At 38.0% G+C, this 72,089-nt stretch overlaps 1 protein-coding gene across 2 annotated transcripts; it reads left to right on the forward strand.

Annotated features, from left to right (window-relative positions):
• The first annotated feature begins 5,303 nt into the window (after positions 1-5,303).
• On the forward strand, positions 5,304-39,704 carry LOC136833763 (zinc finger protein 227-like). 2 transcript variants are annotated; one of them, XM_067096001.1, is made up of 5 exons: positions 5,304-5,795; positions 10,710-10,773; positions 16,353-16,570; positions 24,823-25,027; positions 36,907-39,704. In XM_067096001.1, exons 2-5 carry the CDS (start codon positions 10,763-10,765, stop codon positions 39,569-39,571), a joined length of 3,099 nt encoding a protein of 1,032 aa, XP_066952102.1. In that variant the 5' UTR covers positions 5,304-5,795; positions 10,710-10,762; the 3' UTR covers positions 39,572-39,704. The 2 variants fall into 2 exon arrangements, with proteins under 2 accessions (XP_066952102.1, XP_066952103.1); XM_067096002.1 differs by having other exon boundaries at positions 5,305-5,795; positions 16,465-16,570.
• Positions 39,705-72,089: the final 32,385 nt, after the last annotated feature.

Genomic DNA, 72,089 nt, shown 5'->3' on the forward strand with positions numbered 1-72,089 from the left:
ACACACACATATATATACATAAGAAAACACTGCAGTGGATGATATTGCCTCTTCTTGCCCAAGGAAAGTAGAAAAACATGATCAGCTTATCGTACATTTCTGTGAGGCTTCTCATGGGAATCATCTGGAATAGCTTTTTGTGGATGAAGAAGACACCAGAATCTTCTAACGTACCAAGCACGCCTTTGTCATTGATGTACTCATAACTCATAGTACAACAGATTTATCATAGTTGTCCTCTATATATAAAAAAATCCTGAACACTTATTAAGGTAGAACTTCAAACTGAACATTTATCTGGTCAGTTTAGTGGTGTTTATATATGTAGACATATATCTCTGATTAGTGATTATGCATGTATTTAAATAAACGATATCTATAGTTTTACCTGGTCTTGTGTAGCTATTTAATTAAAAATAATATTTAAAATTCATTTTTGCGACAATCTTATCCTTCAAATCCATCTAAGGGTTGAAAATCTCATGAGATAAGCACAGTTACACAGATCACAAATCAACAAAGGATGAGAAATGTCACAAAAGTTATGGCATGGCAATGTTGAATGATAGTTTAAGTTTAAGCCATAACGCCGCCTCCCTAAGCGTGATAACATCAGCATCCAGAACAGTGTCGAAAAATTGTGCAGCGCGACATGGCGTCATCATAAAGAATGGGGACGCTCTTCTTTCACAGAAAATAAAAATATATGAAAAATTCTTTTGTTTTGAACGACGTAAAACTGAGATAAACATCTTTCTCCTTGAACACTCAACTGAGAAACTAAGAAGTTTCGGAAAGACTGAACATAACTGAAACCTGTGAAAAAAGCGCTAACTAAAAACACATTGCGATGTTGACGGCAAAAAATTCATGATATAGATGAATACCAAGAACAACCCAGGTATATGTTGAGAAATAAAAAAAAAAAGCTTTCAGGAATAAGAGAGTTAAACAATCTTTAGAATGGCATCGACAAGTAGCAAACTTGACAGTGCTATCAAAAATGACGGAAACCAGCATCTCGGGGCGACATCTTACAAGAAAATCAGTTGACTTTTCGGAAAAATCTCTGCACTGAAACCATACTATGTTTAATGATGAATGACCTCCTCAGTTGCATAACAACGATAAGTGTGCAATACTGATAATGCTACGCCGAAGCGCAGCATTTCATACAGTAAGTGGTACATGAACTTATGATTAAATATTTAAAATGCATGGACTTTGGATATGATATACTGGAATGATCTAGTTCTCTCATAACAAGAATCTTAAAATACAAATATCCGGCGATATATCAACCCAAAACACTGCCAAGAGGCGTACCACAGGGCAGCATCATAGGACCGACACCGTTTAGCTTATGCTGTACATTATCGAATTATCCTGGATTGTGAAAAGCAAAACCGTGAAGTAAAATGTATGTTCGCAGATGATACATGATTTTATATGATTATGGATAGTGCATAGGATAGGATCCCTCCCGACCATCCCTATCGAGATCATTGGTCTCCTATTAAAGCAAGAATAGGATTTTAAAATGTGTTTTACCCACGGCCTAGGAGGAAGTTCTTTCTGGACCGTGTTTTGATATACATCGTGTTAACAATTAAAACAAAAATTACACAAAAGACAAAAAAAAAAAAAATATCCCACCGAAAGCATAAATATACGCAAGAGCAATGGTAAATATTGATGTAACAATTATATTTGAAAAATACCATTTGAATACACTTGTTACTGTTTTTTTTTTTTCATTCTTGACTCCATTTCGTAAAAAAAAAAAGACCCAGCTGAGCAACACTCAAAGGCTGTTATATTAGTTTACTCTTTATAGCTTCACTATTCTTGCCTTCGCTTGTATAGTAATCTGCAGATATAAATACTTTTAATATCTTTTTGGAAAAAAAAAAAAACTGGAGCACATTTAGCAAATGATCCAAAGTGTCGCTCCAAAATCTTTTGTTCAATTGAATATCTTATAGTACCTGGGACGCATGAGGCTCAAACATTCATTCCTATTTTCATTTAATGTTAAACGATCCATTTCTATCCATCTAATAGTGTAAAATCACATTTTACTTGCAACCACTGAGAATCAATATTCACGGTCATTTCTGTTTCTAATCCCGTAAATCTCCTCTGATGTTTTTCATCTCGTTTACCGCATTGGATGGGTGGGTAGCCTATTGTTCTCAGCTAGCACTCTGCTGGTCCCGCGTTCGATTCTCCGACTGGCCAATGAAGAATTAGAGGAATTTATTTCTGGTGATAGAAATTAATTTCTCGTTATAATGTGGTTCGGATTCCACAATAAGCTGTAGGTCCCGTTGCTAGGTAACCAGTTGGTTCTTAGCCACGTAAAATAAATCCAATCCTTCGGGCCAGCCCCAGGAGAGCTGTTAATCAGCTCAGTGGTCTGGTTAAACTAAGGTATACTTAACTCAACTTTACCGCTGCATGATTCACGCCAGACGTTGAAATCTCAAACAATTTTTGCATTTTTTAACCGCCGAGTTACAATTCCTTGTTCTACTATTCGTTGCGCACTTGCCACAGGCGGATCATCTTCTCTCTCTCTCTTTAGCAAAGCATTGCTGTTCCATGTGACCGTACCTTGGACAACAGAAACATGAGGTGACGTGATATCTGTCTCTTACATCATATGGCGTCCACTCTAGTTTTATCTTATCACGATTCTTATGAATTAGGTCTCTAATCACTGAATCACATTTCAATATGGAATGACTAGTAAGTATTCCGAGCTGCAGGTCTATCAAAGATACCTGAACATTTTTTCTCACTAGTCTCGACATTCTGCAATAATTAATTTCTTGAAACCAGGTTGTTTCTGATATCTTCCTTTGACTCTTCGTTTGATAATTTAATGTCATAAATTTGGGTGAAAACTTCTCCACATTTTTTTTATAATTATATTGCCAATATTACCAGTCTTGCATGCAGCCTCATCTTTGTGTGTCAAAATTCACAACTGTTTTCTTCTCTGTAAATTTGCTGTCAGCAACTTGAATTGCTCACAAAGCCTCAATTACGTCTTTTACCTTGTAAGGGCGTCAAATCACCTCTCCATTCTTGTGTTTCGCTCTTCATACGTACATTAATCACGTCATATATGTTATTTGTTATTATTTCAGATTCTTTATGTATCTCATTGTATGCATCATTGTACGGCCTGTCCGCCGATATATATATATATCTGCCTTTTACATGTTCTGTAACGCATCATACATGTCTTTTTATGCCTGTTTACAAACACAACCTCTGTATGGACGCAGCGGTGGCCCTCAGGTCGTCCGCTATACCTTTCCGTCCGCTTCCCGCATTATAAAGTTTTCGAGAATAATAAAGATCACCAAATCATCAACATATAGTTACATGCTCATAAGCAAAGTTTTGGCATCCAACCTAATCTCAAACAACAACAACATAATAATAAAGTTTACGGGCTGCTCTAGGAGCAAGAGCCCGTTCTGGCACAAGGCCAGCTAAATCTGAAACAACAACAACATAATAAAGAATCAGTCTTTCACTTCTGACATTTCTTGGACCTCACAATCTTTTTAACGAGCTGCTTGTCTGCAGATTCAGCAATCAGAAGATTCTTCTTAACAATCTTCCTCGTTTTTACCGCTTCAGTTTAAGGAGGATTTGACGCGTGTGCGGTGAATGCCTCGCCTATAGGCACGATGACCCCATCTTTCACTCCATCCACATTAACAGGGACACGATTAAAAATCTGCCCTAGTGTCAGCCCAAGCTTACTTCTAAAGTTTCCCACTCATCCCTTTTCACTTTATCAAGACCGGCACATTTCTTGTATGCCTTTACACTACAAGACTTACATCCGACCTAGGCACTGTCCTTCCCAACCACATAGTCCTAACAGCAAAAACTTATCATGGGATGGAATTAATGATCATACTAAGTTTTTCTTAACAACAGGCATCAAAAATTCTATAAGGTGCCTCCAGAAATACAAATGCAAAAACGTAGGGATATTAAGAAATTTAAACAAATATTCGAAAATGGTTGTGACCATGAAATATAAATAAAAAAAAAAAAAACAGCAGACTGTTACTAACAGACAAATGGGGTCCGACGGACTGACTAGATATGGTTCAAAAAGAAAGGTTTCTCAAGGTTAATGATGATAAGATTTTGCAAAGTGAGTAGCATATCCTAATGGAATAGTGCTTATGGTGTGAATTATAGTTACATATGTTTGGAAAACGTAACAAATTCCAATAATCTTGTCTAAAAAAAAAAAAAAAAACATAAATATAACAAAGCGGAGCTGCTGACATTAGAAAAATGAAAAATACAAGCATTTGGCATTTACACTATCAAAGTGAATTTGTAAGTCATTTATCTTACATTATCAATGAGACTAATATGTATCAGCAAAATACGTTCTTCTCCAACTTTTTAACGGTGCTAAATCTACCAGAAATAATCAGTAATTCCAATTAAGATCAGATTATGGCTCCATTATAATTAATTTAGAATGATGTTGCGAGTGTGAAGAAGCAATAAAATCAAATAAAGTTTACCTCACTTAAAAAAATAGCATGCACATTAAGATGATCCAAACTTCTGAGACGGTGTACCAAGTGCCATCTAACTATTCAGTTATTTCTCCCCAGCATGTCATAGGAATACAAATGATCATACTGTTCAAGTTACATGAAAGACCTCTTATTTTTCTGCGAATACTGACGTCCCTGCTTGTCTAAAACATATTAGTATACACAGGGAAATAAAACGATCCTTCATTCAATTTGAAATCATAAATTTGTATTCGTAGAAGATGCAGGAGAGAAATAAATGAATGGCATACAGTATTTAAAGCACTAAAATATGGTGAACCAACATATCTGAGAAACTGCTTAAGCTTTCTTTAGACCTGAAATGAATATTGTAATCAGACATGCAAGTGAAGCATATGGGCTATTTGAACCTAGAACAAACTGTAAGTCAGGCGAGAGAGCATTTGTACACTGCGCACCAAACTGTACAAAAAATACCGCCTGAATTGAAGTTCATACAAGAAGAAAGCAAATTTAAAAAAGAACTAAAGACTCAACTATTCTGCAGGAACTACGATACTGACGAGAAAACACTAAAAGAGAATTATAAAATATAAGAAACATCTTAAAGACGTACATGGGCCCGCCAGAGAGGGAATCATCCCTGTGGAGGGCTGTACATAAAACCAAAGTGAAAGTGAAGCAAGAGCCCGTGCCGGTATACAGCTGGCTTAATCAAAAGCAACTAGTGAATGATTAGATGGCGTTTGGTACACTCTCAGAAGCGAAGTTTGGATGATTTTAATGTGAAATGATTTTTTTTTTTAGTGAAGCAACCTTTATTTAGTTTCATTGCTTATTCACAATCACAGTGTCATTTTAAATTAATTAAAATGGAACCGTAATCTGATCTTATTTGGAAATAATGATTTTTCCAAATTTAGTAGCATTAAAAAGTTGATGATGGAAGCATTGTGTTGATACACATTAGCGCATGATTAGCCTCATTGATAATGCAAGATAAATGACAGAAAAGTCCAATGTGATAGTGTAAAAGAATACCAATTACTTGTATTTTGCGCCAAGGAAACACGTGGGTTGCGAATATATTTCAAAACAAAACAATACGCCATCTTGAATTTGATTGCTCTGTGATTCGTAGCTGTGTATTTACATTTTGTTAAATATTTTGTGGCTCAAATTCGGGGGAAGATTAAACTCAGTTACTAAGTAGAACTCAGTGAGAAGGTACGTTCACCCTGTGGAAAGCTTTCTTTAGTTCCCTACATAAACCTTACGTCGTTAAGTTTCGTTCACAATTGGAAAATAAATCACAACCAAAACATTTCGAACCTGTGACTCTTGGAAGCACACTGGTAGAGTCTTGTTGGATGCCTTTACAAAGAATCGCGATGGTGAAATAAATGTCCACATAATATAAAGCATGGTTCTATTAGTTACTTTGTCACATATCTTAAATTTTAAAACCTATCCCCAAAGATTAGTGTAACGGATCATAAACCATGCTGGGGCTGCCTAGACCTAGCCTAATCAAAATCGGTATTATTTTATAAGTTGCCAATACACACTATGAAATTGTAACTTACATTTTTGAAAAGAACTCTTCATTCTCATTATTTTGAACCCCATAAACACTATTCGCAAATGACAAATAAAAAAATTAGAAAATTTAGGACTTATAAGGTAAGAATACCCTCCCCTCCATAGCTAATACGGCAAAATTGTAACCAAATATTGGTATTTTAAGGTTCTTTTTAGTGCCCAATTATTTCAATTTTTGCAAAAAAACTCTAAATGGTTTTTTCGACAAAAATGGCTGGCAGATCTTATTGGCAACTTGTAAAATTTGCTCAACCTTCAGATCTGCAGATATTCGGTCTGAAGGCTACCTGGTTAGGCTAATGCTTTACTGCTACTGAATGATTGATACAAAAATCAAGTTTTATGTCAAATCTCTAACTTGTTCCCTTAATGTTCAGCTAAGTCAGCCCAACTTAATGTTCCTCGTTTGTTGGTTTGAGACCACATGGTTTATGTTGGCAAATAATCATGTACCCCCTAGTGGGTTAGTACTATACTATGGGCATTAAAGGGTCTTTGCATTATACCTTTGGCCCCTTGCTGCAGCCTCTCATTTTACTTTACCTCGGTTCATATTTTCTTCCATCTGACTTTCCACCCTAAAAAAATTAGGTTATTTCTAAGTAATAGGCATATCTCTCCATGGAATGGTTCCGTGAATACAAACGTCATTAGGGAGCCATATGTTCAAGAAGGGACTTGGCTAAGGAAATCCATTATTAAAGGAACCATACTAACCTAACGTAACCTAGTAGGCTGTGTTACTTAGTCGGGGCTGTGCCCCTTGGTAAAGGAAACCAAAAGTTCCCTTATAACACTCCACATGCACGATAGCATTCCAGGATGCCCAGCATACAAAAACATAATCAGTTATCAGGTTAATTACAGACGACCGACAAAAAATAACAATGATTACTTGATAGGTAACCAAAATACCCTAGGGGAAGTTGATTTTAAAGGAAATACTGGAAGCGGAGCCAATGCTTAGTTCTACCAAGAATTGTTTTATTGTGAAACTGCAAGGTTCTGCTACACCTCCCAAACCTTTTTACTCTCAATTTCCCTTTCAGTGCTGAATAACCTCATACATCCCAGTGCTTGACGTTTGGCCTAAATTCTATGTTTCATTTCTTTAGTAGAGGTCATATGGGTCATTGCATTGAAGTCCACTGGTCTGCTAGGTTGCACATAAGGCTGGAGTGTATCTCAATAATTACCATTACCACTTAGACTAGGGTACTTGTACTTTTTATTTATTGGTATTATTTTATAAGATGCCAATATATGCTATGAAATTGTAACTTACGTTTTTGAAAAGAGCTCTTCATTCTTGTTATTTTGAACTCCATAAACAGCACGCTTCAATGATAAATAAAAAATTAATCAAATTACGACATAAGGTAAGAATACTGCCCCCTCCATAGGTAATGTGGGAAACTTGTAATCATTAAACACCCATAGGTTATGTTAGGTTCTTTTAATGGCCAATCATTTTGTAGCCCATTTTGCATGAAAACCCAAAAATGGTTTTTCATGCAAAAATGGCTGGCTGGAGTCTTCTTGGCAACTTATAAAAGTTTACCTATTTATTTATGTAGTCGTTGGTACTAAATTTTTGTAATGTTGCAGAATAGTTTTGCACAAGTTTTGCTATGCACATTGTCATAATGCTCCCCCCTCCAAGCCATGTCTGGGCACAGCACCCTACAATAGATTGGGTAGGATGTAGTCCTCCTGAAATACAGCATATCTTTGATCTTCTGTTAAGCAGGCTGCAACCCATGGAAATAGGCTAATATGTGCAAATTCTGCAGTAGCCTATTACCCAAATTTTGCATGAGAACCATACACTGCAGTTAACTGATTCTGGTTTTTCCACCCAAAAACCACATTTCCCAGTGAATGATCCCCCTACAAATGCCATCTTCATAAAGGGATAGGGAATAAGAAACAAGTGGTTTGCCCCAACAGTAATGGTTAAAAATGCATGGAATGCAGGATGTTTTTATAGAAATACAAATGACCACCTTTTAAGCTTTGTAGGGTATTCCTGTGTGAGCTGAAGCTTTGAAACTTAGGGACAAGTTGCATAATTGGAGGTAGGCAGGTTAGTTGGGGAAATCCTCACTCATATGCTGTAAACTGCCACTTTTTCCTTCAGTTGTGGTAGAGTAAAGCTGTCTTTTCATATTATGTATGTTTAATCATTGTGCTTTTTTTCATGGATTTAAACAAGAAAAGTAAACAATGAAAGGTGGGAAAGACATAAACAGGTGTTTGACCACTTATGTTTTGTTCTTCAGGAATTCCTAGTGGCTCATCTTTCACTGTTGCTCCCAGTAAGGGTTGAACTTCCTGTTGGAGTTGTCCTTGTCCTTGCCTTTGGAGATGCTTCCACAGTATTGAGCACTGGCTGAACTCTGTGACTCTACTGCCTGCCTTAAGACATCTGTAGTTGAAGAGAAAAAGACTCATGCACAGAATAGAGTGAAGAAATAAAAGTGCGTTTCTATTTTCTCTTCTTATTCCTCATCAAACTCCTCCTCCTTGTCATCTTCTGCCCTGCCTTCCATCTGTTGGAAGTTAAAGGTGAAAGATGTCTCACAAACCTTCTCACAAGAAGTCTCAAGGGACTGAGTGAGTGCCTCCCTTTTTCAAGGGTTGGCATTGGCATTTGTTGTAGGTAAGGTTGAAAATACATTCCCTTGAATGTGTTTATGAACCTGTTTCATCATTTCTTGCAGTGCCTGGTTCATTCAGAACTCTCAGTGTACACATACAGACAGAAGTTCACATAAGAAAGATCACATATTACAATATCACTGGACACCATAGTGTATATGAACATGCAGACACTTTGGGTGTCCTGGTTCATTTGAGACTTGATGTACCTATACATGATAGCATGTGTTCATCCATAGTCTTTACTAGTTAAGTTTTAAGCTCAATGTGTGAAATTCTACAGGAATGTGGACCTTGGTTTAGAGCAGTTACAAGTCAACCTTGACTTCTGATTTAACAGTTGATGCCACAAGGTCAAAGAGCACTCAAGCCTCTCTTTCAGGAGAAAATTTAACTTATGCTTTGAGGAATCCGTTAGAATCTGAATGACTTTCCATCAGAACCCTTCTGGCAGAGTTGGAACAGATTTTTCAAGGGATAGTTGAGTTCATTTGTGAACTTACTGATCTTGGGAAAGCAACCATTTCTCCTACAGTGAACCCATCTCGTTGATAGAATGTACTCTAGGATACACTCTAGAGATGAGACAGTCATTTCAGTTGCTGGGGTTGCTCCATGCTCATGGTGTTTTGGATCAGGTTAATAGCCTGATTTGCCATTCAAAAGTTTCCTTCCAGCAGATTGAGCAAGCTACTTTCCCCTTCAGGTTGATTTGTCAGTCTTCAAACTAATATATGACCTTAACATAGACTGAGGTTTCAGTGTTAGCAGTTGTTGAGGGAGACATTAAGGAAGGGAAGCTGGTTGTCCCTTCTTTCTGATTGGAAAGAATAGACTAGGGAAAATTGCAAGAAGTTAATGACATTTATTAGACAGACATTGGTATTACACACACATTACATAAGATACAGACACACACATATATATATATATATATATATATATATATATATATATATATATATATATATATATATATATATATATATATATATGTACATAAAATATCAATCTCAGTAAGTAGCTAGCTACTTAGACTATTATAAGGTATTCAGCTTGTCATGATATAGTATATGATAAATTCTTATGAATTAATTTTTCCACTTATAAGCCCATTAAAGAAAATTGCCCACCCACCATACCTCTCCTGATTGCAGCTGATTCAGGTGTTCTAATGGACCTGTATACTATTGCATATTATTTTTTATTTAAAAACTATATACAGTGCAGTATTTCATGATTACCATAAAATTTTCCTCATTTTTGTAATGAACAAGAGTTTTACTTGAACATAAGATAGATAATTACAGTATTATGAATTCAAATTGAATAACAGGACAGACATCTTATATCCAGGTGGTGGTACTTTAATTTTGGAAAATTGCCCGGCTGAGTAGTGTTAAAATCCATTTTACTTTATTCATTAACATAATATGTCTGGGGTTAGAGAACCCCAAATTTTCACATTTTTTATATACTGTATACTCATTATTCTGTGCATACTGTGCATCTTAGTGAATAAGCTTAAATGCCATAAGTTGCTTGTCAAGTCTCCATAGAATTGAATACTATTTTGTGAGGAAATAAAAAAAAAAAGTAGCAGGTGTTTTAGTATTAAATGGTCATTGTGCATTGGTTTGATATTGACTTCAGTGAGCATCAGTTTAGAAAATGTACTGTGCTGTATGGTTTATGTTAGATGAAAAATTCTGTAAAAGATTTTTTTTCAAGTTTCTTTCGAGAACTGCAGAGTCTCAAGTGATTAATTTATTGACTGTATATATATATATATATATATATATATATATATATATATATATATATATATATATATATATATATATATATATATAGTGCTCATTTCATTTTATTTTTCAGAATTATCATTGTATGAGAAGAATGGCCAAAACTTTTCCATTCTTCAGCTGACAATGGAGAAAGAGTAAGTTTTATTACTGTTTTGCTTCAAGGCTCAATGTTTATTTTTAATTATTTTTTTAAAAAAACAAATTTTTCTAATACAGACCCATGAACATTTTACTGGAAAACAAGTTTCATCATAGCAAGGGATCATAAATGGACTAACTTTTTAAATTAGTGCCATAATTGTGCTAATTTGGGTGAGCCCAGTAAATTCATAATGTTTAGGCATCAGTGACGAGTGTACCACCCTTTTGAAATAATTGATCACAGAATTAGTCAAAGGATTTTTGTACAATTGTGGCAATGCATAGGTATTTTAACACAAAACATGGATAGTAGTCCAGTAACTAAGCAATTATGAATAGTAGCTTACCATCTAGATATGTGAAAACTTTTGAGCTATAAACAGTAATAATATGTAGCAAATGAAAATATTAACATAGGGAATTTCTGCCCAATAAGGAAGGGGAGGCAGTGAAATGCTATTTGCCAGTAAAATGCCTTCAACAAAATGCACTGAAGGGAATATAAATTTGAAATCTTATTACTACTAATGAAATTCACGGAAAATAAGTTCAGATCTTCAATCACAAGAACTTGTAGAATAGTACATGACAGCAAAAACTTGTGTGAAATTATGGGAAAGCAAAAATTAGGCTAAAATCTACTATGAATATCCAAGAAAGAGTAGGTAGTGGGCATACACACAAGAAAGTTAGATTTTAATAACAAAAGTAACACATTGGAAAGAGAATAGCTGTGAAAATGTACAAAGCAACACCAGAGATGTTAAAGAGGAAGGAATATTAAAGACAAGTTATAAACAGCTTGACTAGGAATTGGAATGTAAATGAGTATATAACAGTGCTCAAAGCACTGAAGCAAAATTTTGTGACAATTTTGGAAGCTCATAACTTTTGAACTATTTTGTCTATGACAGTCAAGTTTTGCAGGCTTCACTACCTTTCATGTTATTTCTACCTGTTTTGTGCACTGAATCCATTTGATTTATCTAAGTACATATTTGCATGGTTGTCCTTTTCAAAATGGAGTATTAAGCAGTGTGCTGTGTGGCTATGATTTCCATTGTACAAATACTTGACCAATTTGCAGTTTATTATTTGGTATTTCATGAATCTATTGGACTTTAGATAGCAGGAATTGTTTTAAGTGCTACATAATTGCTCAGTTTTTCATCTAAGCTAGAGAATCTTAAGGTGAACAGATTTCATGTTTCTTCCCCCCAGTGTTGAAACAAAGAACATTTAGATTAGCAACCATGTTATATGAATTTGTTCCTACGGAGATACAAACCTTTGCTCATTGCACATGGATTTAGCTTGAGAATGTGGGCTAGAACGACCATTCAAACTTATGACAAGGTAATAAACTACTGATAAATGGGGGTAAGCCCTGCCCACCTGTCAGTCTGTACTCCATTTTGCTTCCGGCCACCTTCGAGTTCAGACATCTGGAGTGTTCTTCCTGCTTTTCTATGGTCAGATGACCTTAGTAACAGGTAATCACTTCATCCCTTCTTACTGCAATCCATAGAGATCACTCAGAGAGGGTTTTTGCACAGACTGTTGGCTTTGTTACCCTGCCTATGGGTTGGGTTAGGTTTGCCAATAGTCCAGGTGCAACCAGGGTGATGGGGAAAGACTTCGACTCCTCCTCAGCAATCTTTCAGGATGGCAAGGGGAACGGTCTGCACAGCCTATTCACGCTGATCGTTTGGTTCCCGAATACTCAGTTTTGAATTGAGTTTTTGGGGAGCAGTGAACCAGTGTTCCCAGCCCTTCCATGGTCGAATGGCCATGTTGGCAGGGTAGCACTTTGCCCCATCTGTCTCCAGCTCTTCAGGGTTGTTAGAGAGGGCTAGAGCAACCTGGTCATGTGGTGCAGCCACTATTGATGAGTTTGATTTTTGGATTGGGTTGCTTGGTAGTGACAGGTATTGTGGAGTTTTCCATTGTGTTTTACCATCCTCTTTGATACTTTAAAGTGAGGGTAGAAGAAAGCTACTGTGTCTGACTCTTCTTGCAGGAAGTCTTGATAGGCTTCCAGCATTTGATCCTTTTCTGAGAAAGAGGACTGATTTGGCTCATGGTATAGTACCTTGGCACTTGTGGTTTTGCCTAGGCCCATCCAGTCCATGAGGTACCGATCCAGTCAAGGCTCTCGGACTGCTGGTCCTGGACCCCCACCGCTACCCATGCTCCATGCTTTGGTGCAACCTTTTCCCAGACTGACCAGTCTGGTCAAGGCTCTCAAGCCACCTGCCTGGGACCCCTGCTGCTATCCATACTCCATGTATGGGTGCAGCCCCTACCCAGGGCTCCCTGGAATCCTGGGGTGCCAGTTTAGCCTAGCTAGCTAGTCCATCTAGCCCATATGGTCCTTTCATCCAGACTTAGTAAGGAGTGATTCCCCTTCCTTTCTTTCCTTTAGATGTTTCTTCTTCTAGGAGGGCCCCCTTAACTTTGGACCACCTTGTAGTGGTGAGGGGGCTCTTGAATCCCAGGAATTCATTCCCGGGTTCGAGTCCAGGAGTCCTATATACATTATATTGTTACTTATTCATTTTGATCAAGTCTTGTGGAAATTCCCAATTTTGGTAAAATTTATTTGACCTGATAAATAGAAAAAGGTATCATAGCTGGTATGGGGGTTTATATTTGAAGCTAATAGTGAGAACTGTGGTAGGATCATCAACTACCTGATAATGTTTGGAACTGAGGGATATCAGTACTGTATGGATTATTTACAATGATATCTAAAGGATGGAACTATTGGATTCCAGGGTTGGTGTGGTTCTGGGGATAGAACTCTTGGTATTTTGTCCAGTTTGCCTGTAATATGACTAGCTTTTGTGGTCAGATGCATCCAATGGGGCGTAGAAGGATGCTTTTGTGGAAGGACACATCCAATGAGGGGTAGGATGCACACTTGGACATTGCTCAGAGTGGTAAGTCTCACTTTTAGGCTGATGTCCAGATACTTTTCGACACCAGCTCTACAATCAGAGAAAGGTAACAGGGACGTTGGTCCTTAAACACCTGTATGGCAAAAAAGTTGTTTAAGATTTCCAGGCCCTGAGCTTACACCTGGCTACTGTTCGGCACAACAGGTAGCTCTGGGGTTCTTTTTTCTCCATGCTCTTGGTTCAAGCATGGACAAAGGTCTCTTTCCTGGAAGGCAACCTCAAACCTCATGTCTTGATTGCCATTTTGTCTTTTATCAAGTAATCAACAGCAGGTTGATTTCTTCTTTTCCTTGGCAAAATCTAGGACTTCCTATGTGTCCATGCCAAGTAATATCCAAACCTGCTAGCTTTGTGGTTGGATGTCCTGTGAGATATTTCTCTCTAGTTAAACCTTAGATCCAGCCTTTTATAGTTTGGTATCTCCAGGCATTGAGGGTTCTGGTACTTCCCTTGGATGTTTTTCAGCCTCTCCCCTGACGATAGGGTTCTCTCTTCTCTCCACTGGAGTTCTTGGGTACTTCTATTCTTTGAGCAGCTGTTTACAAGACTAGAATTGTCTCCAAATATTGGTGTTGGAGACTAGATATCTCTCTGATCAGAGCTTTAGGAGTTTGACTCATTAGCCCATACAAATATTTTTGAGGTTGTCAGTCATAGGTTTGCACCCAGAGACTGTGTTGTTTTTTAGCCCTGATGTCAGCATAGGTATAGGCGAGTCATCTGGGCTCTCGTATGTATGGTACTTGGGAGGATGGAGAGCTGTTTGTTCAGAATTGTCCTGAGTTTTGTAATGAGATTCAGAACTGTTGGTCATGTCAGTTTATATCTTTCTCATTATCATCAGTGAAGGGTTTTTCTATTGAGACTCTTGCGAGATATTGCTGAGTTCTGTTTTGAGTGCTGTAGTATTATCTGGAAGGAACTTGTCACCTCAGATTTGTATGTCAACAACTCTTTGGTTAGTCCTAACAGAGTTAAGGAAGGAATTTCCATGTATATGCACTTCTCCTGGCACTGTAAATTGATGTTCAGGGGTTGTCTCTTCCAGATTGGAAGTAGAATTGCAGCCCTGACAAGAGCGCATGATGTAGGGGTGTCACCTCATACTTTTCACTCAGTAGTAACTTGTTGTCTTTCAGGTATTACTTGCAGTGAGGTGATTGGGTATAATCGCCTGCACAATATTTTACCTAAGGAATGTTGCCCACGCTAGCTTCCATGGCTGCTCAGTGGGTTGGATAGTGAGCCTAGCTCGGACTGATAACACCTCATCTAGGTATCTGGCTGGCAGGAAACAGGATAGGACTGACTGGTTCTCCTCCCACTCTTTGCTTTTTCCTTCATCTCTGATAACAGAGAGTCAGAAGTGCCATTCTGTTTATAAGCTGGACTGAGATGAGTGCAGGTTAGGTAGCTGACTGGCACCAGTCTTTTCATTGGCAGTGAACGGTTGCAATTTTCCCTCCTCTCTTGGCAAGGGGAGAGGAGGAAATACAATAAAGCAAACTTGTTGATCATATTTGCCTGTTATTGTCTCTGACACTTAAGTATGGGTTCTTACAGCCTGATTGAGTAATGGCATACAAACCCTTTACTTAATGGTCTGGAAGTCTGGCAACAGCTACATCCCATATGTGCAGTTGCTAGAGGTGCAGGGTACCATCCGCTACTCCTAAATGGACCAAGAAGGTAACACCCCAGGTTGGGTGAACCTACCAGTCACTTCAGAGGGTACCCAGATTCCTCCCACCAATGGATGAGTCCCCTAAGTAAAAAACAAAGGTTTGTATTTTTATAGGAACAAATAGCATATTTTAAAAGTGATTTGTATTTTTCCAAATATACAAACGTGAAGCCCTTTACATTAATGTCCCACCTCAGCCCCCCTTCACTCTGGTATCTGGCCAGAAGGTGAAGTGGAGTGCAGACCGACAGGTGGGCGGGGTTTCTCCCTGCCTGTCAGTATTTTACTACCTTGTCAATAAGTTTGAATGGCTGCTCTAGCTTGTTTGCAAACTAAATCTCCATGTAAAGAATTTCAGGTTTGTATGTTAGGAAAAATACAAATTACTTTTAAAATTTGCTATATTTTGTTTAAAATAATTACAAATTCATCATACCAACTTTATCCAGGAAAATTAAGAGCTGAAAGGCACCAAATGTTGGAGCATCAACAAGTAGCTAACACAGCAATGACATTTATGACATAGTGAGTACAGGGGGTCCATATTTTGGAGGATAGGTCAAGGAATGATATAACTCCTTTCATATTTTACTAACTTTACTTAACTAACATCCCATTGGGATATAAAGGAACTCTCCTGTACATTGTATGGACAAGTGATGGGTCTGATGTTGCCAGAGATGCCATTTTGTTTTAGCTTTTCTCTCAGATGCCCTTATCAGGTGTAAAAGTACAATGGCAAGATGAAATAAAGATTATTTAGTTTTGTGTTCTAGCAGCATTTGGGTGAGCCCATTGTGTTTAAAAATGTGACTCGATCTTGTTAATCTAATTTGGGATGATGAATTCAATGTTTGAAATGTGATTTTGCACATGTAGTGAGTTTTGAAAAGAAACTTTTATTAATATCCTAAGTTGTCTTTTTCAGGAAACAATTGAAATGCATTATTTGTGGCAAGCCTTTGTCATCTGTGTACCATTATCACAAACACAATGTACGTCAACATTCCCTTGTGGAGCTATCAAGATCCATATTAAAGTTACAGGAGTTGCAGCTACCTCTAACGGACCCAACTTCAGATGAGGATGAGGATGAGGAAGAGGAAGAGAGGAGGCGGCTAGAGCTGGACATGGCTGATGTCCTAGGTATGTTGGTTAACTAATGATTTTCTTTTCTTAACCTTTGTGAGATATGTGCTAATTTTAAATAAACAATTAATCTTTCATATTTAATTTTTTTAAATACAAACCTAGTGCTTAGAATCACTCCCCTTGGTAGATAGCACCAATGTATCAAGTTTCTTCTGATATGAAAGAACTGGCACTTACTATAAAATTAATAAGTTTTGTTTAGAAAAATGAATTCTTTATACAAAAAATTATATTTTTTTCCACACAGACCCATTACTTTTACCTAACCGGAGGAACAGCATAGCAACCCTCAGACTCTTAGCCCCCTGTCATGGTTCAGGGGGACATCTTCCTGTCTCTTTCAATTTCATATGCTCCAGCTACCCATTGTTGTAGATAACATAAAGCAAAACAGAAAACAAGCACAATATCATTCAGGAGAAAATCTGCCAATTCACACAGTATGAACATGGCAACAGCAGGAAGAATTCTGACTAGAGGGCAAACATTTCAATGCTACCTGGTGGGAGACAAGTGATTATGGGCAAGCCTTTTGGGTCAGCCAAGCATTATTTTTTTTATTCATAATGCTGATCACACCTAACAGCACAAATATGTAAGCTATTTTTAACAGTATTTGAGATCTGTCCCAAATAATAAAAACTTATGCTGATTGGGAAGGAAACAAAAGAAAAGTAAAATTAGGAATGTGACACATGCTGTTACAAAGGCTGCTCAGGATTAAAAAGTATACAAAGAGTGAGAGATTTTTTACACCTGAAATATATTGCAAGATTAAATTGGGAGGAAAGAGGAATTGTGAACCCTGTTGTGTTGGGTAGGTCTTTGAAGAGGTCGAGCACTCCTTTTACCTTGGGGATACATGGAAATGTGATGCAGGAGTTGATAGTGTAATCCCCTTCTTTGCTGCCATGAGTAGGGGGCTGCCTGTCTTGTCAAAGGGTAGTGTGGCATAGAGACATCATGGAATGCTAGGTGGCATCAGCCCTTCAGGATGGATACAAGATTTCATTCATCCCCCAACAAAGGAGAATGGCATTAGAGAAGTTGTAGGGTGGTAGTCTCCAGGATTCTACAGTCATCTTCTCCTGGTGGATGTGGTAACACATGGTTGGAGACTGATAATCAGCCTCTCCCTGTTAAAAGAGTTTGTCCTTCAGACTTAAAGATGGCGCCCTCAGTGCGAGAATCCAGTAGAAACAGCAACTTCATTCATGCTTTTGATAGACTTCAAGGATGTGTACTTTCAGGTACTCACTCATCAGGACACTCTGGAAAAAGAAGTATTAGGCTCTGTAAGAATTCCTTTTATATGAACCGAATGTACAATATTTGGTTGGTGGTTGGATATGGTGGTCACATGGTATTTGTTACCTGTAAGAGTAATGAGTGTGAGTATTCTTCTTCTAGTGAAGAATGTAAGGAATGGTCAGATGAGAAACTGAATAATTTTGTGAGGTATCGGAAGATGCAAGAGGCTGATAGATTACATAGGCAGTTAGGTCTGGACATAAGTCTGCTCCATCTATTCCTTCTTCTGGTGTTATTCCTCCCTGTCTTCCTTTGCCTCATAGGTCTGATTTCTCTCTCACCCCTTCTGCTCCATCTTCTAATGCTTCCTATGTGTTTCAGGAGAAACTGATAGGTAAACATGAGGAAGATATGACTTAACTTTTAGCATTAGTTAGGCACTTGACTGAATGTACAAGTATTATGGGTAAGGGTCAGTGTTCCCTCATAGTGGTCAGTCTTTAGGTCCTCCCAGTCAACTGACTCACCATTATCATGGGTTCCATATGCTAGTGTTCAGTTTACTTTATTAGTTTCTGAATCACACATCATTATTTCAGGTTAAACAACCATTTACTCACCCTGTATCAGAATTTATTTCTTCCGTCTCAGACTTTGTTTAACCCTGCCCCTCCTACTCAATCCCCTGTCTGTTACCTCATATTCCTCACCTTTTGACAATTGTGCCTATTTGTACCAGTGGCTCTTCAATTCCATTCCCTGTTGCCTCCCGTGGTGTTATTGCTGGCAGGAATGTCACTGTCTCAGGGGCCTGCCACTTTGCTGTGTCAGTCCATGGCTTTGCCTGTTTCTGCCACTTGGGTTTTTCCTTTAAACTTTACAGAATTTGACCCCAATTCGGATGATTCTCCATCAGCTTTTGCATTTGGTAGATTGCACTACTTCACTTTCCCCTCACCATTTTACTTAGGATGAACCTGTTGACTGGCAGTTTCTTTTGTCCATTTATACCGTGGCTCATGTTCAGTAGAATAAGAAGTTAAACATATCTAATTCTGTTAAGGGAGGTCCTCAGGATGCAACTTCTTCAGTTTCCAGTTTTATGCCAGGTTTCCATCCTTCTCCCATTCAGAAGACGTTTTTTCAAGTTACTTGACCTGATAAAGTGAAGAGCCATGAAACCAGTAAAGTACTTTGGCATTATAGCGAGGTGGAAGCACTTATGAAGTGGGTATATCACTCTGTTAAAGTGCTTTCTTTTGGGGAACTCGCTATTGGCATCTCTGCCCCGTAGGGGGGAAGTGCCATCAGTGCACTTTATGTATTGCACTTTAGGCATTACTTAAGGTTTTTGCAGTGCTCCTTTGCCCCCTAGCTGTAACCTCTTTCATTCCTTTTACTGTACATCTGTTCACATTATCTTTCTTCCATCTTACATCTTACTTTTCACCCTCTCATAACAATTGTTTCATAGTGCAACTGTAAGGTTTTCCTCCTGTTACACCTTTTAAATCTTTTTACTCTCAAATTTCCTTTTCAGCGTTGAATGACCTCACTGGTCCCAGCACTTGGCCTTTGGCCTATTTGTTCCTACACAAATACAAACCCTCGGTCGATGCATCAATAAGAGAGTGAAAAATATAAATGAAATAAAAATCAGTTAACCAGTGATACATGTAAAGGATACTCAAAAATTGCAAAGGCAGATTCCTAGGGAAATTAAAGTATTGAACATTAGTTCTCACTATATTGGGCACATCCAGTTTAGCAGAGAGAGGAAGTGTTACACAGTCATCAAGATCAGAATACAAACATACATCCAGACACCACATTTATATAGATTTTCAACTGGACATTTTCACAATGTGTTCCAAGTACCTGGTTATTACACAACTAATCACAGAGTTCAAAAATTTACCTCACTTTAGCCAGATACCTGAACTCTCATAACAATAAAAATTACAACTGAGTACTCTAAAGGTAACAGTGATCCCTTAAAAAGCTCATTAATTACGTGAAAAATCAAACTAAGTTTATCAAAACAAGTGTGAGGTATAACAATTAAACAAGAAATATACTAGAGCAAAAGGGCAGCACTCCTTCAAACAACTTTAACAGTTTCCCTGGTCTTAATTCACTTTGGCAAAACTAAAGGAACAAAATATATTTATCACTTTGCCTTATGCACTCAATTAATCCTATTCAAAATTTATAATTAGAATTCACAATCTGAAAAAATTTAGTATTACTTGAAAACAACACAAAAATTTGATTAATTCTCGAGTTAAATTATTAAACAAAACTTTAATTTATCAAGAAATTAAATTGGTCAAGCAAAATTTAAACTATCAAGAATTACTCAAGATTTGAAAAGAAAATCTTAATAAATGAAAATTAAATCAAGTATGCAATGTTAAATTATTAAGAAATATTTAAAATTCTAAGTAAATAAATGTTAAATCACCAATATATAAAATGTGAAAAATCAAGAGATTGCAAACACAGTAACACACAAAAATACACAAAATATTTACCAATAATAATTTCACTAAGGCAAAATTTCCTTAATGTACCTTATTATGCCATGGTAATAATAAGTAAAATTCACTTCACCTTACACAAGCTTGTGAAAACTTTCTCAAATTCACTTGAAATGCAGCTGCTCGAGATTCACAAAACACATTTTTGTTAGGCGCTGTTACAACTTTTCCTACATTCAGATCTCAAAAGCTAAGATTAACACTGGTGACCACACTAACACTTTACATTAATAATTTCTATCTTTTGAAGAAAGAGGGAGCCAACACTAATAGTCTCTGAAATCAGAATAAACAAACTTTTGGGTTCCAGTTAGAAATGAAACAATCAGATGATGCCATTAAGGCATTTTCGGAATGAGATACAAGAGAAAATTCTAGAAGAAGGAAGATGATGTATTCAATCGAGACATGTGCTTTTACCCTCAAAAAGGCGTATATGACTTGAACAAAAAATCATATGAGAGCAATTTAATCATAAACATGACTTAATTGCTATGTGCTTCAGTGTAACACTTGTTCATATTTCCCAAAAAGGTACTCGTTTTTACCAGAAAATCGTATGGAACACATGTAACATTGTGAAATCATTAGTCTTTTTCTCTTATGAGACAAAATCTTAATTGTTATCCCGACCTGTCAACGCTTTAATCAAAACAAAGCTCTCGCTTATCTTAACTGATGACAGATGGCACGTCTGGTCTAAAACTCGAATCTCTCTCTCTTGCTACTACGCTATTATTAAGAAAGATACTGTACTACTAATTCTAAATTACGTTGTTAAGTTATCTAATCACTAACTCTTTTGAGATCTGACATTACACTAAATATTTCAACAATTATTATTATTACACCTAACACATGATTAATAGAAGAGTAAATATATCAAAACTATGGAAAGACATACATATTACAAGGCAACATCATGAAAATGTTCATTGCATACTTGCATGATTGGAAAAGCATTCAGATGGTGACTGGATGAACACATTGGGTAGGGAAGTTTTTCTCCAGGTTTCTATAGTTATCACCTCCACCAGATCATCAACCTCTCATCCCTTTAAAAGTTCGTTCATCAAACATATTTCAGGATGGGAACTCCATGTTCACTATAAGCTTCCATTAGAAAGGGGCACTTCAGGCTTGCTGTAGATGTAAAGATTGAGTATTTCCATATATTCATCCGTCATGACTCCAGGAAGTACCTCTGCTTCAGCTACAACTGGCCTCAATACCACTGTTTTCATGCATTTTTACTCAGGCATCAGCTTCAGCCCATGTGCACAGGATATGTTCCTTGTATTAACCCCTTGTGGCCAGGTGACATATTTATATAAGCGGTGGATTCTGGGTCACATATATATGTATACTGTGGACCCCCGCCTATTCATGGTTCCGAGATTCGCGGCTTCACCTGTTTGCGGATTTTTCTGTGGAATGTATATACATATTATTTGTGGAAAATTCACGTATTCATGGTATTTTTCATAGAGAAAAATTCACTAATTACTGTATTTTCATATCATTGTCATGACTAGATGCACTTTTTGTGATAAAACTACAATATTACTCAGGGTACAGGCAGTCCCAGCTTACCGGTGACATCGGTTATTGACGTTTCGGTGTTATGGCGTTTGGCCAGCAACGTCGTTAACCAGATTTCCAGTGCCAATCTCTGATTAACAAGGCCATTAAGTGGGGATTTCGGTGCTGATCTCCAGTTAACAGCGCCGTTAAGTGTGGATTTCGGTGCCGATATCTGGTTAACAGCGCCATTATGCTGGGTTTTCAGCAGTATTATCGCTGATTTTCGGTTAGCGGAGATTTTCAGTTAGCAGTGCTTGGCCAGGGACAGAACCCCTGCCTAACGTTAACCAGGGACTGCCTGCATAAGCATTTTTAGAGGGGGTTTTTTGGTGTCTGAACTATCAAAGTTAGCATTTTTATAGGGGTGTCAAGTATTCCGGATTTAAGCTATTCGCAGGAGGCGGTATCAATTGTATGTTCAAGATTTCGTGCCATACAGGTTGAACAAATTTTGCAGGAAAAATGTTCCATGTCCCATAAATCAATATTGGCAACTCTTCAGATAGTAGGACGTGAGTCAGAGAGTGCTCTAGGAGAGATTCGGCCTTGCTTGAGGTGGACCATCCAAAGATGACTCATAAATACTTTACAATAAATATATACTCAGAATTTGTTACTGATTTTAGTTCATATGTGTTATGATTTTGTGTGAGCTGTAATTATAATTTTACAAAATAAAATTAAAAAACTAAAAAAAACACTTATAACTTGGTAAAATTAGCATATTTTTACAACTGTCTTTTGGAAAAGAGGCCCCGCACAGGGTTTGAAATATTCACTTTCAACTTCCCTTAGAAGGTACAGAAAAGTTTTTAGAATTTTTTTCTTAGACCATTTGCAAATGCATATATTCCTCTTTCCATTGATGTGTTTTTTTTAAATTGGACATCCTTAACCCGTTGTGAGTGGGCGTCGTCAAATGACGACTATTTATAGCTTCAGGTAAATTCCGGCTACTGTATTGTCCTCTGACGATCAACATTTCGTGCCATACAGTTTGAACGAATTTTGCAGGAAAAGTGTTCATATTACTTTCTTGGGCCATAAATGACTCATGGCAATTCTTATGGCAATTTAATAGCTAGTCAATACAGGAGAGAGAGATCAGTTTGCCTTGAGATGTCAAAGGTAAATGTTGTCCACCATTCCCATCCAAGGATGTGTCGCAAATATTTTACAATAAATATACTCAGAACATGTTACTGATTTTAGTTCTTATCTGTTATGATATTGTATGAGCTGTAATTATAATTTTATAGAATAGAGTAAAAACAATTATTAGAAAAAACATAACATGGTAAAATTAACATGTTTTTTACAACTGTTTTGGTAAAGAGGGTTGGAAGTATTTACTTTCAACTTCCCGTGGAAGGTGCAGAAATTTTTTTAGAATTTTTTTCTTATACCATGCATATGCATATCTTCCTCTTTCCATTGATGTTTTTTTTTTAAATGGTCATCCTTAAATTTAGCCTGTTGTAGGGGTGTGCTTAATATATATTTCAGCCCAGACTGTGAGGGTTAGGTTTAGTCTGCTCTAGGGGTGTGCTTAATATATATTTAGCCCAGACTGTGAGGGTTAACAATTGGTTCACCCTGGCATCCTCAAAAGTACAATTGGTCAAGGAAAGAGCTTGATCTGTTATTGTGGTGAACCTGGAGAAGTGAGATTTCTTTCTTAGGAAGCTGTTGAATTGCCTGGGCATGCTAATAGACATAATGGTAATTAGGGTCTAATCCTTTGACTTCTCAGTTAACAAGCTCAGGAAGGTGTCAGTGCAGTCATTGTCTCAGCAGAAACAACCAGCTCAGCTTTAGCAGGTTGTTTTCTGTCACACATTATTCCTGGAGAATCTTGTACCTCACAGGCAACTCCACCTGTGCTTGCTTTAGTGGTGCCTAGTGTACTACAGTGCCAGCCATGACATTCTCTTCTAGTGCTGAACTGTGCGTTTGTATATATTTGTATATTGGTATAGTGCAGTGGTTCTCAACCTGGGGGGGCGTCAGCAATTTCCAGGGGAGGCGCGAGGCCTAGGGAAAATTTAAAAATTCCAGAATTATATTCGTTATTTTCTTAAGAAGAGTGAGGAACTAACATCCAGAAGTTTATAAAAAAAATGAAAAAGTATAAGCCTTTTAACGTTAATTTCTATAGTCTACCACTCTAGTTAGACTCGAACACCATTATTTTGTAATTATTTACCTCCCTCCCTGTCCCTCGAAACTCCTCTTTCTCTTTTTTTTTTAATTCCCTCTTAATCTGGGGGGAATTTTACTCATAGATGCAAGGGGGGCGTGGAGGGAAGGACCAGCTCTTAGAGGGGACGTGGTAATAAAAAGGTTGAGAACCACTGGTCTAGTGCTTCTTGAAAAAACCTGAGTTGATTCAATTTGTAAATACAAAAGTATGAACATATTACTCGCCAGTGTCTCTTATAACCTAAAGTTAAGCAGATATCAGCTCCTGCTTGAATATTTATTCTGTCTGTTTAAGTGAATGCTTAGTAATTCATATCAGTACTGTACTGTACTTCAAAAAATCTGTTTTAAATATTGTACAACTTATTTTTTAATAGATGCAAAACCATATATCCTTCTTCCTTAGACTTTCTGAAAGCAGTAATCCTTGAATTGCTTTACAAGCATAAAAACGGTGATGCCAGTAAGGGAGAGAATATCTTTTCTCTGTGATGCTTTCAGTTATAGTTAGAATTGTTAAGTGATGGGCTTATATATAAATCAAATGAATTTTAAAGATACATCTCAGCTGTGACCCCATTAGTATTATAATAGTGTTTATATGGAAAACTAGGGTCAGTATACAAAGATTTTATGTGATTTTACATTCAATGAAAACGACCTTTTCAGATTTGCCCATAAAGTGTGAATTGATGGATGAGGAAGTGATTGAACTTGGGCCCACTGAAAATGCTGATGATCTTCAAGTGAAAAGTCGTCTTGTCAAGAATCCAAATAACACCAAACAAGAGTCACGGCAAATTATTGAGTTTCAAGAGTTTCCTCCATGCTATATCAACCCAGCCATTGAGGATCCTGATGCTATAGTTGTCAAGTTAGTCTCTAGTCTTTTTCAGTAGTTAACAGAACTCCTTAATTTTTCATCTAGTTACTCTTGATTTGTTATGCACACCAGTTTAATTGGTTTTTATAACAAACAGATTTTTTAAGAAATCATGAATTATTGCATATATGTTTGATCACAAACTCATTTCTTTACATTAGCCTTATTATTATTATTATTATTCAGTAGATGAAACCTATTCATATGGAACAAACCCACAGGGGCCATTGACTTGAAATTCAAGCTTCCAAAGAATATGGTGTTCATTAGGAAGAAGTGCAGAGGAAGCAAAGGCAAATACAGAAAGAGGAGATCCCACTTATTAAAAAATAAATTAATAAATAGATAAATAGATAAAAATGTATTAAAATGCAGGACGTATTAGGGTACTCAGTAATGCATTGCATTTTTGCTTGAACATCTGAATTTCCAACTGCACAACATCCTCTGGGAGGCTATTCCATAGTCAGGAACTGAGAAGTTAGACTGCGAGGCACATTTACTGCATATTGCTGTTGCTGTTCAGCGAATCGGGTTGCTCTCTGCACGTAAAGGGGATCAGGGATCAACTGTGAATGTGAAAGATCTCTGTTGAAACACAACTTATGAAAAAGTGACAAACAAGAGACCATCCATCGATGTTCCAAGTTGTAACTGCTACTATTAGGAAACAGAAACCTACCTCCACGAACCACTCTATCTAAATAAGATAAATCTCTGGCAGAAGCAGACATCTGCACCAGAGGACAGTTTTCCAGTATAGGAAGTACAAATTACCTAAAACAGGTGCATTGATGTTGTCACTTATATATATATATATATATATATATATATATATATATATATATATATATATATATATATATATATATATATATATATATATATATATATATATATATATATATATATATATATATATATATATATATATATATATATATATATATATATATATATATATTATATACAGTAGACCCTTAACTCACGAACTTATTGACCCACGTACAACTTCGATCCCGACCAAAATTATAGGTAAAATTTCACCCTTTGACTTACTTAACTAACTTTGAGATACCCAAAAAAATGCGGAAAATAAAAATTCTGTTTGGGTCATGAACTAATTTTGAGACATGAACATTTGAAAAATGCTGGAAATTTCTGGAAAATAACAATTCACTTTGTTTCACAAACTAATTTTTAGACACAAACATTTGAAAAATGCGCGAAATCGCCCAGCACACGTGAGAGCGTTTGAGTTGCCATGGGACCAGCCATCTTCCAGCCTCCCACGCATGGTGTCACCCACGCATCACTCTTTGTCTCATCTCATTGTGTACAAGACGTTCACAATTAAGCTTAGCATTTTTTATGCGCTAAAATTGTGATTTTCTTCATAATGGGCCCTAAGAAAGTGAAGAGTGGTGGTGAAAGTAAGAAAGTGAAGAGTGATGGTGAGAAGAGGGTGCAGAGGAAGATAACCATTGAAATAAAGAAAGAAATTATAGAAAAGTTTGAACGTGGTGTTTTGCGTGACCGATATCGCAAGTGAGTACAAGATGGCCAAGTCGACAATTTCGACAATTTTGAAAAACAAGGATGCCATTAAAGAAGCAAATGTTGCGAAGGGAGTGACAGTACTAACCAAGATGAGATCGCAAACCCTCGAAGAGGCAGAAAAATCATTTTGAAGTGGGTACATGAGAAACAGATGGCAGGTGATAGTGTAAGCAGGCGATCATCTGCTTGAAAAACTCGGCAAGTGTATCAGAGTTTGCTGAAGGAAACTCCTTCTACTAGTGCCACGCCAGATGATTTTAAGGCTAGTAAAGGGTGGTTTGATAACTTCAAGACGAGAACTGGCATTCACTCTGTAATTAGGCATGGTGAGGCTGCTAGCGCAGACAAGGCTCCTGCTGAGGCATTCAATGACCCGAGTTTGCGAGTTCATGGAGGCGAAGGATACGTCGCTCAACAGATTTTCAATTGTGATGAAACGGGCCTCTTCTGGAAGAAGATGCCCAACACGACATTTATCACCCAAGAAGAGAAGGCGCTCCCAGGCCACAAGCCAATGAAGGACAGGCTTACGCTTTTGTTATGCTCAAACGCAAGTGGCGACTTGAAACCAAAGCCGCTACTTGTCTACCATTCAAATAACCCGCGTGCCTTTAAGCAGCACAACGTAAATAAGGCCAGACTGCCTGTAATGTGGAGGGCCAATACAAAAGCATGGGTGACACGGAGCTTGTTTATGGAGTGGATTGATGAAGTGTTTGCGCCACCGTGAGTCAGTACCTAACAGAGAACAAGCTGCCCCTGCGGTGCCTTCTGATCATGGATAATGCCCCCGGCACACCCTTCGTATACATCTTGGCTGACTGCAGTGAACATGACTTCATTCAGTTCAAGTTCCTTCCACCCAACACGACCTCTGTTCTCCAGCCCATGGACCAACAAGTCATTAGCAATTTTAAGAAATTATATACGAAGGCTCTTCTCCAGATGCTTCTGTGTAACTGAAGAGGCAAAATTAACCTTAAAAGAATTTTGGAAGAAGCACTTTAATGTTTTTCACTGCATAACCCTCATTGATAACGCATGGACTGAAGTTACGTACCGCACATTAAATTGTGCGTGGCGGAAACTTTGGCCCCAGTGCGTAACTGTCTGTGACTTTGAGGGCTTTGATGCAGAGATTGTGCAAGAAATTGTGTCCATGGGCAACAGTATGGGTCTACAAGTCAACGGCGAAGATGTTGAAGAATTGGTCGCTGAACATTCAGAAGATTTGACTGCGGATCTAACTTGTTCAACTCCACAAAGAGCAGCAGGAGCAACTTGCTCGGGAGCAATCAACTGACGAAGAGGAGGATGGGGAGGAAGTTACAGATGTCAGCAGTGATGTGATAAAAGCCGCATTGGAAAAGTGGAATGATGTCCAGTGCTTCCTTGAATTGTATCATCCGACAAAATTGTTACTAAACAGGATCGTGAATATGCTCAATGAAAATTTAATGAGCCATTTCAGAAGAGTTATGCAAGGAAGGAAAAGGCAACAGACATTGGATAAGTTTGTGATTAAAAGTTCACCAAAAAAACCTAGAAGAGTTGAATCTCTGGAACGAGATCTCCCCGACCTGGATGGGGGAGGGTCTCCTTCCACACAATAACCTCCTCCCCACCCACCACCCTCCTCTTCTCTTGTCCGTCAAGCCAGAAGTCTTGCCAGTCATAGTAAGTGTTCACTTTACAAACGTTTTTAGTGTTAGTTTACCATTTTAAATTATATTATTAGATATATTAAGGTTTTTACACTGACTTTTTGACATTATCTGTGTAAAATAAGGCAAAATATACATAATATATATTGGTTCGTAAAGTCGAGAACCAATTAATATTATTCCCATTAAACCTTATGGGAGATTAGCTCCGAGTCACGAACAATTTCGAACACGACCAAGGTCTAGGAACGGATTGTGTTAGTGTGAGTCAAGGGTCTACTGTATATATATATTATATATATATATATTATATATATATTTGAGGCCTTATGAACAACACCTAACTTTCATGCAGCATTTAATGAAACTTTCGTTAGATATTTCTCAAAATTTAGACGTGAGTCTAAAGTTACATCTAGAATAGTTAAAGCTTCAGACTCAGTCAGCAAAGTTCCATCCACTTGAAGGGGAGGATGGAGTGGGAAATCTGTACAAGATCTGCTAATCAATAGTGTTTTCGTTTTACTGGAGTTCAGCCTCGTACCCCACCAACTACACCATTTCCTGATCCGGTCCATGTCCTTGATTAAGGCTGAGGGCAGCTTCATTTCTCATAAGCAGAGGCTTTACTACACACACAAGTGTTGCATCATTGGCATGCTGAACAATCTTGTTTTCCAGTCCAGCAACCATATCACTTGTGTACACTAAAATAACAGTTGCCCAAGAACACTGCCCTTTGGGAGTCCAGACACAATAGGTCTTGGCTCACTAGAGATCCCATCCACAGCAACTCGCTGCTGCCTGCCTGTCAGGAAATTTTGAAATAATCCTAAAATACAGTATGTTCCCTGTTTTCACGGGGGTTAGGGACCACAACCAACTACAATAAGCGAAAATTCACAATAACTTGGTACCCCCCCTCAAAAAATGCTCATAACTGCCTACTTTAATAGTTCAAACACCAGTATAGTACCTTAAAATAAAATGCTTATAACTACCTATTTTAATAGTTCACTGCCTATTTTAATAGTTCAAACTATCATCCTAAAACACTTTAATATAATTTCAAAGTTATCTTACAACATTTTACCCTTAAAATTATACGGCTTATAGAGAGAGAGAGAGAGAGTGAGAGGGGCGGGGAGTGTTGAACTGAGGTATGTTTACATCGGTAAGTTGTTTTGTGATTTTGAGGGATTTTACTTTAACATTTTATTGACATTTCGCTGTTTTTACATTAATGTTAATATTTGAAAATTAGTAAATAATTTTTTAGCGTAAAAAACTTATTTATTCAAGAAAATGAAATTAAAATATAGTAATTAGTGAATATTGCTCTACGAAAAAATCAGTGAATTAGCAAATTTTCCAGTACTGTATATATTTGGAGATACATTCCACAGGAAAACCTGTGATTAACTGAAGGCGCAAATGCTGATCCTCAATCTAGCGGGGACCCACTGCATATTCACCCACTCCAAGATTCTGAAGTTTATAAATAAGTGCTTTGTGATTTACTAAATTGAAAGCAACAATAAAATCTGTTTGAATTACACTGCACTCAAAAGCCTTATCAAGGTTCCCTTGCAAATGGCATATCAAGTCTAAAAAAGCATCACAGGTACCTAACTGCTTCCTGTATGCATTTTGACTATCAGCTAAAAATCCTTTAGATTCCACATACGTATATAGTGGCTTAAAAATGTTTTTCAGTAGCTTTGGAAAACACAAGGAGAATAGAGGTTGGCTCGTAGTTATTGCAGTCTGCAGATATGCCACTCTTTGGAAGAGGCACTGTATTACTAAGCTTGTGCTCATCCACAAAGACACTACGTCGACATAAAAATGTATAAAATTTCACTATAAACTTTTTTAAAAAACAAAGGGAAGAAACCATCAGGATCTTCACCCCAGCTATCAAGATCATCCAGAATTTTCTTAACATCCCTGGAGCGAAATGCAAAGTTTGTAAGAATAGGTTCAGAATGACAAGTATCAGGGAGGACATCCTCAGCTGATTGCTTAGCTCCAAAAGCCCGATGAAGCAATTCAGCCTTTTCCCTAGGGCCAGTAACCAATCTACCATTATCTGTTAGTAGTGGTGGAATGGAAGATGAGCTTGACCCAAAGATAGATGATGCCAATTTGATCCACCACAGATGAGGCTGAGTAATTCCTTCAAGTTCCCTCTTCAAGAAATTATTGTACAGGTAGTCGTCGACTTACGACCTATGCGACTTACGACTGACCGACTTTACGACGGTTACGACAATATAATAATATATAATAATATTTAATTTTATATTTTGCTAAAATACGTCGAGCGCGACTGATAATTTTCCCTTCTACCGCAGCTCGCTCATATCCGAGAGATGCTCAGCTTTCGGCAGCATTCAGTGTGTTTGTGTCGTTGAAAATGGTAAAAGATTCATATTTTTGTAATGTATTTTGTATTTCTATTTATTGCAAATAAATCAGATGTAATAACAAATTACCGTATTTGATGGCTTTATAACACGCATGTCTGCATAGGACGACCCCAATTTCAGCAGGACATTGAGGAAAAAAAAATAAGGTTTCTAGCCTATGCTCATATGATTTTGTTAAGTAAAAACTGTAGTATTAGGTTATCATATGCATATTGTTTCTTACCAACAGAATCAACAAAAACATTAATAAAGAAGTTATTTACCATATTTATATTTATCAAAATATGTATTATACAATCAGCCATTTACTACGATCGAATGTTTCGTCTGCTGCTGAAAGCTACCTCATAGGTTTACCAATAGATTGCAACACATTCATTAGTAAACATTGTTTCTTACTGGCAGAATCAACAAAAACATTTATAAAGATGTTACCTACGGTAATATATGTTATATATATCCATTATATATTATAAAAGTATGCAATCAAGGGTAAAATCAATAAATAAAAATGTTTCCTATGTAACGCTCGAGTCTCGTGAGCAACTGAACAAAGCCATGTTATTATTCTTAAAAGAGAATGCTAGCACAACTTACGAAGTATCAACTCAACGGCCTTGTTATTATGCCTAAAGAGAATGGTAGCAGGAATTGTCAACCACCAATTGATCGAAGCCATGTTGTTATGCGTAAAGAGAATGTTAGCAGGAATTGCCAACTACCAACTGAACGAAGCCTTGTTATCCGTAAACTCTCGAGATAATCACCAATAGGTGGCAGCACACGTACTGTAAGTCTGTAAATGTGGAATGCGGCATCCGCTGTAGACGGCGATAATGATATTAACATTTTAATGAAAATATCAATAATAACAACGTAGATATTGATTATAATACTAGCAGTAGTAATTGCAGTGATGGTAAGTGTGATAATGATAAATAATTATAATAAACTTTGTTTTTAATAGGTTATTAGGATAACACCGAATGTTACGCTAGGCTACAACATCTACGTGACGTTTCATGTATAATTTCGCCAAAATTCTTAAATTTTGAGCCTACATTATGTACATAGGATGCAGGGGATTTTTGGCAATTTTTTGTTAAAAAAGTCGTCTTATACGAATAAATATGGTATGTATTTAATTCAAACCTATAAATAAATAAAAGTAAATAATACGTCATACGGTAGCCGATTGGCAATGCAAATGGCATAAGAAAATGTAAACAGACCATACAGATGGTTTGAACGCCTACAATAAAAATGTTAAATACAGTAATAAAAGTAAGTATTAATCAAGGAGTTCAAGCATGATAAGATTTCATATGCTAAACGTAATAATAGGTACTATACATGCACATTTTGGGATAATATAAAATGTATATGTAGGCTAGTCATACTTAGGATATAATATATGATGGATAAATATATGGTAGGTACAGAATACATGTACATATGTGGTTGGTCGACTTATGACGAGATCGACTTACGACTGCTCTGTCAGAACCTAATGCCGTCGTAAGTCGACGACTACCTGTAATTTCTTTCAGATGTATGGTAAGTTTTATACGCAGCATGGTGAGACTCGTGAAAAATGGTGTAATTTTCATTTTAATGATTCTGTCTCCATGCATTGAATTTGGTCTGTTTGTCATGGTAGGCTCATCTACATGTATCATCAAGCCATAGTGGGTCATATGTCCTAAATTTGATGACCTTTCTAGGGACATATCTTATTAAAATAGCTATCAGCATTTCATTTAAGTTCTTCCTGGGATCAGGATCTAATATAACAACTGATATATATTATGTGCCTGACAAGCTTCAATAATGCAATCCCAGTTGGCTCTGGATTTCAGCCACACCTTTTTTCCAATGTTTGAATTATGAATACTGTATACTGATTGACAGATATGTCGATCTCAATGGTGCAATGATCAAACCTTGGACTTCACAATAGCAGGAACATCCATGAATATGTGGTGTAATCTATTACCAGAAATGTGCATGGGTTCCTCAGTTAGCTGGACAAAAGAGGAGACCGGCCATGTTTATATGTGGAATTTGAATTTAGTCACTCATTGTGTTTTGTGTTACACTGTGCTTTGCATTACACTCACAGAAGCAGCTTTATTAGCCCAAAGGCTGTTGTGTCACTGTTGTGTTGGCCGCTTTGTAAACACAAAGCAAACTGTTCTTTGATGTAAATTCGTTTTATTCTAATAAGAATCTAAACCTTTGTCTTTTCTATGGGAGTATTCTTAGCTCAGAACTGTTTTGGTCATTGAAGTATGTAAGCAATTTGGAGGCAGGTGGATGAGTGAGGATTACATAGCCACTTAACTGTCTTCATACCCTTGGTTTTTCTTCAGCCACCTGTGAGTCAATACTTCTTTATTACTGCTCTGCATTCTCAGAACTTGTGCTATTTTTCTTCAACGTTATTAATATGGTGTATTTGTGTATGTTTGGTAAAATGCCAGAATAGCCGTTTAGCACTGGTAACTGCAGATCCTTATACTTTTGTTCCTGTTCCCTTTGCAGGAGTCAGGAATGTTCCAAAGAATGTGCAGTACAGTCTCTTTCCAAATGACAGATGTTTGGATGCAAGCAGGAGACCAAGCTTTAATTGGTGTCATCAAGAGGAAGAATACCTCTCTTCACCCCTCAGCCCAACAGCTCTTGTTGCTGCTGTACCTACTAAGGACTGGACTTCTCTTGTTGGGATTGCTCCTTACTGTTCTTCGCTTGTTGTATGGTTCAGGTGGGGTTGGAAAGTGATGGTTGTTGCATTTGCCAAGGACTGTTGATCACTGCTTACTGCTCTTTTAATTATGGACCAGCCAGTCTGTTGGTGGATGTCTACTGTGCACTCATTGTTTGACTTTCGTCCTTGTTGTTCTTGCAGTACCAGACCAGGCTCCAAGGTCCCAGAAGTTTCTGAATGCTCTCTTGCCATGCTTAGGTTTATCCAAGGAGCTCTTGTTCACTCCTTTCTTGAGGCATCTGCTTGGGTCTGATGCAGCTCTACAGGTTATTTGAGAGAGGAGTTTTGATGGGACTCTACCTTTTTCATCATGGTTTTTGAAGGTATGATGGATAGAGTCTGCACTGCTTCCCACGGTCTCTGACTGTCCATATTCTGTAGACTTGGCTACAGGCGAGTCTGTCCACCCATTCTTGGCACTACTTGTATCAACTGCCTGTAAGCATTTTAACACCTTATAACAATGTGCACAGAGGTAACTGCAGGAATAAACTCATTGCAAGCACTCACACAAAAAATGTTCTAATACCCAAAGTTGCAGAATTTTTTATTTCACTGATTTTCCTAAAACTCATAATACTGTTAGATGCAAAAATCAGATTAGAATAATTTGGATGTTTTACTTATACTTATTTTAATTTTTTTGCAAACTAAGTTTATCTACAATCTATGTTATTTCCATATAAATACTGTAAGTATATTTTAGCTCACATGTGGCACAGTGTGGCAGCATGCAGGATGAACTGACCTGGTGGGCCATAGTTAGGTGACCCCTGCATTAAGATAAACTATACATGTACTGTGCATTTGCATTTCTCCTCTCTCTCTCTCTCTCTCTCTCTCTCTCTCTCTCTCTCTCTCTCTCTCTCTCTCTCTCTCTCTCTCTCTCTCTCTCTCTGTTATTCTATGAAAAAAGTTTTTGACAGAGAAATGCCAAATTCTTTATGAGAAAAAGATTTTTGAGAGAGAAAGAGCACACAGTAATGGTTAAAAATAGAAGACATGGGGTACTGATATAACTGAAAACATAATTGCCAACTAAACAATGAATAAATTAAAATGTATTGAAGAAAGGAGTGTGTGCATGTGGTCTTAAAGTTAGGAAGGCCATGGCACAGCCCAAAAGCTTGTAATACTTGGCTATATGGTCACCACCCAGCATACAGTAGTTGAATGTGCCACCTGAAATGCTCAGAAGAAATATATTGGGCACCTTTACTACCCTCAAGTGAATTCCTCCTGAAAGCAGAAGATTTCTCTCTTTCAAGGACAAATAGGTCTCCTTACTCTTGTTATCAGAGACTTTTTGGAGGAATAATGGGTACTCACATAAAGATGGCCTTACTGCCTGCAAGGCCTTATAACCTCTTTACATTACTGGTCAAAAAGGCATTGCACTATTGACTTTACCAGTTTCCCTGTTTCATTCTACAGATCTCAGGGGCAGTGATTAGAGAGCACTGAATGGCTGTAGCTACCTGCAGTCCACAATCAGTGACTTGAGGATCAGGAGGAGAAACAAATCTTTGACAATGACATCTTTAGATTGCTACCATTAGACTTGTTTGAATAAGGCTGAAGTAGTCTGAATTTTGTGTACACTTGGCTTATTAAGAGTGAACACCTCATCTTAAATTAAAGAACTGGACCTTGTAAAAAGATAAACTCTAAACAAGATACCTTCTAAATTCTTTGAGACTGGGTTGTGAGTTGAAGCAGCCATTGGAGTAAGTGAATACAGGCAGTCCCCTGTTATCGGCAATCCGGTTTTACAGCACTTGTCTAGCGACGACTATAACCAGATTTTTGACACTGATTCCCGGTTATCGGCGGCGATCTCCCGGTTATCAGCGTTGATCCCTGGTTATCAGCGCCGATAACCGAGGATCGGTGCTACTGTTGCGATTTTCAGTCATCGTCACGCTGTTGGAATGGAACCCCGCCGATAACCGGGGACTGCCTGTAATGCCTTTTGCTAGCATGATCCAAGTTTTAGAGGGAGGCCATAGCAAAGGATTCTAAGGGAGGTCTGGACAATCTGGCAGTGGGTTTACATAGTGATAAGTTTTGGGGGAAAAAGGAGGGAGTTATGGCTCACATGTTTCTATTACTCATGGTTTAGATAATAAACCATACTTTACTTATCCCTTGGTAGACACAAAGGCTAAAGGAGATAAATTCCTTAACACTAATTCTATGAGACCTACTGTTTCTAAAGTTATAATTCATGAAGCTTTGGCTTTGGCTATTTCAGAGTTATTCTTCATAATTGATTGGTAAGCCAAGTCCTGTTTGGAGATAGCAGTCCACTTTCTCATCTTTTTTCCTCTGTTGTTTTCCCACAGTTACCTCAGCATGTTAGAAATGCCATTCCATTTTCTCATCCTTTTTCCTTTGTGGTTTTCCCACAATTACCTCTGCTTGTTAGAGATGCCACTCCACTTTTCTCATCCTTTTTCCCTTGTGGTTTTCCCACAATTACCTCTGCATGTTGGAGATGCCATTCCACTTTTTCATCCTTTTTCCTTTGTGGTTTTCCCACAATTACCTCTGCATGTTGATGATGCCATTTCACTCTCATCCTTTTTCCTTTGTGGTTTTCCCACAATTACCTCTGCATGTTGGAGATGCCATTCCACTTTCTCATCCTTTTTCCCCATGTGGTTTTCCCACAATTACCTCTGTGAGTTGGAGATGGCAGTACACTTTCTCTCTCTTCATCCCTTGTAGTTTCCCCAACAGTTACCTCTGCTATTTTTTCTCTCCATCCTGTGGGGGCTGCCAACATTAGTCTGGTGCCCAGTATCATTTTGCTTATGCCTTCATTATCTTCCCCTTTTACTTTTATTGTCATTTCATCTTATGCTAACCATTACTCACCCGCAAGGTGCACTGTGGGCATTACTTAAGGTTCTTTGTAGTACCCCTTCAGCCCCCAGCTGCAACCCCATTCATTCCTTTTATGGTACCTCCATTCATATTCTTTCTTCCATCACCCTCTCCTAACAATTGATTCATAGTGCAACTGCGAGGTTTTCCTCCTGTTACCCCTTAAAACCCTTTACTGTCAGTATCTGTTTCAGATCTGAATGACCTCATAGTTCCCTGCACTAGACCTTTGGCCTAAATTCTGTGTTCTATTCTAACCATTATTCATTACTCTACTGGTTATGCGAGCTTCTTGCTTTAATGTCTGGTTCTTAACTGTTGCTTCACTGCTGTATAGATAGACAACGAGTCTTTATAGAGCTGCTTGCCTATTTAGTCATCTTGTTCTCTCTCTTATTGAGCACAAAGACATATTTATCCAGCTGCCCGCTATGGACTGAAATGTATTTGTATTTTAAAAAGGTAATGTTAACTTGAGGAGTATAATATTGGGTTAAAGATTACTTGTAACATTCAAGTAATTTTATTTTTTACTGAGACTATTTTTGTTATTTTCAGGTTCAACCGAGAACTGGTAATGGCCCTGGATAATACTCAAGCCTCTGTTTGCACAACTTTTCCCCAGAAAAATAAGTTTCCAAACCGAAATTTGAGAGCAGTTTGCAAAAGGAACATAGAAATTCCTGATCCAGTGGCTTTTGCTAAGGATTATAGTCAAATTGGGTCACATACATATGATAAATATATCATGCAAAAAGTAATTCTTAGAGAAGATCCCCCTAAAAGAGGGAGGGGACGACCCAGAAAGACCTTGAAGCCTATGGCATATTTGCAGACAGAAGGAAAAACAAGAGGTCTGGACAGAAGTAATGAGGGCATGGAAGATGAAGATATGGAAGATCTTGAAGATCCTCTACTTTTATCAGATAACGAAGATGATGAGAAATCAGCCACTGTACCCAATGTGATCAGATCACGTTCAGGTAGAGTCATCAAGACAAAAAAGGGGGACAGTACCTTCAAATACTATGGTATCCCAGGCCAGACCTTAGAGCATGAAGAGCTCAGCAGCCATGCAGAATGGAGAGATGTCAGCCAGAATAAGGTAAAAGTCAAGTTCAAAAGAAGACGTAAGCCTCTTGGTGATGGAATAAGTGAACAAGTCCACGTGGATAATATGGATAATCCTGCTGTTAAAAACTCATCAACTGTTTTGGTAAGCAATGGAGGGGCCAACAATGATGTTGTAAAAGTTGAATTGAGTGAAATGGAGGAAGGTGTAAGTATGCCTGTAATTACTCATCATGTTGAAGATGATAATTATGAGCAGATCGGCACATCAAAGTCTGTTGATATTACTGATGAAAATTTTGAATGTTTGCTTTGCTTCAGGTCATTCTGTTCTAAAGACTGGGAAAAACATACACAGGAACATCTGACAGATTCAGTAGCAAAATCAGGTGACATGTTGAATTCATCCTCAAGTGTTGATCCTGAAAAGTTATTAAATAGCGATGAAAAAGAAAGAAATATAGATGATAAGGAAGAAAGGTCTTCACCTTTCAGTGCAGTGGAAAGTGACTTGAATAACAAAGAATCAAGTACAGAAGTTGAAACAAAAAGCTCAGGAATATCAGGTATTCCACCAGAACAAGAAAATCAGGTTTCACATCAGTGCTCATTATGTAATGTTACTTTTCATTCCAAAGAAGAATATAAAGCTCACTCACATGATTCCCCTCATGAATGTAACTTTTGCGGGAAGAAATATCAAAGTCGACTTAATCTAGAAACCCACATAAAGAAGTACCATGAAGAAACTGAATGGATGAAGTACAAATGTGCAACATGCGGTAAAAGCTTTGGGTTTCTTTTGGCTTTAGAGCGACATATGAAAGAGCATAATCCAAATCAGAAATTTTGCTGTGACCAGTGTGGAAAAGTGTTTAAAAATCTTGCAAATTTGAAAAATCACATTCCATTGCATACTAGGGATGAAGTTTATGAGTGTCCTCATTGCCCTAAAATTTACTACATCAAGTACAGTTACGAAAAACACCTTAAAACACATGAATGTAACCCTCAGTACCATTGTGATATATGTGATAGAAAGTTCATAGAAAAGAAACAGTTTGAAGTTCATTTGGAGAGACATCAGATTAGTGGAAGCCATGGTAGGAGTAAAGATTTCAAGTGCAATAGTTGTGGAGATATCAAAACAAAAAGTGATCTAGATTTAGTAGGAATTACTGATATAGGACACCATAAGACTTGTGTTGTTTGTGGTAAGGGTTTGTACAAAAAGTACAGATATATTGTAGATCATCATGAGAGTACATCATTCCCAATGAAAGATGAAAGACAAAGAGAGCAGTGCAAGTGGTGTGGTAAGTATGTTCTGAATCTTTCCAGACATATCAAAAATACACATTTGGGCAATGACTATGTATCCTGTGACCTTTGTGGTATGGTTGTAACAAAAGCATCATTACCGTCACATAAAAATCGTAAGCATGGTGGTTCAAAGGTTACTTGTGATCATTGCAATCAGACGTTTAAAAATGTCATGTGCTTACAAGAACACAGGACCAAAGTGCGTAGAAAGGAAGATCCTTCAAGAAATGTTTGCAAGTTTTGCAAAGAGTCTGTGAGTGCTGATAATTGGAAGGAGCATATGACTAAACACAAAAGTAAGTGTAGTGATTGTGGTGCTGCTCATTTTTCAACACACGAAGAATTTTTGGCCCACCTTGACTCTTGCAGGCGTTGTAGTAACTGCAACCTATCAACTTTTGTTTCTAGGGAAGAATTCCTTAATCATATTGAAATTTGCAGCAGTGGCATAGATGTCATTACCAGTAGTCTAGATTCAGCAAATGAGCAGGAAGTTGTTACCAGCATTTTTGCAATTGTAGATGGCAATACATGTGAAATTTGTGGACTTATGTTTTCTGATCCTGAGTCTCTTGCTCAGCACATTGCTGATGAGCATCCGGAGACTATTCCAGCTAGCCATGTGTTTGGAGATAGCAGCATGATCAGTGAAGCAATATTATATGCTTGCCCTAAGGATACTTGTGGTGCTATTGTTACTAGCAAGGATTTGCTAAAAAGTCATATGTCTTCTGTTCATAATGTTCCTGTTGGAGGTGATGACCCTGGAGTTACAGATGACACCCAAAGATATCTTTACTCATCGGTAGGATTCAAGTCTCTTATGTAAAGTTTTTTAAATCTCTGTTTATTTTATGAATAGCTTTAAGACTGCCATATTGGGAAGAATGTAGGCTGTGATAATTTAAGCAGAATTAATGTACAGTATTATTTTAAATTATTACAGAACCATGATAGAATCACCATGCTTTTGACATTATATCCTTTTATGATAGTTTTACATTAAAATTTTTTTCTTTTCATGAAATTACTGTTTTAAGAAAAGAATTTATTTTTTCATGCAAACATATCACCTTACAACTACCTCCATTTGTGTCAGTTACTTTTTAAAACGTACTCAAAAAAGGAAGACTTGCAGGTGGCCATTTGCAGAGTTGGGCTCCAAAGTCTGTCTATCAGAAGGAAATGGTCATATCGAGTGTTTTTGACCACTGTAAGCTGTGGGGCTGGGGAGGAAGGCAAATCACTTCATAAAGTGATGGGTTTAAATAAAAAGAAATCATTTTTGTGTTTGAAACAAAATCATCTGTTTTGGCCCTTAAACCCATCATTTTATGGCTGCCCCTGAAAGGAAACTTGCTGTAAATCAGACATCAAGTCTCAGGGGCTTGGGGCCAGCAAACAACTGAAATTCCATCAGCAAGTCCTTGATTCCTGAAGACTAACAAAGGGTCATTAAAATTATGGTCTTTACTGCTGTAGATTTACATCAGTAATGGTCTAAAACACTTGCTCTTCATGTGCAGCATTGAAGGGAGGGCTCCAGCTGAGACATGCTGTACTACCAGTGACCGAGATGAGGAACAAGAAGAATAGGAGATTTAGTCAGGTGCCTCCTCCCCTTTTTGAGAAGGAGCAACAATCTGGTTCATAGCAATAAGATAACCAGTTGAGATTAAATGATACAATCTACAGTATGCTAAATGTATTAAAGGACCTCCATGAAGCAAAATTTATAACAGAAGAAATTTCTATGTTTCTTTTACAGGCCAGAGATGTAGCAACAGTCCCAGTGTCAATACCTTTCACACTTGTAAGCTGGGTGCTGCAAGGTCAGGAGTGCTGTCAAAAGCTTTCAAGATAAACTGATATACCCAGAATGAAATATTGTTTTCAGACAATTCTATCTTGTGCATGTCAGTGGATAAATACAATACAGTAGGTTCCCCCATTTACTAAGATAAATCTTGATGGCTGTTAAGAACAAAATAAATGTTAAACAGGAAAGAAAGGAATGATAGATAAAGTTGCAAGATGAGGTTATCTTCCCCAAAAACCAGCCACATAGACAGGCCAGTATTCCCAGTTCTTTGTGTGGGAAACTTTGCTAGAAAGAGCATGTAACTCCCTTGCCCTCCTAGCTGAGGCAAGGGCTCCTAAGAATACTGTCCTCATGATAAGTTCCCTAGAGGAGCATCCTCCATGGTTTCTTATACTGAACTGGATAGGTGATTTAACACCAGTGGCAGGTCCCAGAATGATAGCTGCAGAGTCCCATGGAGAGCCTTCCTCTCATAAGACCAGTACATGAGGTGAGGTTCACTGGAAATTTGCTGCTAGCATGGTAGCAGCAGTGAGCAGGTTACAGCCCTTCCTACTAAACCAGCTACAAAACACTGACCACTTTGCTTGGTATAGTCAAGCTGTAGATTATTTGCACAAAAAGTCTATCTTGATGAGGCACTGTTGGATAGCCTCCATGTGTGGTAGCAGCAGTGAGCAGGTTACAGCCCTTCCTACTAAACCAGCTACAAAACACTGACCACTTCGCTTGGTATAGTCAGGCTGTGAATTATTTGCATGAAAAACCTATCCTGATGAAGCACTGTTGGATAGCCTCCATGTGTGAAGACTGAGGAAGCTGAGATTCTGGTAGCAACTCTTAAGAGGAAGGGTGATAGAGAAACTTTTTGTGAAGTGGAAGAGCACTTTGGGGTCCACCAGAACTGCAAGAGGGTTCAGGAACCAAACATAAATTTAGGCTGTGGAGGTTATGTAGATATCGCTGGATTTCTGCACCTTGTCCAATACTGGCCTGATTAGGAAGGGTAGAAATGCACGAACCTCAGTATCGCTGTAGGGGATCATAAAAGCATTATTTTCCCATGTATGGACTGGCTGGGTTAAACAGGATTTGGGAAGCATGAGACTGAAGGTGGAAGCAAATAGGTTTAATAAGGATGCATGCTGCCTTTCAGGATGCAGGGACATCTAGCGGGAAATACTTGGTCCTGTCTAATTTGGGAGTGGGCTACTACCATGTAATTTTTGGGACATATCTAAGAATTGGAGTGATATTGTGACATACCCACAACAGAATATCCACTGCCAATGAGCACATAGTATATTTGATGGCCCCCTTCATTCCTGAGATAAGCCACTGTGTGGAGTTATCTGTCTCACACCTACCACTTTTTAGAACAGGTTCTCTGAAATACCTACAGGGCTAGTTGTACCACCCTCAGATCCATAAAATTTATATGCAGACCCTCTCTTGCAACAATAGGTCTGAAGTTACCAAAGCCTTCAGATTGACACCAACCTTCCTTGGAGGATCCATGAAGACTCTTGTGCGATTCTGATGACAAGTTAGTCGCCATCCATTTTTCAACCACTGAGATTCTGATGACAGCTATAGTTGTCACTGAAAGATATTTTTTAATAAGTTATCATAAATCATAGAAAAGTGTCATAAAATAAAATTTGAATGTGGCATGTATCGATGCTTGTTCTTGTCTTGTAGACCACTTGTATATATTTTGTGGCAGACTTTAAAAAAGTAGCATAAACTTTTCCACTCAGCGAACATATGCCACTCAAGTATATTTTATATTTATTTTATGTGCTTTGTGTTGCCATATATAGCTGAAATGTTAATGAATTTCATATCACTGGAAAGGCAATTTATCATACTCTTATACTGTGTAAACAGAAATTGATTATCTCTTTTCTCAGATTTATGGATTTTTTTAAAAAGTAAAATTTTTTCATTGGGGGTAACTTGTATGCATGATATTGATTTTTTTTTCATTATTTGATATTTTTTAACATATCATGATAAATTTCAGCTCTTTAGCTTTAAAATGACATTTGGGGGTAACTTTTACGCATGATATTGATTTTTTTCATTATTTGATATTTTTGAACATATGATAAATTTCAGCTCTTTAGCTTTGAAATGACACCAAATTCTTTGACAGCATTTTTGCTCAGTTAATGAAGGATAAGTGTTCTAGTGCAGATAGATTTTGACTCCCCAAATCCTCATAGGGTTAATAGATTTAAGGCAGAAGGAGATGGAGGAACCCTTCTCTTTGACTTTATCATTCCTCCTAATCCTATGCCTCCTTGACCTTCTGCCTCTTAACAGGTTCCACCCAAGCCCTCTTCACTCCTTCCTCCTCACTTAATCATACCACATGCCCATACCATCTCAATCTTGAATCTTATCATATCAAAATCTTTATTACTTTACCACTTCTGATTTCTTCTTTTTCCAGCCTCTCATGCAGTGAGATCCTCAAAATGCACCTCATCACCCTCATTTCTATTTGCTCCAGATTCTGCTCCTCCTTTCATATTGTCCATGTTTCTGAGCCAAATATCATCACTGATTGTGTTAATAGTGTGCACAAGCTATATACGAAAGCAAGTCCCCTTCTCTGTTACAAGGGGAGAGAGGAAATGGCAACAAACAAGGTTGGTGGCTAATGTAAGTTTTGTTGTCTCTGACAGTTACAGGTTCTTTATATTCCTACAAGACACAGTGTAACAGGAGTTCACATTGTCTCTTAATGCAGATGTCTGGCTGCTGGGTAACCTTTCACTTAACAGATCAGAGGCATATAACTCCTTTCTATGTCCTACTTTGGCCAGGAAGTGAGCCCAGGTGTGCTGAACCTCTAGTTGGTCCTGAGGCTTTCTCTATCCTCCCTCCAAGAGTAAGTCTCCCATACCAAAGGTTTGTTCTGTATATGAACAACTAAAAATTTTAAATCAATTTTATTTATCATAACTAATAAATCTGTGATCTTAACGTATATGGCCCACCTCAAGCTACCCCTCATTTAGTTACCGGGGCTAAAGGAAATTGATGTGATGTAGCTGGGATAGGTTAAGGCAGGTTGGCTATGCCCACCTCCTTTCTGCCATCTTGGCTAGCTCCAGGTTGCCACCAAAATCCTTTTTTTTTTTTTAACTGGACTCCAGCAGGCATCAGAGAATTTTTCCCTTACATTAAGACTGCAGGTTTGTTAGTTATGAAAAATACAAATGGATTTAAAATTTGTCATTTATGGTTTATATGGCATTCTTTTGCTACGTACTATCCCTGCCACCTCCCTCCATTTCCCCCAATCTGCTTTTATCCTCATTTCAACCTCAGCTTTGCATTCTCCATCCCAGTTTACAGTGAATCCTAAGTACTGTATTTGAAATTCTTTACCAGAAATCTAGACCTCTTCTGTTTTGTACAAATAACCTGCCCCTCCCAGCTTGCTGGACACCATAACCTCAGTTTTACCTGCATTTACCTTCATACTACCCCATGCAAAAGATTTCTACCACTCTCCTACTCATCTTTGCAATTCTTCAGTCTCTGTGGTAATTATCAGATCATCTTCATGCAATAATGTTGGTAGAATTTCACTCCTAATTTCTTCACTCAGCGCTTCCATAACCAGTACAAACAGAAATGGGTCAAGTGCTGAGCCTTGATGTAAACCAACTCTAACTTACAACATTTCTGCAAGACCCATCCTTGCCAGCCAAACCAAAGGAATATCCTCAAAAGGTTTATGTATTGGGACCTGAAAGTATGCATCTTCCCATTCCAAGGATTCAAAAAAACCTCCCTTCCAAATGTGGTAATGGGCTGATGCTACTACAGTATTCCTATCTGGAAAGTAGTCAGTTGTATGTAGTGATTCAGAGTGAGGTTGATGATGGGTCTTCATCCTTCTCAAGTCCTGGAGACAATGAAAATCTAGTTGGAAAAACTCCTCATTAGTTAGGATACATTTGCATAGGTGAGTTTAACTTTCCAAGTTATTGAGTAAATTTAACAAGCTTTGAATTCAAAATTATGCCATAAATGTATTTATCAGCTGTTTTAAAAAAATTCTTTTTTTGTGTAAGACATCAGCAGAAAAAAGGCAAGGCTATCTAGTGTGGTATCAGTGCTGAGGCTGTATGCATGTTGTTGGTGTAGTCACGAAGGTGAGGTTCTCTAGGCCATAAAAGGAAGGCAGAAGTAAGAGTGCTAGCCAAGTTCTCTTTAATACCTGGTGGCTCCATTTGAAGTTTCAGGGATTTTGTATTCATTGGCTTGGTGTACGAACTGGTTTTATCACAAATTTAAAGCAAACCTTTAACTAAAAATTAAGAGGTCATAACATATAGCTGAATAGTGTGTCAAAGCCATGTAATATTTCTCATTCTTTGACAAAGAACCAGCCTAAATGGTACTATGACATTTGGAGTTTGTCAAAAGATAATGACAACAAGAATACAGCATGGACCCTGTATTCGCAGGGGTTAGGGACCACAACTGCTCATGAAAAGCTAAATCAGTGATAAGTTGTTATCCCCCCCCCTCTAAAAACACTTGTAATTGCATATTTTAACAGTTCAAACTTTCTTTCATACAGTATTCAAGCGTCTCGTTTTCTTTTACAGGGAAGCTTGGTAATTCACAAGAGAGAGAGAGCACAAAAATACATGTGCACATTAAAAATATGTAATATTAAGATTACATAAATCACATGGTTATTCACAAGTTATCAACGTTGACTGAAGATGATGATGATGAATTGGCTGTGCAGTTCAATAAATGCAAAGCAGAGGAGTACATCTCCTGTGAGGGAGGCCTCTTCACCTTCTTCAGGAGGCACCAGTCACTTCATGAAATTCTTAGGGGTTTCGGGAGGCGGCATCATGGCCATATATTTCATGCTGACAAATAGGTAATTATAGGACTCCATGGCAGCATTAAGGGTAGATGAAAAGTTTATGGAGTGTTCCATATAAGGATCTCATGCTTCTATCATCTTCTGCAACTCCCTGTCTTTCCACAGAATTTGGGACAGACCTTCAAATTGTTCCAAATACTCTGCCGTCCGGGTGTCAGAGAATGATGGTGGCGACATCTTCTTCCTTCTCTATTAAGTAGACGGCACTCTTGGGCACGCCTTAATGGGTGGCTACTTCGGTGTTTTTTTCCCTTCACAACATATCGATAATTTCTGCCCTTCCTTCACTCGTCGTTACCTTCCTCTGATGCTTAGGCTCTTTCCCATAAGCCATAGAAGAAGCAGGGTATTTAGGAGGCATCTTACGGTGGTACGATCCACAATGATAAGTACATGTGTACGTATGCACCATGTAGAATGCAGTGGGAACAGTGCACTACACTAGAAGCCCAAGCAAAGTACATGTGTACGTATGCACAATGTAGAATGCAGTGGGAACAGTACACTACACTAGAAGCCCAAGCAGAGAACTGTGCAGATGCTAGAAAGCGAACCTGGGATGTCGGGTCATCTGCGCATTCTATGCTTTGCACATCGTGTGCTGTGCAACTGTGCATTTTATTGATATCTTGCTGTGTTGTAAGATGATTTTGAAATTATATTACAGTAGTAAAGTGTTTTATGATAATAGTGGAGCATATCTGAAATATGTGGGTAGTTTGTAGAATGACGGGACTACTGTACAGTACCTCAGAACAAAATGTTAGGTTTGTTTGTGTCTCGAAACCCCTGAAGTGCAAGTAGTGGACGAAGCTCCTCCTGAAGAAGGGGAAGAGGTGCCCCCAGAGGAGATATGACTGTTGTGCAGTCATATCTTCATTATCATTTATCGGACTGCACAGCTAATTCATCATCATCATCTTCAGTCAACATTGATCACTGGTGAGTACCCATATGATTTAATCTTAATATTAAAGTGTTTTAGCATGATTGTTTAAGTTATATTTGGTGTTTGTATTATTAAAATAGGCAGTGAACTATTAAAATAGGTATCTAGTCACGAAAATAAAGTAATTAGTGAATATAGTATTGTATATTGCCCTAAGAAAAAATCTGCGAAGTGATGAATTTTCCGCGGTATATTTGGATATACATTACAAGACAAATCTACGAAGTGGTGAATTTTCCGCAGTATATTTATAGATACGTTCCACAGAAAAACCCATGATTAACTGAAGGCGCAAATGCTGATCTGCGATTGAGCAGGGACACCCAATGTAACTAGTTCTTGACACTGGTTATTCATTTCTGTTGCTCTTCATCACACGTTTTTAATTAGAAATTCAGTAGGCACCATTTATAAATGGCTTAACATTTGGAATAGTGTCTGACTATTGTAGGACTTGATTGGAATAGGCAGAACATCTCACCTTGTTAAGGCTTCTTGTATGTCGTCCTCTTGGTGTATGTATTTGACTAAACATTATTAATTGAGTTGGCACTGAATGGCTGAAGTTGCCCCAGTCCTTGGCCTTTTAGCCTAATTTCCATGAATATTAGTACTCATTAAAAAATAAGAGTGACAACCCCTCCATCGGCACTTCTGCTTGTAATTTTTACAGATAGTTACGATGGTGATGGTGACCACCATTTCCTCTTCGACACGTGGTGGACATCGAACCTGGACCACAATAACTGAGTCACAGGGAGACACATCACTACTGTGTCTCCATTTCTCCATTGAGTAACCTTGGAGTAGTTGGTTTGTACAGCATAATGCAACAAGGATTATTTTTTCCTGTCTTGTACAAAATATTACTGTAATAAAGTTTATCTCATTGTATTTGTGTGCAGTTGTGACCGGTGTTGTGAAGATATGTAGCCAGAAGGCACTTTATTTCCATTTGGATGTGAATGTGAAAATATTGCTTAATAATAACACCCTAGAATTGATAGAAGAGATGATGAATAACTCAAGTTGACAGCAAAGTATACCTTAGTTTAACCAGACCACTGAGCTGATTAACAGCTCTCCTAGGGCTGGCTCGGAGGATTAGACTTATTTTACGTGGCTAAGAACCAATTGGTTACCTAGCAACAGGACCTACAGCTTATTGTGGAATCCAAACCACATTATACCGAGAAATTAATTTCTATCAACAGAAATAAATTCCTCTAATTCTTCATTGGCTGGCTGGAACCTCGAACTCGGGCCTAGCAGAGTGCTAGCCGAGAACTCTACCGACTCGTCTAACGACAGTGGTACTGGATGAAACAAAGTTGAGAAAAATTTCTACTCCAAACAGCAATTATGATACGTGGAAGAAAATATGGCTCAAGTAAGGTGGAAACCAGTGAATGATTGACGAATACTGGTAGGTTCGATAAAGTGTGGGCAAGCAAACATGAACATTTCAGCATGTTATATACCGTTAAAAGCTGATAGTAAAGGAATGAACAATGATTATTAGAACCCCTGCAAAATTAAATTAATGACATACTAACTAGAGATATATAGGTAACAGTATGTGGCTGTCATGCAAAAAAGTCCAGTGCAATGATAAACTGGAGTTATGGGAACACAGACTAGGAGATTAGAATAAAAATGGAACTCACTGGGTCAATTTCGGTTGACCCATAACTTAGTCACTGGAAGAACATTTTATTGTATACATTGTCATTATTATATTGCTCATTAGATGAAACCTATTATGGAACAAGCCCACAGAGGCCATTAACTTGAAATTCAAGCTTCCAAAGAATATAATGTTCATTAGGAAGAAGTAAGAGGAGGTAAAGAGAAATACATAAGAAAGAGATCCCTCCTATTAAAAAAGGAAAAAATAAATTAATGAATAAATAAAAATGTATTAAAATGCAAGGATGATAGTATTTGGGTTAGTAATGCATTGCAACTTCGCTTGAACTTCTGACGTCCCAATTGCCCAACATCCTCTGGGAGGCTGTTCAACAGCAGTCCAACAGTGTGAGGAAGAAAGGACCTCTGGAGCTGAGTAGTTCGATATTGAGGCACATTTACTACATACTGATGCTGCTGTTCAGTGAATCTGGTTGCTCTCGACAGGTAAAGGGGATCAGGAATCAATTGTGAATGTGAAAGATCTCTGTTGAAATACAACTCATGAAAAAGTGACAAAAAGAGACAACCTGCCAATGGTCTAAGTCATAACTGCTACTGTTAGGAAACAGAAACCTACCACCACGAACACAAGTTGGCTACACTTGGACTTCACCTGTTTGAACTAATGCTGTCAGATTGATGAAATAGTAATAAGTGATTCTTTGATGGATGTTCAGGAATAGAAGGTTGCTGGTGTAGGAAGTGACCACTTTTTGATTGTTGGAGACAGGAAAATAATATTTGATGTGGTACTTGAAAATTGCTTGAGCTTAATATCAGCATGAGAAAACTTATGCATTAATATAAACATTTTTTTTGCTACCCTTGAAATATTAGGTTTAGTGGATGACATCAATGAAATGTGGGAATGTATTCAAGAAACATATTATAGCCCAGGTAAATAAATATTAGGTTAAAGAAATGTAAAAAGCTAGTAGATATCAGATGAGATCCGAGGTTTCATTGGAGGAAAAATAAAGCAGATAGTAAAAGTCGATTATTTAAACTGAAATGAAGATTGCTTAATTAAAAAGAATAATAAAGTGTCAGGACCTAGAGAGTGAGGTCAGATGCTGTGTGAGAAGTAACCAGAAACAGTACTTGGAAGATCGATGTAATGCATATGAAAAGAAATTCTTGAGAGGGACGAATGCCAGAACAAAGGAAGGCTTTTCATTTATCAGATAAATTTCAGGAATGGATAAAATACAATGCTATGACAATGTGGAATCTTAATGGTAACCTCATTGCATCAGAAAAGAAAATATTGGAATGGTGGGAGAAGACTTTGAAGTGTTTATAAATAAAGATCTTTTCGAAGGAAGATGCTATTTTTTGTTCCACTACCAACTGGCCATAGATAAGAATTTCAAGAATGTTAAAGTACCGAGCCATGATGGAATCATAACAGAAATTTGAGAACTAGAATAATTATGAAATTTCAGATGGGGTGGTTTGAGCAATTGTAGAAATTGGATATGTATTGCACCTACAAGAATTGTTTACTCTTCTAAAGTACTCTGTTTACTCTTCCTGAATAGAACTCAGAGGTAGGTTTCAGGAGGGGTAGAGAAAGCAGTGAGCAAATTTCTGTGCTGAGACACAGTACAGCAAAATGCTGGATTCTACCATCCTCTTATTATGGCTTTCATTAATTTTGGCTTTCATTAATTTTGACAAAGCTTTTGATTGTGTCAGCTGAGTAATGCTTTGGAAGATTCAGTGAAGTTGTGGCATACCAAAAAATATGTATCCTTGAGCAAACAATGCATCAGGGTGTGAATTATTTGACTTTGATGGGCAGCTGTCCTTTGAATGTAATGTCATTTGCCCCCATAGGGGGTTAGTGCTGTCAGTGCACCTCATGCAGTGCACTGTAGGCATTACTTAGGGTTCTTTGCAGCATCCCTTTGGCCCCTAGCTGCAATCCCTTTCATTCCTTTTACTGTACCTCCATTCATATTCTCTTTCTTCCATCTTGCTACCCAACCTCTCCTAACAATTGTTTCACAGTGCAGCTGCGAGGTTTTCCTCCTGTTACACCTCTCAAGCCACCTACTTTCAATTTCCCTTTCAGCATTGTATGACTTCATAGGCCCCAGCACATGGCCTTCGGCCTAAATTCAATATATAGTCACCCGTGTGACCTTCTGCAGAACCTGTCGTAGTTCATTCAACCTCATGAACAAGGATAATCATTGTCTTTCGGTACCCATTTTGCTAAGTTAAAACGTTTCATTCCTTCTTCTTAGCTTGTTATGCATTAAAGCTTATATTCTTGTAACATTGTCCCCATTCCTTTTGCCTGGCATAACAAATTCAAGTAATTATGTAAAAGTTATATATATCTGAAGTAGCTGTCAAATTATATTAGATAACTATTTGAGACACATGAAAAATAAAGGCAAGTTGCTGTCTATCGTTAAATACCACACTGACAGAAGTGTTCATTGATGTGTGAAACATGAATTTTATAGAAGTGTTCATTGACATTTGAAACTTGAATTTGATAGAAGTGTTCATTGACATGTGAAACTTGAATCTGATAGAAGAAGTGTTCATTGACTTGTGAAACTTGAATTTGATAGAAGTGTTCATTGACATGTGAAACTTGAATTTAACAGAAGTGTTCATTGACATGTGAAACTTGAATTTGATAGAAGTGTTCATTGACATGTGAAACTTGAATCTGATAGAAGTATTTATTGACATGTGAAACTTGAATCTGATAGAAGAAGTGTTCATTGACAAGTGAAACTTGAATCTGATAGAAGTGTTCATTGGCAAGTGAAACTTGAATTTGATAGAAGTGTTCATTGACATGTGAAACTTGAATTTGATAGAAGTGTTTACTGACATGTGAAACTTGAATTTGATAGAGTTAAGTGTATCTTAGTTTAACCAGACCACTGAGCTGGTTAACAGCTCTCTAGGGCTGGCCCATGAAGGATTAGACTTATTTTTACGTGGCTAAGAACCTACTGAATACCTTGGGACCTACAGTTATTCATTCCGAACACATTATGACGAAAATGAATTTCTATCACCAGAAATAAATTCCTCTAATTCCTCTTTGAAGCGCTTTATTGAACAGCGTGCCAGTCAAACCACTCCTCCAAAGAGGAACTAATGAATTTGATAGAAGTGTTCATTGACATGTGAAACTTGAATCTGATAGAAGTGTTCATTGACATGTAAAAACTTGAATTTGATAGAAGTGTTCATTGGCATGTGAAACTTGAATCTGATACAAGAAGTGTTTATTGACATGTGAAACTTGAATCTGATACAAGAAGTGTTCACTGATGTGAAACTTGAATTTGAAAGAAGTGTTCATTGACATGTGAAACTTGAATCTGATACAAGAAGTGTTCATTGACATGTGAAACTTGAATCTGATAGAAGAAGTGTTCATTGACATGTGAAACTTGAATTTAATAGAAGAAGTGTTCCTTGACATGTGAAACTTGAATTTGATAGAAGAAGTGTTCATTGACATGTGAAACTTGAATCTGATAGAAGTGTTTATTGACATGTGAAACTTGAATTTGATAGAAGTGTTTATTGACATGTGAAACTTGAATTTGATAGAAGTGTTTATTGACATGTGAAACTTGAATTTGAAAGAAGAAGTGTTCATTGACATGTGAAACTTGAATCTGATAGGAGACTGTTCATTGACATGTGAAACTTGAATTTGATAAAGTGTTCATTGACAGGTGAAACTTGAATTTGATAGGAGAAGCGTTCCTTGACATGTGAAACTTGAATTTGATAGAAGTGTTCATTGACATGTGAAACTTGAATTTGATAGAAGTGTTCATTGACATGTGAAATTTGAATTTGATAGAAGTATTCATTGACATAAACTTGAATCTGATAGGAGAAGTGTACATTGACATTGAAATTTGAATTTGATAGAAGTATTCATTGACATGTGAAACTTGAATCTGATACAAGAAGTGTTCATTGACATGTGAAACTTGAATCTGATAGGAGAAGTGTTCATTGACATGTGAAATTTGAATTTGATAGAAGTGTTCATTGACATGTGAAACTTGAATCTGATAGGAGAAGTGTTCATCGGTGTGTGAAACTTGAATTTGAAAGAAGTGTTCATTGACATGTGAAACTTGAATCTGATAGAAGAAGTGTTCATTGACATGTAAAACTTGAATCTGATAGAAGAAGTGTTCGTTGACATGTGAAACTTGAATTTGATAGAAGTGTTCCTTGACATGTGAAACTTGAATTTGATAGAAGAAGTGCTCATTGACATGAAACTTGAATCTGATAGAAGAAGTGTTTATTGACATGTGGAACTTGAATTTGATAGAAGTGTTTATTGACATGTGAAACTTGAATTTGATAGAAGAAGTGTTCATTGACATGTGAAACTTGAATCTGATACAAGAAGTGTTCATTGACATGTGAAATTTGAATTTGATAGAAGTGTTCATTGACATGTGAAACTTGAATTTGATAGAAGAAATGTTGATTGACATGTGAAACTTGAATTTGATAGGAGAAGTATTCAATGTGATGTGAATTTGATAGAAGTGTTCATTGACATGTGAAACTTGAATTTAATAGAAGAAGTGTTCATTGACATGTGAAACTTGAATTTGATAGGAGAAGTATTCATTGTGATGTGAATTTGATAGAAGTGTTCATTGACATGTGAAACTTGAATTTGATAGGAGAAGTGTTCATTGTGATGTGAATTTGATAGAAGTGTTCAATGACATGTGAAACTTGAATTTGATAGAAGTGTTCATTGATATGTGAAACTTGATTTAGAGACAAAATGTATTAAAGACGTTTGTAGCAGCAGAAATTAATGGATTAGTTTTGGTATTCCGAGACGAGACTTGGCCTTCTATGGTGCTTTTCACTACAGGCCCTTCTTTTGGCCTTTGCCTTACAGAAAGAAAAAAAAAAATAAAGCGAACGGCCGATTACGTGAAATCGGTACCTGTAAAGTTGCCTATCACATTAAAGCTAGAAGTAACTTACTCATTATTACAAAAGATGAATTTGATGTCTTCTCAATCACCCCGGTGGCGAAAGCAATAATTAACGCGATGTTTGATTCATTGTGACAATGAGGCGCTCTCTGAGTGAAGTGGAAAGTTGCTCGTGTTGGAAATGGGAAATCAGATCCATTTTCGGTCGGTCACGTGTGCAAGTGGCTGGTCGCTTTAGTGGTACACATTCGCGATATCTTTTTTTTTTTTTCAGCCTTCAAGATTTCTGTCTTGCTTTCTTAACTGACGTAGTTGAATTTACCAGTTTTGTCAAATTACAAATCTTTTTTCGGCTGTCGTAAGTGATAGCATACATTTTTCTTTTCGCAGTCCATTTCACTTATTAAAAAATTGCTGTCAACGACCTATTTCATGCATTAAGCTCACATTCGTGAAATTTATATTAGTTTTTTTATTTCTGTGAATATTATAAATCTTGAAAAAACAATGACGATTCCTGATTTTGTTTGAATGAATATTTTACTCTCGTCCGATTTTATCCTTGGACTTGCATGCATTATTCTGCAACACAACTTCATCACTTCATTTTATTTCCAAGGTCATGGGTCATTTTGTATATCCAAATGTAAATAATAATAATAACGCATGGAGGCCCTGGTATTGTTTGGATATTACATTATGGGCTCTCTGAAATGAACCAATTACTTTGAAAATCTGTAGATAGAAAATGCAGTCTTGCTCCCGTACCGGACCATCCTCCACAAGGGCACGTGCAGAACTCGTTTGAGGGTGCCAACTACAGTATTTTGGAGCCATGGGTCTAGGTTTGGGAGAAGCGATTGAGATATTGTTGGTGGTTTAATTAGTAATCTCTGGGTTTTCTATCTTAAACTTAAAATAATTTTTAATATGGCAAAGATTCGTGATTGTTATTGACAATGCAAATGTCTAATTGTTATAATGAATATACTTTCATTGTTGCCCCATTGTAATGATAAAGTTTTGCCCAAAGCCTCTTGAGACTTGCATACTGTCACCGCTCAGAGAATGGCAACAACTTGAACACTAGATTCATGCATAATGTCAGCAAGACTAGTATTTACAAAATATAAAGTGCGCACTGTCGCACAACACAGATTTCATTCTTATGGACACCACAATTTTGAGTTTTTTCTTTTATATAGCATAGGTAATGGTACTATTTTGCTAAGAGATCTATCCGTGTTCAAGCTAGAATCAGGTAATTTAGAAATTAAGAAACGAGATCCGTTAGCTACCTCAGAGAGTCTTCCACTGCAAATAAGTTACAGATTTGCAAGACTAGTTTTTACCGACTTGGCCATGTCCTCCCCCATTCCTGTACTAGGATGCATCGCAGGTCTTCCTTGTTGCAAGTTGCCACGAAATCATTCCGTGCAAGTTTATTGTATCGGAGAATGGCACACTGGCAGCAATTTACGCTCCCTGGTTCTTTAATGAGCGAATGAGAAATTGATGTTGATCTGTATTGTACCAGAGAAAACTTAATGTAAGGCAAACGGTGATAATTTGTGTGGGTGTGTGTGTACATACTTGCCCACTCGTGTTAGTCGTATGGTTTACTTGACATGATGTGATGTTAATGTAGAATAACTTAATTATAGCTGTGCATTCTTTCTTTTAAGTACATCCTTACATTACGTTTACAGTTAAAAGTCCATAGGATTACAAAGAGCATTTCTCTCTCTCTCTCTCTCTCTCTCTCTCTCTCTCTCTCTCTCTCTCTCTCTCTCTCTTTATAGACGGCTGAAGGTACAAGGAAACTGTCGAACTAATTGATCTTAAACCTACTAGAAATAGAAAGGAAAGTACAACAAAGGCGTATCTGGGATTTTCGTAAGGAGGGGTGGGGGCCGCCCGTAGGGGCTTGAGCTGTCAGTTCACCTTACATGGTACACTGTATAGTGGAGCAGCTTAATGTGATATATGGTCAGAATCGTTCATTTGATGATACAAGTATGAAATTTGGTATGAATATACTCTGTAAGTCACTTTTTGAGGAAGTGCTAGCTATCAAAAATTCCAATATGGCCGCCAGCACACCAAAAACAGCCATAAACCATAAATTTGCCGATCTTTGTCCATTTAGTTCCAACTTTTGCTACTGAAAAAGGCTACTAGTGAAGGGAAGGTAAATAGGACAAGCTCTTTCTGCCTATATAATGTCCCAAAGGGTTGCAAACTACAGAGCCGATCTTGCAGTCAAGTCAACACTATTGTACCTGAGGCCGGGGGAGGGGGATTCTACAGATAGCAATGGAGCAAACAGAAGGTTTTGGCACCAAAAAACCAGTTGCTCTGGGCAGATGAAGCTCAATATCAGTGGAAAGACTATTCATATATGAGAAGGAAAACTAAAATTAAACTGGAGGTGTGGCCAAGAGTGTCTGTCGCCCACAACCAGGGCACGCTGGTGACGGACACTGCTGTGAAACTCAGTACGGGGTTCAATATCAGCTAAACTGCAAGTTTAGTATCCCAAATGCTATCTAATCAGACCCATAGAAATTAGATAGCTGCACCTAAACTGACAGGATGCCAGCGCAGGAGAGCCAAGTTAAGGATGATGGGGGCCGTAACGTTATCCGGATGGTGTACAGATCGCACAGGATTTAAATGATATTGGATGGACGATGGGGTTAGGCGTAGGGCAACAGCTCTAACCAAACTGTATCCCATACATGAAAGTGAGCAAAGGTGGTAAAAGGATAAACCCTCGGCCAGTTCTACTTAAGTTCAAAGTATCTTATCAAGGATGCCAAACCAAAAATGCAAACAGACTGGAGTAAATGTTGTCTTTGTCAAGAGGACAAAAGTGATGAAACACTAATTTCACCTCTTAGTTTATTTCAGAGGAAACAGGACTTTCCTGGATAAGTTAATCTTGTAAAAAATGTACCATTGTTTCATGCTCTTATTGCTATGCCAATGTCATTTGATCCAGCACGGTTAGATGATGAAGAAGGCACAGAAACTACATTGATACGAAATAAACCAAAAATATCATAACAGCTGCAGACTTTTGTTTAATAATACCAGATTGAAAAGAGCACAGAAGAGAACAGTGACTCCCGGTACATCAGGCACAGAAGAAAACTGTGGAAAGAGATCAAGAACCTCAGACCCTCCAAAGGTACAATGCTTTTTGTGTGAAGAGGAGGATGAAATATCAAATTTAAGTCAAGCAATGACAATGCAGCTGAATGAAAGGCTCAGTCAGTGTGCCAAGTCCCTAAACCATGGAAAGCTCCTTACAAATTTAAGTGCTGTTGATGTTGTTGCTCAAGAACTGAAGTATCACCCACGGTGCTTGGCAGACTTATACGACTCGGAGAGAGCACATCTTAATGCGATAAAGCAAGAGTAGAATCACCATGATCAGTGGAAAGAGTTATATCCTGTGGCTTTTTCGGAACTTGTTATCTACATCATTGATAGCAAGGTTACTAATACAGAAACATCACCTGTAATATTCAGACTTGCTGATCTAGCTTTCCTATACAAGCGCCGGCTACAACAACTAGGTGTAGACTCCCCAGACGTCAATACCACCACGTTAAAAGAGCAGTTACTCTCTAGGATCCCTGAGCTTGAGGCCCATAGGAATGGGTGTGGTGTTCTTTTAGCATTCAGAAAAGACATTGGCACAATTCTGTCTGATGCTAACAAGTACAGTGAAGCTATTCATCTGGCTAAAGCTGCAGGTATCATTCAAAAGAGAAATGCTTGCTCATAAGACAAAATTCAGTCAAGATTTACCAGGACTTGGAAAGGAAGCTGTTCCACATACACTTCTACAGTTTGTTTGCAGCATTGATCATGGTGACATCAGGTCCCATCTGCGCCATGGCGCTGTACTGTCAGATGTTGCTATTGCACAACTTTTATACAATACAACTGCTACTCTAAGCGTACTGAAGGATAAGAAACCTGCAGGCATGCAAAACACCGTGAAATACCTTTTCCCATATATGTCGGGATGAAAGTGTTTGCCAAAACAAGAAAAAGATAATTAATTGACAAGCTTCATGAGAATGGAATTAGCATATCATATGACAGTGTTGCAAATATTAGGACAGTTGGGTGAGAGTGTAGTAAAGCAATATTTGGAAAATTATGTATTGTGTCCTCCTATTTTGAGAAAGGGACTTTTCACAGCTTCTGCTTTAGACAACATACGCCACAATCCAACAGCCGCAACAGCCAGTACATCTTTCCATGGTACAAGTATTTCTTTGTTCCAGTATCCAAGTCCAGAGGAAAAAGGTTCCTGATTTTCCTGAGTCATTCACGAACATCCCACCGGCCTTCTTCCGCAAAAGGAATCCAGAACCGAGCACCACTGATGATGTATCATTGCCAGTCACAACCCATCTGAAGTTGAGGAGCCTGATCTACAAGTACTGGGACAATTTGTAGTTCTAATATATGACAAGTTTAACACGACTTCATCAGTAAACGAGGCAAGACTTGATCTCTTTGCCCAAAAGCAAAGGTCATAGGACTTAATCCCACCAACTAAAAATGCACTAAGGGAACACGCAAGAAGAGCAGCCTATCAGGCAGGTCATATTTGTGGACAATGCGTTAAACGTGATCCAGAACTTCATTGTCCCTCTAGGCGGGGATGGACGAAAGAGGATGACAATTGGAGAATTGTGTGGACCACACTTGAACCAATTTCTAAATGCTGCCGGGAATTGACTAAATGGGAATGCAAGACGGACTGTGGTGGAAGGTGCACATGTAAAAAGACAGGATTAGACTGTACTGCACTCTGTAGCTGGCCTTGTCATGCATCTTCAGGAGTCTAAAACACTGATTTTCAACACTTGTAGGAGGAGAATAGATGGTAATATACTCATAATCGTAATTCTCACGTTTGGACACACTTAATAATAAGTTAGTATATTTGTCACATACTGTGTATATGTATTTTTTTTAATTATATCTATGAACAGATGGCTATAATACTCATAGAAATCAAGTTATATGGACAAACATGTAGAAATACCAAGAAATATAGATTATTTTGCATATTAAGCTTACGTGGCTGCCATCTTGGAAAATGGCCGACAAATTGGATTCCTGAATGGCAAGGACTGTTCTCCCAGGTAAAGTCTGCAATTTTATGGCAAAGAACTCCTAATTTATCCCAGTAATGATTGAACTTTGTCTATTTATACAAAAATATGTTGGCATTTTTCACGATAATCGTCATATGGCGGCCATCTTGGAAAATGGCCACGTAAGGGAATTTCAGGTGGCTAGCACTTTTTTCCCATTTAGGCTGACATGCGGCATACATGAAAATATAACAATAAATATAAGCCAGACATATCTCGTTAAATATGCCTTCATTATGTCTTTCAATTATATCATTGTTCTTCGGAAGACACTCAAAACAGAAAAATCAGTGAACATTATCCATTATGTTCTTTAAAAATATATTGATCAAACCAGCAAGCAAAGGTGCGTAATAATAATAATAATAATAATAATAATAATAACGTATAAATCAGAATGCCTTTTAACAAACATATTGATTGGCACTGACACATCATGTAACCTCTTGAAAGGGCTGGGAAGGCAGTTCTGGAAGAGGATCACCCAGCTGGGGGTGGTCGCTTCCCCTGGGAAGGTATTCTTGGGGTAGGGATGATGACCCCTTCAGTGATTTTTCCCAGCCCCACAGGATTCCTTCCTCCATTCGGGGAAGGCAGCCCATAGGGCAAAGAAAAAAAAAACTGACATTTTCTGGCTTGGCAGGGGCTTGCCCTCCTCTTGGGAAGGCAATTACAGAGTAGGGCCTCCCTTCCGTGGGTGCCCCCACTTCCCTCTGGGCATCCCTGCAGATGAGCTAGAGAACCTGCTCGAGGGGTTCCTTTCTTAGAAGGCCTTGGCTCCAAACCCCGTGGTGAGGGCCCTTCCAGGAACGCTTCTCAACCTAGCAGGAGGAGAGCTCCCTTCCAGGGGTGCTCTCGCTCCTTCTTGGAAGACATCTCCAAGGGATGACTTCCATTGGAAGCCTTGGTCCTCACCCTAGTGTAGGCCCACTTCCAGGAGACTGTAGGTCTAGCAGGCCCTGACTCTGTTGTGTGAAGGCATCCTTGGAGGAGGATGTCGATGATGGGGGTGCCTTGACTCCCTCTGTGATGGCATCACCAGGGTAAGGGCTGTAGACTCGCCTCAAGATATCCCTTTCCTAAGAAGCCTTGGCATCCCCCCTCCCCCCCGTGGTGAGGCTTGTCTCTGGGATGCCTCCTGGCTTGGCAGGAGCATTGCTTCTGTCCTGGGAAAGCAGCTCTGGAGGTGGGGCTCCCTTTGGTGGGTGCTCTGGCTCCCTCCTGGAATATGTTCATTGCTGATGACATGGTTATGGTGGCAGAAACTATAGAAGAGCTAGAGAGGAACCTAGACAGGCAGAAATATGCAATAGATACATAAGTCAGACAAAGACTGAATATGTGACAATTGGGATGTATGATGACCACCAACTAAGCTGGGAGAAGGAAACATCTGGCCTTGGTACCAGATGCAGAGGGTGGTACCGGTAAATAGGTGAACCATCGTTTTCAAGCCAGCTGGAATAACTAGACAGGGACATCTGGCATCCTCTGTGACAGAGTCCCTAATAGGCTGCAGGGTAAGATATTTAAGATGGGGTAAGAAATGCAATGTTGTATGTGCTAGAAGTGGCACCACTGAAGGAAAGTGAACACAATCAGTGAGACATGGCAGGAATGAGGATGCTCAAATGTACTTGTGGAGCGACGAGAAAAGATGTGACAAGAAGTGGATGCCTCAAGGAATTAGCAAAGGTCAATCAAAGAGTCAAAGAAATCCCAAGAGTCAAGGTTGAGATGGTCTGGCACCTGGTGAGAACGGAAGATGATGAGCTACATGTTGCAGGAGAGATCAAGGAAATGGGGAAGGTCTAATAGGAGCTGGAAGGACCACATCTGAGATGACGTGAGAGACAAAGAAATAGACGAGAGGACACAAAATAGAAAAACCTGGAAGAGGCTCATTAAAAACAGTGACCCCGACCAGGGATTAAGCTGAGTAGAAGATGGGCTCAAGCCTCTCGTCATGGGACCCCCTTCCTAACCAGTTCTGGCCACCATTCCTGCGGTGAGGCCCTCCTCTAGGAATGCTTCCCGGCCCGTAAGGAGCTCTGTTTCCCTCGTGGAAAGGCTGCAGTGAGGAGGACCTCCTTGCAGGGAATGTCCTGGCTCCCTCTGGGATGGCACCCCGAGAGGGAGTCTCCCAACTGGCCCGTGTTGTCTTAGTTGTTTTAAGTGACTTATTTTCATCATATGCTACATGAAGGACATGATATCCTACTTCTAGGTAATAAGTCCACAAAGAGTTAATCTACAGGAATCTGCAGCCTTCAGAAGAGGTTCCGAAGTACCAAAAGCCTGCATTAAATTGGTAATTCGAGGCTCTCGGCTCGGTTCCAAACGGGTCTTATTCCTCAGGTGGAAAATTCTCACAAAGATAGAAAGAAAATTGAAGGTTTTCGATTCAATTAAATTTCTTAAGGTCGTAAAGAGAGAGAGAGAGAATTTTATGTATTTAAGGTTTCGGAGCATATTTCTGCGATACGTTTTGAGTCAATCAATGTGTTCTCCGAAATCTAAACTGGAAACTGAAAGCGCCTGCATGTTTGTGATGGTAGGCTAAGTGTGAGGTTTCCCGTCACTTTATTTCACAAGGAAAAAGAAAAACATTATAAACTGAGCAATCTCGAACAAGGTTTACAAAGAAATATCAAAACTTTTCAACGAGGACCTAACGAACTCTTACTATATTTTCGGAGAGCTTGAATTTTACAAGTTGCATAACTTTCTTTCAGGAAATCTTTAGGGCTCCTGTATAAATTTTAATTAGACACTCTGGAACTATTATTTTTTTTTATATTGTGACACTTAGAGAAGTGATAACTTCGTGAGGCTGACTGGTAAAAAATATTACTTATCATTTATTTATCAAGCGTCTTTATTTATCATCGTGGTATATCTTTTTTTTTTTGAGATAACTGTAAACTTACATATTTGTCTCTAAAAAAGAATATCTAATTGTGCTCGGATGTCATATTAGAATGAAGTATCTGCAACACAATGTTAAGAGCAGTTGCTCTTTGAAACAATTGTTTGAGAGGGTGGAAAGTCAGAAGGAGGGAAGAGAATATGAACGGGGTACAGTAAGAGGAATGAAAGAGGTTGCAGCTAGGGTCCGAAGGGATTCTGCAAAGACCCTTAACTAATGCCTACTAGTGGAGCAGATAACCCAGTACAATCGTTCATTTGATGATATAAGCATGAAATTTGGCAGAAATACTCATTGGGGTTAGGCTCGTTAGTTATTCAGAGTTTCCCTCATTTAAACTGCTTACAGACGTGTACAGATGGGTTATGAATATCTTGGTTCAAAATTTATTGCTGATTATTTGTTAGTGAATAGTGAATCAGTGCATAAGCTACTGAACTACGAGCAGATACTGCGGTAAACAAATAAAAAATCTGTTGTGTGTTGTCATTTTTCAAATTGTTCACTTGTGTTCTTGGAGTGTTAATATCTAATTAATTTTGTAACGATTTAGAGACCCCAAGAATTTCCTATGGATTGTATGGGCGTTGCTAGGAAGTGATAGAGGTGGGCATCCGAGGGAGTTTACTTGTATGTGTCACATACTGTAATTTTAATGTAATCATTGCTGAAGACATTTTTTACGTAACAATATCATCCCTCGAGGCGTTTTGATCATTTCGCTATATGTAAAAGAACCGCATGCGTGCACTGCATTAGTCATAAACTCTCCGAAAATATGAGAACCCGATGTAGCCTCCTTCCAAAAGGATTCTGAGAAAAGCATCAGTACGTTAGTGAGAGATTTCGTTTTCTCTGATGAAGTCAAAACTCTAAAAGCCATTCTGCTTCATGTGCATTTTTCTCGGTACAAATAAACTCACAATTGTGCCTGCCAAGGAGATATTCTATACTTAGGCTGACAATAAGATGGTTGTAACATACAATGCCGAGCAAGTAAATTATTTCTCATGCTAGGCAAACCGTTACTGAGTCACTAAATATCAAAAATTACTCATGGGAGTCATGCCTAATGAATTAATCTTTAGGACAGTGACACTATTTTCTACGATAGAAATGATTTCAAGTTCTCTTAAAGCGAGAAAAACATCCATTGCATTGTCGTTCATATTCTCCACGAAAAGGTCTTTTAATTTGTAACGTTCCATGGAAAAATTGTTCAATTATTCATTGCCAGTTGCGGGGGGCAATGGTCCAAGTGCCCTGGGCCCCCACCTCCCCCCGCCCGGGGCTGCGCCCATGAGGTGCAAGACTGATTGGAGACGGTAGATGTATAACTCCGATTGGCAACATTCTAATGGATAATTTAGGTACCAAATAAAACATTCGTAGAAACAAGTTCAGAATTGTACGTCACATAGCGTTTTTTTTTCTTCTTTTTTATTCCTTTAAGATCTTTTTTCGAAGCGTCAGTGGCTTATGTATTAAAGTGAGCTCATATAGTCAAGTCCTGCTGTTATTCGTGCTATGGGGCTGTTGCTATCCCTAATGGTCAGGTGCAATATATTCATTAGTATTCGGCTTTTGTTCTGCAATGGAGAATTCGTATCAAGGCGTTAGTTATTATTCAAGGTTACTCAGACAAGCAGTCATCTCTGCTGATGCACATCCTCTTTATAGACCTCTAGTGATAATTATTCATTTCAAGGGAGTTGAAGAAAGCAATATTACAATGTGACTCTTAACGAAACTTGAAAACATCGACAGGTTACTTTCATTATTGAGCATTCTACAATCAAACTGCAGGTGGTAACATTTCAGATTTTCTGTAGGGGGACCAACAATGCCTGGATTGCGCGATTTGATGTGTGTCATCGTCTCAGAATTTTTATTCTTGCCGTTTTCTCTGTTCTTATCGTCTCCTTTCTTTAGACAGGCAGCTCTGTCGATTTCATCTGAAATAATCCATGCTATTTCTTATTCTCTTGTTGCATGACGTTGATCATCTCATAGGCTTCCCTGTAAAAAAAAAAAAAGTATGGTACAGACGTTATCCCAGCGTTGTACTTCCGCTTGTGGGCATCGAGTTTCCAATAGTTTTCCTGTGTAATGTACCATGACCCGATTTCTTGCAAGATGGTTATGGCCATTGGTCAAGTGTCTATGGTTTCAAGTCCACGCTTTGGACGGAATTATTCTTTTCATCATTATCATCATTGCCCCAAGCAAGCTTCCATATTCGTAACAATAGGATTAAGGATAGGGGAATAAATCTCCAGAGCTCCCCCTGCGTCACTGAAGAGCCTCTTATATAAGAGATATAAGAAGTTAAATGACAAGATGTATTTGTAAGACACGATTCCTTCGACGCTGGTTAATTCCTATTAGATACTTGACCCCTAAGTATGGACCTGACCCTGACCTCACTGCGCTTCGGCCTCATTCTTGGTGTGTGCCTCCCGAATTATCCTCCTCTGTCTCGCGTAGGTCGTAGGATGTGGTGCTTAAAAACTATCATTGGCATTTAAAAGACTTCAGCCTGAGAGGATGAGCGAACATATGGAAGACTGGCCAGGGGACAAATGAGGCGCTGAACAGACAGGCAAGCTAATTTCGTACACCTGCACTATTCCATTATCACCTACAACTTTGACCTTCCTTTTACTGTACCTCCGTTTATATTCTCTTCCTTCCGGCTTCCTTTCCACCCTATCCTAACAATTGATTCGTAGTGCAACTGCGAGGTTTTCCTCCTGTTACACCTTTAAAACTTTTTACCGTCAATTTCCGTTTCAGCACTGAATGACCTTAGAGGTCCCAGAGCTTGGCCTTTGGCCCAAATCCTATATTTTATTCTGTTCTACAGCTTTTACCGTTATCGCATTTGTCACAGTGTTAATTTTATAGTTTCGTCTTTTTTTTTTTCATTTTTCACCATTATTATTGGTGTTATAATCATTGCTTGAAAAAATATTTGTATCTCATAAGAGATTCTTGGCAGTTCGTGTGCGGGAAGACAGGCTCATGGCTGAGGTCGTTCCGTTTCAATGCTTCTTTCGTTCTAACCGTTGTTGCTGTGAATGCAGATGATGGCCTTGTGCTCTTCCTCCTTCCTGCAATTATGCAATTACTATTGTTAAGTAGGGAATAAGTAAACAAACGTCAAATATTGCCACGGTCATTGTTACTATTAATATTACAAGTTGTAAAAGACAATACACACATTTTATATTTTTGGCAGTTGTTAATTTATAAGTTTGTTTTTACCTTTGTCTTTATTTTAGGTTGATTATTATTCTAACGTTACTACTGTTAGCAAACCAGAGGGTACAGTCTTTCCTGTAATTATTATTTTTGGTTAATAGGGATTCTGGAGAAGCACTAAACCAGCATTAGATTCCTGCTCTGTATTCTGTCTGCCATCTTTGAATGTGCAAGACACGTCATCGCAGTTCACTTCTGTTCTATGATTCATTTGCAGGTGAGAATCTCACGAGAACATCACTCGGTTACAACACGCGACAGCGTCACTGAAGATACTTAATTTTGTATCGTTACTGTGTTCTCGAGGTGAGTTCCCTCTTGCTTCTTGGAAAGGAAGACGATCGTTTCACGATGGCCACCGGTGACTCATCTCTGTGGTACCTGCCACTGTTAGATAACTTATCATGATTTGCTCAATTAATCTCCGATGTGCGGTTCAGGAAAGCACAGAATGTAACTGGCTAAGTTACATGGGCGAAGGTCCCATTGTGTCCAGCCCCTCAGCGCAAACGCGTTCGTTTAACTCACCCATGCTTCCTAATCTATTAAATGATCAAGAGTGAGCAATTCAGACGTGATTCCCTTATCTTGACTAGTATTGTTATTGGCTTTGTTCTTTTAATCGCTACCTTGTTCATGTTGTCAGTTTTACATTTTACTACTTTCTTTTCGGTGCTGTTTTATGGAGAAATGAAAACCATGTATTACTTTGAGTGTTATTAGGTTCAAGCTGAATAACTACGCCGACTGTGTATAGTTATTGCTATCCTTCTTATTCTTCTTATTTTTATTCTTCGGATTTTGAGCTTGATTAACTACGAAGATTTCGAAGAAAGCTAACTGAAATTTGAAACAGTAGATCATGATGGGAAAACAAGTTTCCAACAGCTATCAGTATGAATGCAGCCCTTCTATGGAAGAGCAAAACAATGATAATTATTCTCTTCTTTCTCAACATCTTTTCCCACTTCTGTGTGGGGTTGATGTTTCTGACAGCTTTCCTCCACCTGGCTCGGTCAAACACATCGTCCTCTGACAATTGTCTCTCAAATCTTCTGTAACTACATCCATCCACCTTTGCTTCGGTCTTCCTCTCACTCTCCCACCAGGCACCCCCATCTGCATCACTCTCCTCCCTACATATGTCTCATCCCTTCTCTTCACATGGCCATACCACTGCAGTCTTCTTTCCTGGCCTTCTTGAATAGTTCTACGACTTTAGTAGTTCCTCTTATTCTTTCATTTTTGATCCTGTCCATTTTTGTTACTCCACACATCCGCCTGAGCATTTTCATCTCTACCGCATCCAATTTCTTCTCTTGCACTCTCTTTGCTGACCATGTTTCTGCTCCATATATCAAAGCTGGTCTCACTACTGTCTTATACACTCTTCCTTTAACCTTTAACCTTTCTGCGGTCCCACAAGACACCTGACATCTTTCTGCAATTTTTCCATCCCGCCTGCACTCTGTGTGTTATTTCTGGATCCAAATTTCCATCATCAGCAACTGTTGAACCAATATACCTAAATTTTTATACTCGGATCAAACTTGTCCCTTCCATGCTAATCTCGGAATCTTGATCTTCATTGAACCTTAAATATTCAGTCTTCTCTCTACTGGTCTTTAGTCCTCTGTCTTCCAGTACCTTCCTCCATTACCCTAGTTTTGACTCCATTACCCCTCTGTTGGTGCTGCATAACAAATGTCATCAGCAAACAACATGCACCAAGGGGACTGATCTCTTATTCCTTGAGATAGCACATCCATAATCAAGTCAAAAAGATATGGACTTAAAGCAGATCCCTGATGTAAAACTCTTACTGGTATCCATTCAGTTAACCCAACACTGCTTCTGACCTGCGTTTTGCTCCTCATATCTTGGACCAACCTCACATACTTCTCCGGTGTTCCCTTCGCTCACATACACCTCCAAACCTCTTGGCGTGAGACTCTATCATATGCCTTTCCCAGATCTATCAATACTATGTGCAGTCCTTTCTGCTTTTCCCGGTGTTTTTCCATCATCTGTCGGAGGGCAAACACTGCATCTTCCTGACATTAAACCAAACTGTTCTTCACCTACAGATGTTTCTTCCCTAATTCTTTGATCCAATATTCTTTCCCAGATTTTCATGGTGTGAGACATTAGCTTTATTCCTCTGTAGTTTGCACAATCCTGGATGTCACCCTTCTCTTTATAGATAGGCACAATAAAACTTTCTCTCCCTTCTTATGGTATCTTTTTCTGACTATATTTTCTTTGCCTGACTTTATTCTAGGTCCCACAGCATGCCTGCTGTATTCCTTCTTCTCCCAGGCTCTTCCACACTTCTGCAGGAATTCCATCTGGTCCTATTGCTTTACCGTTTTTCATCTTCTTTAGTGCTTTCTTTACTCCCTTCCCGCTAATAGTAGCCTATGTGTCATACCAAGGTTCTGGAATCCATCTTCAAAGAATTTTCTAGGATTTTCTTCATTTAACAGGTGTTCATAATATTCTTTCCACCTCTTCTTTATCTTATCCTCGTTGCATAAAACCACTCCATTCCTATCCTTAAACTGTTTTATATGAGAGAGTCTTTGGTGTTCTTGTCCCTTGACTTTGCAGTTCTGTGAATTTTTCCCTCCCCCTCTGGTGTTTCCAGCTCTTCGTACAGTTTATCCAATGCTCTTGCCTTTTCTTGTGCAACTGCCTTCTTGACTTGTTTCTTATGTCTTTTGCACCTCTCCTTATCCTCTTGCTGTCAGTACTTTTCCCAGATCTTTTTTGCATCTTTTTGGCTTTCAACACCTCTTTCACTTCATCGTTCCACATCAGGTTTCCTTATCGTCAGGAGGATTCTTTCCAGACGTATTTCCCAACACCCCTCCACCCACTCTCTTTATCACCATACTGTTGTGATTCCACCATTCTTGCATCCCCTCTACCAATTTAACTTCCCTCAACACTCTGTCCTTAAATTCCTGCCTTGCTGCCTCCTCTTGTGTCAGCTTCCACCACTTGATTGTTGGTGGGACACGTGTAGGCCTACCTTTTACCATGTTCCTTATTTCCAAGTCCATTACCATCACCCTGTGCTGTGGTGCCACACACTCTCCATTTAAAACTTTACAATTTCTCACCTCTCTCAGATGTGATCTGAACATGAGGAAGTCAATTTGACTTTCTCTTGCTCCACTTTTGTATGTGATGTACTGATTTTCTTTCTTTTCAAACCAGGTGTTGACAATAGCCAAATCAAATGACACTGCGCAGTCCGCAACTCTTTCTCCCTCGTCATTTCTCTCTCAAACTCCCCAGCCACCATGCACCCCTCTCAATACCCTCTCTGGTCCTTCCTACATGTCCATTCATGTCACCCCCAACAATTAATCTCTCATCTGCTAGTATTTCACTCAACTGTCGGTCCATTTCCTCCCAAAATGCCACTTTCTCAACTTCATCACATCCTTCTTGAGGGGCATAAGCACTAACGATGTTGACTATTTTTCCATCTAGGCACAGTTTCACAACAAATGCTCTGTCACTTGTCCTCTTCACGCTTATTATGCCACGGTATATTACAATCAATTTTTTCATAGCAGGCATCCCTAAAGTGAAAGAGTTTTTCTGAGTTTGCTTTGTTTTAATATTTCATATGGTGAAAGTCATTAACAGTAACGATGGTACACAGTTACAACAACTGTAATGTTTTTAGTTACTTTTATTGCTGATGATGATGATGTTATTGTTGTCGTTGTTAGAATAACACGGGAGGCCCATCCCGTGTGTATGTGTAAGCTTCCTTCCCTCTTTTACACTGAGTATTACAGCTTGCGTAATACAATTTTCATTAAGATGTAACACGTAAAGATTTAACTGAGACTTTCGTAATTGCACAATCACTCTTTGTCTTCGGCCTCAAAGACAAAGTAGGGACTTACCGTCACGTTCCCGTAATCTCCCGTTGTTGCAACGTAATTGTGAATTCATTTATTACATGCTATATCAGTGCTCATAGTCTTTTTAATTACGGATGAAGTAATTTCTCGTATAAATTATCACTTAAAAAGAGTTATCATAATTATTTATCGAATTTGCAGTAAAAAAAAAATGGGATGTTGCAGAGTAACGCTATGTCACCTTTGCCCTTCTCTAGGATTTCGTAATGAAAAAAAGTGGTCCGAGATGGAACAAAATGTTTCGATTGGAGTAACGATAGAAACTTGACAAACTTAGAATCAGCAGAGCGCCACAAGATTTATTAAGATCTCTTGATAGAATGCACCACTTATCCTGAGAGGCGAGACTCAAGATTAATCTAAGAGCAACAAGAGTAAAAATGACAGAGTATGCACAAAGGGCTGAAAAATATTAGCTGGAGGAAGGATTAACGATCCTGTATCTTTCACCTTCTTAGAAACAATGCTTTTCAATCCAGGTTCTCTTGGTTGGAATTTACTGTAAGATAAAAAAAAAAAAAATAAAAGCAAATCAGACTATGGGCAGGCTGAATAAGATTTGGAAATCAAACGGACTGAATTTCCAAACGAAATGGAGATTAATCTCGTCCGATCTGTACTGTTATGCAGACATGAATCATGGTTTGGCAATAAAGTTATAAAAATTTTATCGATTTGATAATAAAACTTTAAGATGAATATGTGGCGTCAGATGGCAGGATAGAATGAGCAGTGATACCATATGTGAAATTAAGGAACTTCTATTTGTAATTGAGATAATAATGGAAGCGAAATGGAGATGGGTTTGAGACGTCCTACGCACAAACCTCGGGAGAATAGTACATGATGGTGTCCGCCGGGTTCTTGTCGGCATTAAAAGAGTTGGAAGACCCAGACCTATTTAGGCGAGAAGTATGAGACGGGATACCGGAGTTGAGCGGAGATTTGTGGAAAGAAGCGTGTGGGGAATTTTTTCCTAAACAATATTTCTCTTATACACTTTGCAGTCTGCTTCTTCGAGTTAATTCAGTTCGTGTAAACTTCTTTCAGAGTTCATCTGTGAAACTTATGGTTTTAAAAATACCTATTGTTTGTTTGACATTGAAATTCACTGTTTATAGATTTTCCTTAACATTTTTCAACGTGCACCCAAAGAGAGTTATAGATGATAGGATTTTCTGCCCCACCCAGGATACGAACCTTGATCTTTTCGTTCAGATACAACGACCACTACGCTATGATTCTAGGTGGGGCAGAAGCACTCATCAATTATGATTCCCTTTAGATGTAAATTAATCCCAAAGCATAGGAAATTCTGTATTAATTATATATATATATATATATATATATATATATATATATATATATATATATATATATATATATATATATATATATATATATATATATATATATATATATATATATATATATATATATATATATATATATATATATATATATATATATATATATATATATATATATAACAGGCTCTTGCAGCTTAAGTTTAATAATGGACAGGGCAGAAATCATATCCTCTTTTTACAAACCAACGTTCCGGGAATCCCTTCCCATCGTCAGAGCTACAATAAAATTAATTTATGTAACACTGTATTATAAGGTGTCATAAAAGAGCTAATGTTTTTCAAAAATTTAGTTATGTAACACAACAGCTTATTAAGCTAAAAGTAAAATAAAGCTATAAAGCAGTTTTTTAAGATAAAAGTAAGTAAAAACTATACATATTCACTGAAAAAACATAAAAAATGCAAAATGCATTTTGCACATTTTATGTTTTTTCGCTGAATTATGTACAGTTTTTATTTACTTTTAGCTTAACAACTGTTGTGTTACATAATTAAATTTTTTATAAACATTAGCTTTCTTGGCATATACTTTTAAAACTGTAAAAATTAATTTTAATGTAGTCCTGATAATGGGAAGAGATTCCTGAAACGTTGGTTTGAATAAAAGAAGTCATGATTTCCGATCTACTCACTATATATATATATATATATATATATATATATATATATATATATATATATATATATATATATATATATATATGTATATATATATATATATATATATATATATATATATATATATATATATATATATATATATATATATATATATATATATATATGTATATATATATATATATATATATATATATATATATATATATATATATACATGAGCAGGTATTATAAATAGTAGCATCCTGGCCTACCAAACAAGGGGATCCAGGTTCGATTGAGCAGTGAATTACGCACCTAGCAGTAAGACGACTGTGGAGGTATAAAGATTGTTGAAAAGGGCGTGGAGCTGGCAACCTCATCTAAACAATCTAAAACAAAAGGTATGTAGAGAGCTGAGAGCCTAACATCTTGACATCACCCTCTCTAAGGTGGAAAGTCACACATACACACACACACACACACACATATATATATATATATATATATATATATATATATATATATATATATATATATATATATATATATATATATATATATATATATATATATATATATATACACACACACATATATACATATGCATCAAATATGCTACCTACACATTATTATGAGTTAATCTTGAGTAAAAAAAACATTGTCTGCTCTTTGTAATATTTTCCATAGAGAAATCATTTGTAACATTCCATTTAATTGTTCTAGTGATGTTTTCCATCGTGCTCTGTCGTCTTCTCCGCAAAGATACATCTACCAAAATATTGCTTCAGGGGCGCTCTGGGAGGACGTCACTTTGATTTGCATCAGCTGTTCTCTCTCGAAAGTGATTGAAATGATTTAAACAGCTACAGTACTCTCGCGAGGTCCGATGTCCTGTTCTGCACTTTTTTTTAACGTAGGTTTACAAGGATTTCTTCCTGATAACGGTTGCTCTAGGAGCAAGGGCTTTGCTCTCATAATGCTGATTTGATTCCAGAATCAGAATCTTCTCCCCTTAAGTGCAGTGATTAAATTTCTCATGACTCGGGGTTCATTTTGTCTGCTGCTTTTATTGTTCTGTCTGATTCTTACGTATGTGTTTCAGTGATGCTCGTGCTTTTATCATTTTCAGTGACGATGCTTTGCACAGATTCGGTGGGTATATTTTTGTTTTTTACCGTTAATACTGATTTTCAATGCTCTTTTTGTTGAGACGCGCCTTGCTGCGAAAAGAATGTACTATATAGCTGAGAGAAATTACAATAATTCTTTAAAGATGAAACTTGAAGGACTTTCTCAGCTTTATCTGTGGTGGACCAGATTGGTATCACCTATCTTTGGGTCAGGCCCGTCTCCCATCCCACCATTACCAACAGATGGTGATAGATTGGTTACTGGCCTTAGGGAAAACTGCTATGCTGGACTGCTTCATCGAGCTTTTGAAGCCAAGCAATCAGCTGAGGATGTCGCTCTCGCTGATACCTGTCATCCTGAACTTTTTCTTACAAAATTTATTTTTCGCTGCAGGAATGTTAAGAAAATTCTTTATAATCTTGATAGCTTGGGCAGAGAAGATCCTGATGGTTTCTTCCCTTTGTTTTTTTTGAAAGTTTTCTAGTTTGTTGTCTCCCAAGATCAGTAGATTCTTTAGATCTTTAAGCCGATGCAGTATCTTTGCGGATGAGCGCAAGGTTAGTATA

The sequence above is a fragment of the Macrobrachium rosenbergii genome, chromosome 52 (genome assembly GCF_040412425.1).
Source record: "Macrobrachium rosenbergii isolate ZJJX-2024 chromosome 52, ASM4041242v1, whole genome shotgun sequence".
In the NCBI taxonomy this organism is placed as follows: domain Eukaryota; kingdom Metazoa; phylum Arthropoda; class Malacostraca; order Decapoda; family Palaemonidae; genus Macrobrachium; species Macrobrachium rosenbergii.

Excerpts from the sequence above, each read along its gene's own strand:
- LOC136833763 (XM_067096001.1), top strand. Across the intron at positions 16,571-24,822 it reads GGACATGGCTGATGTCCTAG|ATTTGCCCATAAAGTGTGAA; the intron begins GTATGTTGGTTA and ends CGACCTTTTCAG. Across the intron at positions 25,028-36,906 it reads CCTGATGCTATAGTTGTCAA|GTTCAACCGAGAACTGGTAA; the intron begins GTTAGTCTCTAG and ends TGTTATTTTCAG.